The sequence below is a fragment of the Arachis ipaensis genome, chromosome B5 (genome assembly GCF_059453495.1).
Source record: "Arachis ipaensis isolate K30076 ecotype BB chromosome B5, ASM5945349v1, whole genome shotgun sequence".
Classification (NCBI taxonomy): Eukaryota; Viridiplantae; Streptophyta; class Magnoliopsida; order Fabales; family Fabaceae; genus Arachis; species Arachis ipaensis.
Window position 1 is genome coordinate 32,786,357 of NC_142440.1, and position 72,089 is coordinate 32,858,445.

The 72,089-nt window shown below is 35.6% G+C and overlaps 1 protein-coding gene and 2 non-coding genes across 5 annotated transcripts; 1 reads left to right on the forward strand and 2 right to left on the reverse strand.

Moving 5' to 3' along the window:
- Positions 1-8,685: 8,685 nt before the first annotated feature.
- Positions 8,686-12,756, forward strand: LOC107643435 (RUN/FYVE domain protein). 3 transcript variants are annotated; one of them, XM_016347080.3, is made up of 14 exons: positions 8,686-8,817; positions 8,892-8,936; positions 9,033-9,131; positions 9,210-9,320; positions 9,796-9,970; positions 10,101-10,157; positions 10,296-10,432; positions 10,545-10,604; positions 10,688-10,765; positions 11,127-11,200; positions 11,445-11,516; positions 11,888-11,949; positions 12,355-12,402; positions 12,574-12,756. In XM_016347080.3, the coding sequence occupies exons 1-11, from the start codon at positions 8,701-8,703 to the stop codon at positions 11,500-11,502; spliced, it is 1,011 nt and encodes a 336-aa protein (XP_016202566.2). In that variant the 5' UTR covers positions 8,686-8,700; the 3' UTR covers positions 11,503-11,516; positions 11,888-11,949; positions 12,355-12,402; positions 12,574-12,756. The 3 variants fall into 3 exon arrangements, with proteins under 3 accessions (XP_016202566.2, XP_020979167.1, XP_020979169.1); XM_021123510.2 differs by having other exon boundaries at positions 8,712-8,817; positions 8,897-8,936; XM_021123508.2 differs by lacking the exon at positions 11,888-11,949.
- A 16,015-nt stretch (positions 12,757-28,771) lies between these two features.
- LOC148563782 (small nucleolar RNA R71) lies at positions 28,772-28,875 on the reverse strand. The gene has a single exon (XR_015883968.1). It is a non-coding gene; the product is annotated as a small nucleolar RNA R71 (small nucleolar RNA).
- A 26,254-nt stretch (positions 28,876-55,129) lies between these two features.
- Positions 55,130-55,238, reverse strand: LOC148563783 (small nucleolar RNA R71). Its single transcript, XR_015885436.1, has one exon. It is a non-coding gene; the product is annotated as a small nucleolar RNA R71 (small nucleolar RNA).
- Positions 55,239-72,089: the final 16,851 nt, after the last annotated feature.

A 72,089-nucleotide genomic window follows, 5' to 3' on the forward strand; every position in this document is an offset into this window, starting at 1 on the left:
TGGACTCTTTTTTAGCTAATAAATACTTTAGATCTGCATGGTCTGAGTACACTACGACCTTAGTACCAAGTAAATAGGCTCGGAATTTATCCAGAGCAAAAACAATAGCTAGAAGCTTTTTTTCAGTGGTAGTGTAATTAGACTGAGCAGCGTCTAAGTCTTAGAAGCATAAGCAATTACGAAAGAATCCATACCTTCGCATTGAGCCAGCGCCGCTCCTACTGCATGGTTGGAGGCGTCACACATAATCTCAAAAGGCTGGCTCCAGTCTGGTCCTCTCACAATCGGAGCTTGAGTTAAGGCGATCTTCAGCTTATCAAACGCAATCATGCATTCCTCACTCAGCTCGAACTCAACATCCTTCTGTAGTAGTCTGGATAAAGGCAATGCTACCTTACTGAAGTCCTTGATAAATCTCCAGTAGAAACCTGCATGACCAAGGAACGAACGGACTTCCCTCATGGAGGAGGGATAAGGTAAACTAGAAATCACATCTACCTTTGTTGGATCTACAGAAATACCAGTATTAGAAACAACATGTCCTAGAACAATACCCTGTTTAACCATAAAATGACACTTTTCAAAATTCAATACAAGGTTTGAACTAACACACCTGTCTAATACTCTAGCTAAACTATCCAAACAAAGGTTAAATAAATCACCATATACGCTAAAATTATCCATGAAAACTTCCATACAACTCTCAATAAGATCAGAGAAAATGCTCATCATGCACTTTTGGAAAGTAGCCGGTGCATTACATAAGCCAAAAGGAATCCTTTTGTATGCATACGTTCCAAAGGGACATGTAAAAGTAGTCTTCTCCTGATCTTCAGGAGCTATATGAATTTGAAAATAGCCTGTATAATAATCTAAAAAGCAGTAATGTGATTTACCTTACAGGCGATCAAGCATCTGATCAATGAATGGCAGGGGGTAATGATCCTTGCGGGTAGCCTGGTTGAGGCGCCTGTAATCAATGCAAACTCTCCATGAATTCTGCACTCTAGTTGCCATGAGCTCTCCATGCTCATTCTTCACTATTGTGACTCCAGACTTCTTGGGCACCACTTGTACTGGGATAACCCATTCACTATCTGAGATGGGGTAGATGATATCAGCTGCAAGCAGTCTGGTTACTTCCTTCTTGACAACTTCTAAGATGGTAGGATTTAACCGCCTTTGAGGTTAACGGACAGGCCTTGCTCCCTCTTCTAGAAATATCCTGTGCTCACAAACTTGAGGGCTGATGCCTACTATATCCACCAAGCTCCACCCAATTACTTTCTTGTGTCTTCTCAGCACACTAAGCAACTGCTCCTCTTGTTGGGAAGTGAGTTCCCTTGTAATGATGACTGGGAGCTTCTAATTTTCCTCAAGGTAAGCATACTTGAGGTGGGGTGGAAGGGGCTTTAACTCCATTTTTTGCTCATGGCTGGGCACTTGATCATCTGGAGCTAGTGATGATGGCAAAGTGTCCGCATTATGTTTAGAGGGTTTTCCCACACTTGTATCTTGCTCCATGTGCATTTCTTCTACTTTTTCTTGGTGAACTGCAGCTACAGTCTCATCAATGATGTCACACTGGAAGATGGAGTGATCTTCCGGAGGGTGCTTCATAGCTTCATCCAGGTTGAAGCTCACTGCTCTGCCATCTATCTCAAAGGAGTAAGTTCCTGAGAATGCATCCAACTTGAACTTTGAAGTCTTCAAAAATGGCCTTCCAAGCAGGATGGATGATGGTCTTCCTGAGTCATTAGGGGGCATCTCCAAAATATAGAAGTCAATAGAAAATGTGAGCCCCTTAATGCTCACAAGCATGTCCTCAGCAATTCCAACCACTGTGATTATGCTTTTATTTGCCAAAACAAAACGAGTTGCCGACCTTTTTAAGGGAGGGAGCTGATAAACCACTATTTCATGGTTTATCTTGTACTCAATTGAGTGGTTTTTATCAAGTCTTCACCCACTTATTTATATAAATTGCATGGTTTTACCATTCCTTCCTCATTTTATAAGATTTATGAAAACATGTTTCCTATGCTTTATTAATATTAAAAATTAATTATCCTTTATTGCCATTCGATGCCGTGATTTCTGTGTTAAGTATTTTCAGGTTTCATAGGGCAGGGATGGCTTAGAGGATAGAAACGAAACATACAAAAATGGAAGAAAAGCATAAAAATGGAGTTTTGAAGAGAAGGCAGCGACGCGAACGCATGGACAACGTGGCCGCGTGCCTGGCACAAAACACAATCGACGCGAACGCGTGGACGATGCGGACGCGTGACCAGGAAAAACTCTAGATGACGCGAACGCGTGACCCACGCGCACGCGTGATGGACGCCACGTGTAGAAACTGCAAAAAACTCCCCCAGCGATTTCTGAAACCCTTTTTGGCCCAGATCCAAGTCCAGAAACACATACTAGAGGCTATAAAGTGGGGGGATGCATCCATTCATGGGGGATGATCTATCTATTATTCAGTTTTCATAATTGAGATGTAGTTTTTAGAGAGAGAGGTTCTCTCCTCTCTCTTAGGATTAGGATTAGGATTTATATTAGGATTTAGGATTTCAACTTCTTCTCAGGTTCAATATTCCTTTTATATTTTTATTTATTCTAACGCTTTTATTCGTATCTGACTCATGTTACCAATTTGGCTTATGAATTCTTCGTATTTAGATTTGAATGTTTTATTTATTATAATTTGAGGTATTTCATATTTGACTTTGCTTTGCTTTATTTATATGAATGCTTTTAATTTAATTTAGATATTTTCTCCCTTTTGGCTCTGGTTAAGTAATTGGTGACGCTTGAGTTATCAAATAAAGCAGTGGTTGAAATTGGGAGTTGCTGATTAATTTGAGCTCCAATAACTCTAGCCTTTCCAAAGGAAAGACTAGGACTTGAGGATGAAATTAATTAGTCCACTTGACTTAACTAAGTGGGATTAAAACCCAATTCTCATCACCATTGATAAGGATAACTAGGATAGGAATTCCAGTTCTCATACCTTGCCAAGAGTTTTATTAATTATTAATTTATTTTTCTTGTCAATTAAATTACTTGTTCAAACCTTTTAAAAACCCAAAATTCTACCTTTTCCATAGCTAATAATAAGTCATATCTCCCTGCAATTCCTTGAGAAGATGACCCGAGGTTTAAATACTCGGTTATCAATTTTATTGGGTTTGCTTAAGTGACAAACAAAACTTTTGTACGAAAGGATTTTCTGTTGGTTTAGAAACTATACTTACAACGTGATTACTTTTATTCTTTACCGATAGAAAATTCCGATCGTCAGGAGCCTCAAAGCATCATATACAGACAATGGCATAATGCTAACACATGCACCTAAGTCACACATGCAGTCAAAAAATGTTACACCCCCAATGGTACACGTAACCATACATGGACCTGGATCCCCACATTTTTCTGGTATGGCACCCATTAAAGCAAATATAGAGCTACCTAAGGGAATAGTCTCTAGATCCTGTATTCTATCCTTATGCATGCATAAATCCTTTAGAAACTTCACATATTTAGGTACCTGGCTAATGGCATCAAAAAGTGGAATGGTTACCTCAACCTTTTTGAAGATCTCCACCATCTTTGGGTCGAGCTCCATCTGCTTTCTGGACTTCCTAGCAAGGTGTGGAAAGGGGATAAGGATGGCGTCTCTTGTAGCTTCAGCCTCCTTTGGTGCGCTATTCTCTGGTTGAGCTGCTTCTTCTTCAACCATGTCTTGTACTTCTTCCTCCTCTTCAGCATCTTCTACCTCAATAACATCTTCAACTTGAACGTTCTCCTTTGAGCTTGGCTCCTCATGGTTCCTCTCTTGCAGTGTGGTCCTGGACCTCAAAGTAATGGCATTGATGCCACCTTTGGGGTTGTGTAAGGGTTGAGAAGGAATTGCACTGGAGCTTGAAGGTTGATTGTTGGAGGCAATTAGTGAATCCATCCGGGAGACGAGAGCCTGTAAAGTAGCATTCAGACCGTTCAGAGTAGAATTAAGTGTATTCTGAATGTCTTGGTGTCCTTGCGTCATAGTGCGAAGCATCTCATCATTAGAAGAAGAAGGGGGTAAGTGATTTGAGGGGTCTGCTGTTGGTTGTTCTGAGGCATTTGGAACTGCCTTTGGTGAGGTGCTCTATAAGGCTGGTTTTGGTTCTGCTGTCTGTTGTTGTTGTTGTTGTTGTTCGACCTCTGATTTTCATTGTTGTCTCTGCCTCCTCTGTTGAATTTGTCCCTCCATTCTTGGTTGCAATTATCTCTCCATCCCTGGTTGGAATTATCTCTCCATCCCTGGTTAGAGTTGTCTTGCCAACCTTGATTGTAGTTTCCACCTTGGTTGTAATTGCCGCCTTGTTGATTGTATCCTTGATTCGGGTGGTCATAGAAATTATGAGTAGCTGCCAAGGTGTTGTCTTCTTGTTGGAGCTGCAGACACTCATCAGTGTAATGAGTATAATCGGCACATATTTCGCATACTCTTTGAGGAACCAACTGTTGACTCTGTTGTGGTGGGGGAGGCTGAGGTTGTTGTTGATTCAGCTATAGTTGCTTCAATATGTTGGTCATCTCTCCCAGAGTCTGAGTGAGAGCAGCAGTCTCACTGCTAGAGGAAACCTCTGCAACAGCCTTGGGATGGTTGTTCCTGTGCCTGACATTCTAGGTAGATTAAGCTAGATCGGTGATCAATTGCCACGCTTCTGTCGCCGTCTTGTACTTCTTCAAAGAGCCATTACTTGGAGCATCTATTGTAGTCTTATCATGAGGCTTCATGCCTTGTGTGAAGTAGCTAATCAACACCATCTGGTCAATCTTGTGGTGGGTGCATGAGTCTAGGAGATTCCTGAAGCGTTTCCAGTATTCGTAAAGGGTCTCTGACTCGCCTTGAATAATGCAGGAAATCTCTTTCCTCGGTCTGTCTGTAACTTCAGCTGGGAAGTATTTGTCCAGGAACTCCCTTCTGAGCAGATCCCAATTGGTAATGATTGCTTCAGGTTGAGTGTAGAACCACTCCCTTGCCCTTCTCTCAAGAGAAAATGGGAAGGCAGACAGCAAAATAGTAGTCTCATCTGCACCATGACGCCTAACAGTTGAGCAGGTTGTCTGAAAATCCCTGAGGTGCTTGATAGGCTCCTGAGCAGGTAAGCCATGAAACTTGGGTATTAGGTTGATTAGCGCAATTTTCAGTTCAAAATCTGGAGCCAGATTTGGGTGACGTGCTTGATACGGTTGCAGTGTAAAGTTTGGAGCGCCTGCTTCCTGGAGAGTAATCCTTCTGGGCTCCGCCATATTACCTGCACGTAAATCAATAGAATCAGTAGAAAATGAGCTTGTTTCTTCCTCAGATGGCGCTTCAGATTCGCCTTCAGAAGAGACTGGTGAATTGGTAGTAACCACTTCACCACCCTCAGAGGCTAACCGATGCCGAGCTCGCCTAATACGTGAAATAGTTCTTTCAATTTCAAGATCAAACGCGGCTAAACTCGGATCAGGCAACGAACGCGTCATTCAATGAAAGAAGCATACAGCTCATGGTAATAAAATAAAATAAAATATGCAAAAATTGAAAAATTAAAAATATTTACACCAACTAATAATTTAGCACGCTATTGCAACTCCTCGGCAACGGCGCCAAAAATTGATGGGGCGGAAATTAGCCAATTAAGAATTTATGATAAGAACAGCGTTGCAAGTACAGTTCTTAACCAACAAAAATCTGCTTATCAATTTAGAAGAGTTGTCACAAATTTAGAATAAAAATACTGGGAGTAGGAATCCCAGGTCGTCTCCCAACGAGTTGACAAAAGAGTGCTATTTTATTAATCAGGAGTTTTCCGAAAAATTTTAAGAGTTGAAGAACAGGAATTTAAGTAATCGTAAATTAAAGCAGTATAAATTAAAAGAGGTTTTATATAATCAGAATAAAAAGCCTTGACCGGGGGAAGATTATTCGGAAGTTCTATCCTTGTTGGACTTTCTCAAGTGTAATAGCAAGAGGTTGTTGTTTTCACTTAGTTAACCCTTACTAAATAAAGGAAAGTCAAGTGATTGAGCTAACTCTTATTCGCAAGTCCTAATCCTCTCCTTATGGAAGGATTAGCGTTAGTAAATAGAGAGTTAGCCAACAACTTCCAATTAAACTAATCACTTGAGTATTCCAACTCAAGGGTCTCCTTTTAATCAACCCCCAAGTCAAGTTAGGAGTCTACTCCATTGACATGAATGTAACTTTCATAAATGATAAAAAGGAATAAGAAGAAGACATGATAAATTAAATAAAATAATAACTGAAAATTAATTAAAGGCAAAAATAGTTCTTTGCATTAATAAATCCCAAAATCCTAACATACCTATCTGAACAGGGTTAATAGGTATTCAAAAGAGTAAAGGAATAAGAAAACAAACTAGAATAATGAAAACTTCAACGGAGGTAATGACTCTTCTCAATATCCAAAGCAAAAGCATAAAACTAGAAATCTATGAATGTAAAGGAAACCTAGAGGAAGTAGTAATTTTTCTCTAAGATTCAAAACTAAAACTAAAAACTATGCGAATGAGAATGTCTGTTGAGTCTCTGCTTGTCCCCTGGCTCTAGTCTGTGTTTCTGGGCCGAAAACTGGGTCCAAACTTGGCCAAAAATCGCCCCCAGCATTTTCTGTGATTTCTGCAGATACCGCACATCACGCATACGCGTCAGTCACGCGTACGCGTTGTCTGGCAAATTTCCTTGTCACGCGTACACGTCGCCATGCAAACTCCAATTCACACGCACGCGTGAGCCATGCGTGCGCGTCACTTCTCGCTGGTTGTCTCCTTTATTTCTTATGCTCCTTCCATTTTTGCAAGTTTCCTCTCCATCCTCTAAGTCATTCCTGCCCTATAAAGCCTGAAAACACTTAACACACAGATCACGGCATCGAATGGTATAAAGGGGAATTAAAAACATACAATTTAAAGGCTTAGGAAGCAAGTTTTCAATCATAGAACAAAATTGGGAAGGAATTGTAAAATCATGCAAATAGTATGAATAAGTGTGCAAAGAATTGATAAAAATTACTCAATAGAGCACAAGATAAACCATAAAATAGTGGTTTATCACCCATAGATTTGTGCAATTGCCTTCTGCTTGGCCATCTACACCTTTCTGTAGGACGGCTTGAAGTGATAGCTCGCTTGGACCGCACCTTGCAAAACCGGAATGGACACAGAGGGGTTGGATTGAATCAAAGGCAAGATTACCCGGCATATCAGACTGCTATCTAGCTGACGATGGTCTTGAGACATGGTGGGTGCTAGACAACTTTGGACTCCACCGACCCTCCGAACCTCCCTGAACACAACAACACAACATTGCTTTAGGCACTTCGTACACCTACTTAGTATATTGTAATGAAGTATTGAAAGGCACAGATAAACTTAATATTACCAGTATCCGAGGTTCTATCGAAGGACCACACGAAGGCTCCATTTACACCCATTATCAGCTTGACGGCACTGCACATGGTACTTTAAGCGGTCTGATTCTATCACTCGGTACTCCGCACTCCTCCAAATACTGTAGTTCTTCACACCTTGAAGCACTGCCTCTCGGCTTCTAAACTTGTGGCCGACTTGAAACTCTACACTACCGTCTAGGTTGTAATCCTCTTCACCCGTGTCAAGAAACGGAGTCCTCTCGTGCATGGCGTCCAAATCCAGACTGTGATAATGAGAGGGAACTGCCGAAAACGCCAGTATCGGAAGAGGTAGAGACAGGGCATGGCGGGTCGTAGTCGGAACGGGTGTCTCCGGAACACACTCATTCTCATCCACACTATCGGACGATCCGCTATCACCACTGTCCGCCACGTAATCCTCGTCCGACTACTCCTCGCCCACCTCCGCCTCATCAACTGGAACGGTGACATGAATGGGAGGTGGTGCGAAAGGTCGGTCGTCCTGCACATAGGTCGAGTATACGGAAGGACCACCGCCACTGTGTCCAACGTCCGCAGACAGCTCCATTACTTGCTCCACCATGATCCTCCCATGGATGTCGAACATCACTCGCACATGCTCGTCCCCTTGGAGTCGGAATAGTCGAAATCGGAAGACTCCATTACCCATGGGGGCCAGTAACATATACGCCACCCTCCCGATTTCCCTCTCTACTGTACCACCGAGCTTGCTCAGTATCAAACTCTTCAAATCCGACAACGTATTCACACGTTGAATGCGAAACAATATCGGATCCTTACACTCAAATGTCACCCCATTGTCGCCGTTTCTCATACGGTAATTAGGATACACAAGCACAACTATGTACAGACTATTACTGACCATGCCTTGTATTTGTGAAAAATATGATACAAAAAGTTTGTAAAGAATACCAAAGATTACACATCCTTTTATAGCCGGTGGAACACAACTCCATGTATCTCGTTTACGCTGTAAACGAGATAAATAATGCGTCATATTTTGTTTACAACATATGACTACAGAACGGAAAACGATAAATATTTGTAAAATTATTTATCAATGCATTTATTTTATTATTTAAATAAAAAATCTCCAACGCTAAAACAAAACCACACGCAAATTTCCCTCCAAAAAAGTGCAACTGCAACCTGCATTACATTCCTCGAAGAAAGAAAACGACGTCGCTGGGCTTTCCTATAAAATGGTGACAAATATGAAAAATTGAAAATGAAAACTGAAAAGAAAAGAAATTTTTGTTTTCTTTTAATGGTGATGGAACTTCTGAAGCTCTCAAAGTTCAAGCTCCAACTTCAATCCCTAATTTCCGAAGTTCGATATCTCAGGGTAACACTTTCTCTGAAAACCCGTTCGCCATGGACACTCCCTCCGTTTTCTTCGACTAACTTGAACTTTTTCAGGACAGAGAACGCTCTGCCACGGAACAGCACCGCCAACAAATCCAGGTTTTCCATTTTCTGTTCTTTTACTATTTTTCTTTAGAAAATTTTGGTTATTTTTTAAGTGCTTATTTGATTTGCGGTGTTTGAGAGCGAGATTAGAGGCAGAAGCAGAATGAGGAAGAGTTGACTATGAAGATACAGGAATTGCAGCAAGAGTTAGCTTCGGTCAAAGAAGAGCGCCAGAAACTGGAGAGACAGGTTTGTGGAATTTGATATTTGTATCTTTAAGATCTTGTTTCTCTTTGGAAATGAAATTTATTTTTGCTTCTAATGCAGGTAAATTACCTACAGAATGATAATGCGATGCTTGAAAGCAAGCACAAAGAGTTGAAGGGAACCCTAAATAGCGTGCTACAGTCTAGGGAGAATTTCGTGCATGCTTATGAGGTTATTTTTTGTATGATTGACTTTGGTCTTCTTAATATTCGTTATAAATATTGCCATATAAACCATTGAATATAGTCAGTAAAGGGGAAGAGATGGTGCTGATTCAGCAGTAGGAACCGAGAATTTTGATCATCTCAATTTTCTTTCATGGTTTGCGAGATTGTGTAGAATCTGATGAACATGTGATGTGTGAATTTGAGCAGAACTGGGAATCGGTGTTTATAACTATATAGCTATAGTGAACCCATTTCCCCCATTTTTGTGTGACAATTCTATGTATCTCCAGCGGTATTCATATCTAATCCATATGTTTGATTTTGAACCATATGATTTGTTAATTAGGATTTTGGTTGTTTCTGTAGATTACCAGGACAATGAAGGCTTGTACTTTATAGAGAAATTAATAACAGTTGGACTCCTCCTAATTAAGAAATTACACTGATCGTGTATTTGGGTTTAACAAAAATTTATGCAGGAATCTACTGCTCAAATGAAACGTTCAATTGAAACCAAAGACAGGATGATCAATGTTCTTTCAGAGAAAATAAACTCTCACTTATTGTTATTTGATTCGGTAGAGAAGGAGGTGTTTTATGTCAAGCAAATTGTGGACAAAGTGCAGAATCTTGTAAATGATAAAGAGGAAGTTGGTAAATAGATTTTCAGCTAATAGTCATTCCTGCGTTTTTATCTGGGGAACTGTATATTCATGCGATCAAATGATATAGAAGATTCATTGGTCTCTTGTTTCCTCCCTTTTCAATAATATCCTGTAAGCAGTGACTAGCCTGAGAAACAAAATGGACCGGGTCTCTACATTTGAAAAAGAATTTGTAGGTAACTTAAAACCCCCACTATCAATCTTACATATCTTAAATATGTTGTATGCTATTAATGATATATTTAGGTGCATGATGTGTTTCCATCCTGTCTAAGTTTCATCATCTGGGAAACGCTATTTTTTTGTTGCTCCAGAAAATATTACTGATCTAAGAAATAGACTGGAAAACAATGAGGCTGAATTACGAAGAAAGGATAGAGTCATCTCACAGCTAGAGGCAAAGCTGGATGCGGCAAGACTTAGCAATAATGATCGAGCTCATATAGAAGAAATATCCATACCAAAATGGAATAGTTGTCTTAATCAAATACAAAAGTTTCATTTAAATTTATTTGCTTTTACTTAACAGATTCTGTTGAAGTCTTCTCTTAACCCAGCTAAACATAAAGCAAACTTTATCAGCAAAGGATGTGGAGATACAAAACTTAATTTCAGACAAAGAGGTTGACATTCGATTTACCGCAATGTTTATGATTTCTGGTTGGAGGTCCTTTAACATTCTAACTCCTCTGAACATAATCCTAAGGCATTGCAATATGAAGTTGGAAGTTTACAACACATCCTACAGAGGATTCAGGACACTATAATGAATACGAATGAAGAGGTAAATGGATTTCATCCATTTTTGGCTAGAAGGATTTTATTTTTAATACAATTTCTGACTTGACTCTAATTTTACTGTGACATACATAGTTGTCATCTCTTTTTGAAATTTTATCTGTTTACTGTAAGTTTCATAAGTATACAAAGATGAATAGGAATACTATTTCTTTGTCAATTTTCTCAAGATTTTCTTTCACCCTTTTTAGATGGGCCTGTCTGCATGGTTGGATGATTGATACTTTAGTTTCAAACAATAATTTTTACTCTCTTGTTTTTAAAAGCTATTCTTCTAATTAGTTCTCAAGGTTGAGTTGTATTTCTACATTATGTATGTGTCAGCGCAATGCTTGTTTTTATTTCAGGACAAAATGTTATTCTCCTCAATTTTGTCACAAAAAGAAGCAAGCACAACAGATCTGAAGGCTACAAATAATAGGTAAAAATAACATATTGGTACACATGTTAACTTCATCTAAAAATTGCTGTTGGAATTTATAGCTTATTTAGTGCAGAATGAAAAAAATAAGACACTTGCGTTTCTAGGCTGTCATTCCTATATGGATGCAAGTGATACCTAATAATGAATGTATCAAAGATGTTGGACTTTCCTGCATTTCTAGGCTTCTATATGAATATTTCAATTATTTCGTTCTTATTAAACAATGCTGTCCATTTCCCAGGATGGAAGATATTGTTCCAGGCAAGGAAGAGAAGGCTCATGAACCTACTGAATGCTGACTTGAAGGGCAGAGGTTTATGTTCAATGTTATTTCCTTTATGTTTCTAAACAGTTTAATCAAGTCACTGGATCTAACTTTGTCAACAAACTCATATTTGATATTGGTAGATATATGAGAAATAGCTTTGAACCATGGCAGCAAAGAGGACAATGCATTTTCCTTGAAGAATATACTCTTTATTTTTTATATATTTCTTCTGGGACTTAATTGTTTGCAATTGGTTGCTTTAGTTAACCTAAGTAAAACCCAGAAGCACCAATTTTATGGTTCAAAAGTTTGATCTTTTTTACCCCAAATTTTTCTTTTAGATGTTTCTGTAAAATTTTCGATTAATTTCATAAAAAGTTGAAATTATCCTGATTTTTGTTACATGATAACTTCAGTTACCTAGGTGTAGCTCAAAAGCCGAAAAAAGAAGTGTTTGAAGAGCATCAATTTGCTGAAGGTATAGTGTCAATGCAGATTTATCAAAATTTCCAAGGGAGATAATTATAAATGTATTAAAATATATTAGCAATTAAACTATATAGTCATTACTCGTTTGCAGACATGAAGTTTTCTTCCATGTTAATCATTCTTAAAGTTTTTTTAACTCAAATTCATTAAACTCTTTGTTTCTATGGCCATTTGATCTTTTAAAGTTACAGTTTCAAGTTTGTTATTCACCTGTAATTTACTAAGTTTGGACAATGAACTCAACTGCTCAATCTTTGTTATGGAGGGCTGGAGGCAAATTGATTTGCAATTTGTTTTGACTTCCATACGGGACATGCTTTGAGATGGTAATAGATTTTAGAACCAGTTGAATTAGCATAATAGTTTACTAGTAGTGTCCGATGTTATTCTGCAGGTTTGATCAGATCCTCCTATGACAGCTTACAGCTGATAATCAATAGAGGTATGAATTTTTTATTCTCATTGTTGTAACATGGGTTGTCTGAAATAATGGTAATTCAGATATTTGATTTTAATTTAGTAGATACTTCCATGTTAGCATGACTTTGTTATTTTTTTATTTTTATCATTGGTTACTGTTTGGTTACTCATATTTATATTGTCATGAAAATAGGTGAAGGAGGCAGCACTATGAAAATGCACGGATAATGCCCTGTCGAAGCATGGTTTTGGTGCCACAATTTTTCTTTTTGCCTCTCATTGCTCATTCATCATTGACAATGCCACAAATTCCCTTTTGATCCTGTATGCTGTATTGGATGATCATTTGATAATGTAATGTCTGGTTCCTTTTTATTATTATTATTATTACTATTTTTTTGGGTGGGGGCTGTCATATTTATATACAATTACAAACTCCAATAGAAGGAAGAGACAGGACCACTTGTGGTCATTATTCTGTCTAGTCTTAATGAAAGTATCTATGGACCCAAATTTCTTTCTCTTTCAATAATCATGACAACAAGGAGAATCTTTTTTTTCCTTATGAAGCCATTGGGACTCGGATTCTATTATTATGAATTCAACTAAGAAGATTGGACTTGATTGAGGCTCAGTGAAAAATGAGTCTTCCAACAAGATTGTTTCCCCCCCCCCCCCCCCTCTCTCAAAACTCCCATTCAAAATCTCTACGAGATCAAGTTGTATAATTGTCCATTATCTTTGTCAATCCCCACTCTAACAAGGTATCTTTGGTACAAAGGAGAAAAGGATTATTTGAAAGAAAAATGCTAGGTGAATAAGTTATTTTTTTAACTAATTTAGACAGAGTCTTTTTTCTTCATATGCATCAACACTTTTTTCTTCAATTGGTATTTATTGTGCTAATAAGTTATTGAATTAATTTGGTTGAATTTAATTACTAAATAATTTGATCATATAGCATCACCGTATTTTAAAACAAGTAGTTTAGAAGTCTGAGCTGAGGTTGTTCCAACTTTCAACCAAATCTTGTACTTCGATAATAACTTGTCCACTTGACACTACCTGGAAGACAATCATGATTTTAACCTTTAGTAAGGTTAAGTCAACATCAAAAGTATATCGCTTATTGAAGAAAGGAAAAAAGATATATAGTTATTGTTCCTGGTCTAAGAGTCTTAATTTGTAAGGAGTAATGATTAGTGGGCTGACCATCAAAAAATAACTATTAGTGGGCTTTTCCGCTTTTATGAATTTTAGTGTAATGTCTCTAAGCTCCTCTCTTCTTTGATAGTTTTTAAGTATTATTTTTTACTATTAAAAAGAGGCCTTCATAGCAATGTTATTAGAGAACTTTTAGAATAATGAACCAATTTAAACTTTATCTATTTTCACGAAAGACAATATAATTTTTTATTAAAAAAATATTTTAACAATTAATATTATTTATTTTGAAATAATACGTATTTTTGGTTAAAAATTTTGTCAAATAGTTATCAAAATTAGTTTTGTAGGAAATTTTATTTGTAAACATAAAGTGTATTTTTTGTCCTTAACGTTTATAATTTTTTCAAAAATATTTCTAATGTTTAATTTTATTCAATTTTGTCTTTAATATTTTTGATTTATTTAATTTTGACCCTAACGTTTTAGATAAAATTAACATCCATAGATCATTTTGACATCAATCGGAACTATTAGAGACAAAATAGAATGAAGTTAAACGTTAAAAGTACTTTTGAAAAAAATTACAAATATTGAGGACAAAAAGCAGACTTTATCTTATTCGTAATATGTAGGAATTTTATACTCTCACAAAATTCATTTTAGTAATAGGACCAACCACTATTATTTTCAACACGTTTTTCATCCTCATCGTTATAATTTTTATCTCTATTATTTCTATTGAGCAACTATATCTTATCACCATTATTATTTTCTCTACTACTATCAACACAAACACAAACACTAACACTAACACATCAACATCATCATTCTATTTTTTCGTTTCTTATACGATGTTATTTTTTCCTATAAAAATTTTTCATACTACAGTTACTTTTTTTTCTTAGACATTATTTGCAACAATGATCCTTTTTTACTTAATCACCACGGTGAAAAAAGTTTCAAAAATAAATTTATTAAGAGTCTGTGTGAATTTAAAACTCTAAAAATTATCAATAAAATTCTTATAAAATCAATTTTTTGATTTTATAAGAAGTTTAAAATATAAATTTTAGGGGGTGGGCGAAGTATCCCTTTATTTTTCTGAGGTCGCATTTTCTTTCATAAAAATATGTAGGAAAGGCATTGAGTTTTTAATCAATTTGTTAAAGCTACTCAAGAAAAAAAAAATTTAAGATATTAAAAACTCAAATATCAGAGTCTTATTTCACAAATAAACATGTTTCCAAAACTTCATTTAGATTTTCTACTTAAAATCTACTATATTGTCTTGATGATTAGTAAATCTGAAATATTTGTAATTTAAATCCGGACTACTACATAGCCATTAGCTAGATATTGTGAATGACATTTACATTTAAAAAATGGTATCCACATTAATTGAAATGTCTATTAATATTGAGAAGATATTCAATATTATTAATGAAGTGAGAGAATAGAAGTCTAATTATTTTTTAATTAAGATATTGAAGTTCATACCTAATAAAAACTTATAAATTTAATAGTTATTAAATTTAATTTTATTATTTTATCACTTTTTTACTTGATTTTTTTCCCCAAAACTTTAAGCTTTTCTATGTCAAAAAACAAAATAGAAAAAGGCATTAACCTTTTCGTGGCACGTGTATTTCACACTATCTAAGGCCTCAAGTAAGTGCTTTCAATGTTCACTATACACATTTTCAAATGAGTAGTTTAGGATCTAGCTACCCATGTTACAGCTGTTTACAATGCAACTTTTAATAACGAAAAAGAAAAAGGAGTTGGTCTCTTTTTTATATCAATTATTATGAATTTAAAACTATAATCTCATAATCTGAAACGTTTCACAAGTTATGGTAGATGGTCTATGATAGATCATAGAAGTTAGAAATGTTGAATCTAAAATATTGCACGAGTGTCATAATATAATATTGAGCTATATAAAAATAGTTTTGCAAATGCAAAAGCAACACATGCAATAATTTCAGCGTTAAGAAGGGAAATCTAACAGTAACTTTTTTCCATTCTTTTACCTTGCTAAGAAGACAAAATTTTGATCCTTAATTCCGTCAGAAATTTCCAGCTTTGCTCAAAGCACGAGAAAGAAATACGTGGTTGCATTGAGTCAAACCCATCAATGCACTGATTTTGGAGTACACTCATTTAAGTGCTGCTTGGGGAATAGTGAGAATGCAATAATGATGCGACTTTGCTAAAAGAAGTGCGATATCCATATTTCCGCTTTTTAATTTTGGTGTTGTATCTCATAGTGGTATTTTTTTTAAAAGAAATGTTAGTTGTTTTTTAATTTTTTGTTTTTATTTAATTTTTTAAAGAATTTATTATTATTTAATTAATTTAAATATCTATTTTTATGTATTAGTTGTTTTAAAAATTAGAAAAATTATTTATTTTTTATTTTTTTTAAAAAAATTGAATGCAGAACAATATTTAAAAGATATTTAGTTATATTGTTTTTAATAAAATTGACGGTATATTTTTTATGTGAAGATAATAAATTTGAGGGTCAAATTTTTTAAATTTGTAAATTGAATTCTTGAATTTATTTTATGATAAAAAAATATTTTAACACAACTCAGACTTTTTAATTTGTGCATTATAAAATTTAATTTTTAAATTTTTTTTATAAATTTTATTATTTTTTAAATTTGAAAATTTGATTTGTTATTTAAATTTAAAAAAATTATATAAAAAATACACCAATTAACTATTATAATAAATTACACACAATTTTTTTTTATATTTCTAAAAAAATTAGCCTCATATTTAAGATGCAAGATATTTAAATCCAAATTTTGACGAGAAATTCTTAAATTATATATTACGGGCAGGACAATTAAATTTTTAAAGGACTTTTATAAGAACTATTTGGGTTAAAAATATAAATACAAATTGATAAATCCATGATGATGCTTAATATTGGACATGTTAGGTTTATTTGTTATTTTTCAATTAATTAAGTCTATTGACTTGGTAAAATTTTTAGAGGCTTAATTATCTTATTATTCATAATATAAATCATATACTATATTAAATAAGATAGAGAAAAATAATAAAACATGTAAAATATTAAATTTATTATTTTACTCATATTCTTTATTATTGAGTACTAATTTAATTGTTGAAGAGTTTCAATTCAATTACTATAACTTCTATTGTTTGATTGTATGTGTAGATATGACATTTTTATTATTTCAATACCGTTCTTGAGGTTTAAGTACAAAGTCTAGCTAGATAAGGTAATGATTTAAATTCGCTTAAATTGAGTATGGTATCAAGAAAACAACGATTTAATAAGCAACATAATATAAGCATAACCACAGTTAAGGGAAGAACATAGATAATGTTATACATCAAACATAGTCACTTGTAGCGCACATATATATGCAATAACATAAATAAAGTTATTTATTTATGTAACACATAACACTTTGTAGAAGCGGAATTATTTTGACTCTATAGGAAAGATTAGGTCTTTGAGTTGGTTCCGGAAGATAAAACCTATGAAGGATCTTCTTCGGAACTAGAGAGATATTCATTAGGGATAAATTGGGAAATAACTTTTCTTAGAAAGGTATAGATTTGAATGGAAGGAAAATGGTGGTCTTCAATGGATTTGTGAGATGTTAGGTTTGATAGTGGTGAGTACTGTGAAATTTTTGTTTTTTTGAAATGAATTATAATCACTCTTTATTTTTCAAAACAAATAAAAATATCTTTAAATACACAATTTTTTTTTTCGGGCTGGGATGTAATTTGCCTAGACACTAGGCAACTATGCGTTTGAGATGCAGGTTGTCTAAACATGAGGCAAAATGGGTCCCAACATGGTCTCCACCTAAAAAATCAATCTTTTTATAATTAGAAAAAAATATATAAAAGACATTTTATAAGTAATTAAAATAAATTAAAATAATTTTATTTTGTTGGAATGCAGTTCGTCTAGACAATAGGCAAACCACATGTTTGAGATGCAATTTGCCTAGACATTAAGTAAATTATATGCTATAACACTACAATACATACATTTGGATATTATCAGCGGCTTTGGCGTTGGTAATTTATTTTACTGACAGCTAAACTGTCAGTAATATTATGTGAGTAAATAGCTCGTTAAAAAATATTGATTGATGGTAATATTAGTGTTGCAGAAAAAAAAATTATTTACTATAGCAACAACTGTCAGTTAAATAAAAAATATTTTTTATTAAAAAATAAATTGCACCTTTACTAATGCTAAAGATGTTGATAGAATTGAAAACTGATTTTTTTATAAAATATTTTACCAACAGTAGCGATCTCGTCGAATTGGGTGGTGATGTAGGCGATCTCTCCCTCACATCTAAGGTTCAAAGTGAACCGAGCTAAGCCGTCACGAAAATTGAGTTTGACTCACGACTCGATTCATTAACAATCGAACCTATTTCTTAAGTTCAAATTCGACTCACGAAAAGCACACGAGCTGGCTCAAATAACAGAAATATAATTTATAATTCTATATCAATAAATTATAACTAATATATATTTAAAAAAATTTAAAAAGATCAATTTTATATATTGTCTATCTATCAATTATACATTTTTTACTTATGTCCTACATCAAAAGTATAGATTAAATAAATATAGGATATGTGTGTTAATAATATATATTTTTTTTGGTGACTTTTTTTTTTACCAAAAATATGAGACTCGAACCCGCAACTTCTTAATTGAGTATGGGGAGACTATGCCATTTGTTAATAATATATATTATTAATACATAATATATATTATTAATACATAATATATATAGAGAAAAACTCTGCGTACAAGCGATTAGGGCTTGTAAGTATTACAAGTCAATTAAACTCTAATCCCCAAAATTCGCTGCAAGTGCTACATTCTTTACACGCGCTACATCCCTTCTTCTTCTCCTTCTTTTTCGATCGTTCTTTTCTCCCCCTTTCTCACTGGTTTGTTCTTCGTCATTGACGTTAGTTCCTCCACATACTGTTACGGCACGTTTTCATTGCACCTTCTTCTTCTTCTTGCTGCACGTTCTTCTTCCTCTTCCTCTTCTTCTTCTTCTTCTTCTTCATTGCACCTTCTTTTCTTTTTCTTCTTCTTCTTCTTCTGCACGTTCTTCTTCTTTCTTTTTCTTCTTCTTGCTGCACCTTCTTCTTCTTCTTCTTCTTTTTTCGTTATTCTCGATTTCTATTGTTTTTTGACATCAAGCTCTGAAATCGTTTTTGAAGAAGAAGAAGTAGCAGAAGATGAGGAGGAGAAAGAGAAAGAGTTCTGAATTATGCATGATTTTGGGTGTATTTTCTGTAATCTTTTGGGTGTATTTCTATAATCGTTTGGGTGAATTCCTGTAACCGTTTGGGTGTATTTCTGTAATCTCTTGGGTGTATTTTATGTAATCGTTTGGGTGTATTTCTGTAATACTTGCCATTTTTTCTGAAATGAAAAATACACCCATAGATATCAGTAAGATACACCCATAGATATGAGTCAGATACACCCATAGATATCAGTCAGATATCACTCAAATATACCCAAATGATTACAGAAATACACCCAAACGATTACAGAAAATACACTCAAACGGTTACAAGAATTCACCCAAACGATTATAGGAATACACCCAAAGGATTTAAGAAAATACACCCAAAGGATTTAAGAAAATTCAGAACTCTTTCTCTTTCTCCTCCTCATCTTCTACTGCTTCTTCTTCTTCAAAAACGATTTTACCATGAAAAATCGAAAAAAAAAAAGAGAAAACAGAGAGAAAAGACGTAAATGAAGAAGAGGAAGAAGAACGTGCAGAAATGAAAGAAAAGAAGAAGAAGAAGAGTAAGAGGAAGAAGAACGTGCAGCAAGAAGAAGAAGAAGAAGAATTTCAGAAACCATGAAAATCGAAAAAAAAAACGAAGAGGAAGAGGAAGAGGAAGAGGAAGAAGAAGAAGACGAAGACGAAGAAGAAGAGAAGAAGAAGAAGAAGAAGACGAAGAGGAACCGTTTAAGTGGGGCGCGTGTAGTTACGCTCCATTCAAAATGAGTTAATGCGCGTGTTAATGAAATTTGGGCTGATAACTTGTAAAACTTGTACGGCCTTTTTACTTGTATGTGTAACAGGCCCCATATATATATATATTTATATTTATATATAAAATCGAGTTAACTTACGAGCTAATGAGCGGAGCTTATCCAAGTTTAAACTTGGCTCATTTAATTTATGAGCTCAATTTCAGGTTCATGCTTGACTCGCCAGCTCATGAGCTGGCTTGAATTACTTCCAACCCTACTCACATCTCTAATGTCGTTGCTCCCACTCCTGCTGCTCTTGTTGATAGCGGGTTTGCAGCTCTAGGTGTTGCTCCATCTGTTAAGTCACCTCCCGGTTGAGTAGGGTAATCTATGTAACACCTTAACTTTTAGCACCTCATGATGTACCAAAAGAAAGGCGTTACTAACCTAATTCCTTTTATTATCTATTTAATATTGAGCCTTTATGCGTAAATTTATCGATGGTTTTACTAAAACTATAATTTTTTTCAACAAGTACAAGCAACACATATTCACATACTTAATATTAATAATACGTTGTAGTGTTATATACAAAAGCAATTATAGAACCTGCCCCTCTAAATAAAACTCTAACTAACAAGGCAAGGAGAAAATAAATTCTAATAACCCCAATTCGTAAACATATTTCTCTGTGCTCCCACAACTTCGGAATAAGCCTTCGCACCTGTAGCTGAAAGGGGTGGAGATAGGGGGTAAGAACTGGGGAGTTCTTAGTAGGGTCGGGGTTAGGAGTTAAGTTCATTCTATATATACTTGGTCAGTAATAACAGTCAACAAGGTACCATCTAATTCAACAATTAAAGAACACAGAATTCAAACTCAAGCACACACAATCATAGAAAACACAATCACAAACAAGTATGCGCAAACAAGTATGATGCATGTCTATCCCTAGTGCAGGTAATGAGCTTATCTGTCAGTTTCGACCCACTCCCGACGTAACTCAGCAACCTTTGTCTGAGTTTGGTTTCAAGTGTCATAACCTCTGTAAGCAATCTCTGTCTTAAAGGTGCGACTCTCTTGGGTCGATGTATGCAAACATAACCTTTGTAAGCAACTTCTGTCTTACAGGTGAGGCTCTCTCTAGCCAATGTATGTAGCGATAACCTCTGTAAGAAACCTCTGTCTTACAGGTGCGACCATCCCCTAGATTGGCCGATATATCTCTGGAAAGCAAATTTTGGTGAACTCACCACCATATCTCTGCTCGTTTTCAGCAAGTAAACAATCATTTTTGCTTCTCTCCTTTCCTTTTCGTTCTTTTTTTCTTTTCTTTTCTGTTCTCTGCTCTCCTGTGACAGAGGTTCTTTAGATTCTTTTAACCTTTTGCTCTCTGCTCTCCCTGTGGCAGAGATCCCTTTAGTTAATATATTATTTTCTTTTCTTTTCTTTTATCATCATTCTTTTAATTCCTTACTTTTAACATCAAAAATTATCTTCACACTCTTCCCTCATCTTTTCCTAAATGTTTTATGAAGAGGAGATCATAAGATCTTTAATTTAGATTTGTCTTTCTAAAACTTTTAGAAAAACATGTCTATTTACCATTCTCTACTTTATTTTTCATAATACATACAATAATATTTTTATAAAATAATATATTGATAAATAATAATTTGTAATAAGAATTTACTCTAATGTAAATGAGTAATTTTAAACAAATATTTAAAATAATATTTATAATACTCTTAAAACTTATTTTATAAAACCTTATTTTCAAACTTTTATTAATTACTTTCTAAACCACAAGTTATTTAAATTTTTATTTTTGACTTCAATATTTTATAAAATTATATTTAAGCCTTCACTTTGTTTCAAATTTATATAAATAACCCTAAACTTTTATAAAATATCCGTTTTATCCCTGAACTTTATTTATTACCCAAAATACCCAAAAAACTTATATAATTATAAGATTAAACTCAATATTTTCATAAAAATACAAGTATATTTCCTCAGAAATAATTCTTCTTGGCTGATTCTTCTCTTCACCAAGAACTGAAACCCTCCTTATTTTCGTTTTAAAATATACATTTAAATCTTAATCCGTTTTTGAGTTTTACGGTTACCGATTTTTCACAACTTTTAATTTAATTCCTCGGCCATTAAATCTCACCCATTTTATTCAAAACTAACACAATGACAGTCCCAAATCAGCCTCATTATCACAGTTTGGACAGCACAAACATGACCAAATCACAAGCTTAATCACATATAACAATATATCAACAAAATTCAATATAAAGTCAATCAAACTCCATCAACAATCAATCAAAACAATCATTCACTTATCCAACACAAATTTAATCGGTGAGAATTTACCGAAACTCTACCTTTGTATGAAATCAAAATACTCGAAACTCTGGAGAAGCCTTTTGACCGAGCTGCCGAAGAAGAGAATATCTGGAATTGTTTGTGCCTCCTAGAACTCCAATTGGCCGAACTCAAGGAGTAGGAGAGCTACGTCATCGTCGACTTCTACCGATCAAAAGTGACGCTAACATGTAGAGGAGGAGAATACAAATACTTTTACCGGATTAGATTTTTTATTGGAGTTACGGATCGCAAGAAATCGAAACCGGAAGTTCGGTGAGGTTACGGCTCTCTCTCTCGGTCACTCTTCTCTCTTCCTCGGCAGTTTGCTTTCTTTTCTCTTCAAAGAATGAAAGCCATGCGTGTATGATGATGATTAATCAAGAATCATTGGTGATTAAACGAGAAATGGCATGTGTCATAGTTATATATATATTCATGCATGAAAAGCCACGTTTCAAATTTTCTTGCTTTATCCCTTCAATGACTTTGGCCAATTTCCTTTTTCATTTGTTTCTTAAATGGCTTTGGCCCAATGAATAAAAAAGTTTAAATAATAATAATAATAATAATAATAATAATAATAATAATAATAATAATAATAGTAGGTTAAATGTATATGAGTTACTAATATAAATGATATTAGTAATTTAAGAATAAAAGATATTTGATGAAGTATTAGTAAAGTTAAGCTCATCGAAAAGTACCGATATTTACTCATATCGGCGAATTTGGAACTTGATAATAATAATATTAACTAAACTCTATTTTTTTAATTAAAATATCAATTACTTAAATTAAAATATACATATAAAATTATTTATAAATTACTAGAATTAAATTTTTAATTAGGTAAAATAGTTTATCATAAAATATTTATATATATAAGAATATGAATTTGATTAAATTCAAATAGTTATAAAATTAATTTAATTACTTATAATAAAGTAATTTCTAAAAATAAAAAACTTCAATTTATAAAAATAAATTTTAACTTATTTATATTTATATTTTAACAAATGTGGGTCGTTACAACCTACTTCTTAATGTTAGTCCTTACCAGTCCACTAGAAGTGAAGAAGTCATCAGCATCTAAGAACCGTAAGTAAGTGACAACAGATATATGGCTAATTCCATAGACCTTTTTCCCTTTTGCAGCCACCGATCGCTTGGGTCTAGATTTCACCCTCCAAACTTGAGAGGGGGAGGGGTTTCTGGACCACCCTCATCAATTTGTGTCTATTGCTCTTCTTGAGTCATTGCCAACTCCTTCCACTACAAGAAAAATGTTGAGTACCGTTAGATTTAGCATCACAGAGTAGCGGCAAATTTACCGTCGGATTTAGCGTCACAGAGTAACGGCAAATTTACTGTCGGATTTACTGGCGGTAACAGCGACGAATTCGTAAGATTAAGTAATTACTAGTGGATCCAGGTTTCCGACGATAAATCCGCCGATAATATTTGGAGGAAAAAATTAAACTAGCGCATCTTTTACTGTCGAAAAAATTCGACGATAACCCCAATTAGTGAAACGCTGCATTTTGGTGACCCGCAATGGTGTACCGTCAGATTTTTTTTACGATAAATCTGACGGTAATAAGGCATAAATTCAAATCACGAACCCTCTTCCCCCTCATTCGAGATTCACCACCATTCCTCTCTCTCACTTCTTCCACTCTCTCTATCACCACCATATGCCACCGCCGAGACTACCACCATCACAGCCCCCTCTCCATTGTCGTCAACCCACCACCGACCCCTCCCTTCTTCTCCTTCTTCTCCTCTTCTCCTTTCTCCTCGTGCCGTCTTACCACCCTCGCCCCCACCATCATCGCGCCGCCATTACCCAACCTCCAACGAGTTCCCCAGCTTTCGGCGACCACCCTTCCGCCATTTCTAGCTCCAGCAACATCATAGTGCTGCTACATCTTCACCTCTTCTCTATTCTCTCCTTGTTCTGTGCATTCCAAGTTTCTTTAAATTCTCTTTTTCTTTCTTCTTCAAATTTTGTTTTGGTTAGGTTGTTTCATTATTCTAATTTCAGTTAGCTAATTTAATTAGAGTTAATTTTTTTATTTTAGTAGATTTTAGATGGTTAAGATATGTTAGTTTTAGGATTATTAGTCTGTGTTATATTGATAAAAGCGTTGAAAATTGACTAAATTGAAAGATAATGCTGCTGATGTTGTGTTGAATATGCTAAATTTGTGTCAATTAATATTAAAAGACTACTTGTTTTATTGAACAATTGCTGAAATTTGGTTGAATAGCATTGACTTGAATTTGAATTGTCAATTGTTACTTAGTTGTGTTGATTTTGTATCTTTGATGCATGTGCACACCAAGTGTGAATTTATATGCCTTTATTGTCTATTATCTGTTTTAAATTGCATGTTGTACCTACCATGTAATTTAGAATGTTTGATTTTTGCTTGGTATAGTTAGTTGAATCTCTTTGTGATAAAGGATTATAATGTGTTGGAAATTATTTGCTAATTGAGTTTTGTATATGTATATTGTGTGTAAATGCCAAATTGCTTGATTAAAGTGTTTTCCATACTTAGAATCTGATTTAGATTCAATAATGTACATTATGGTTGAAATGGTTCTATTCTAAAACACTTACTGTTATCATCAAATGTTGAACTTAATGTTGTGGTATTAATTATAAGAATTACATTAGTATTATTATAATTTATTGTTGATTGGTATGCTATTTGCAGACATGATGACAGGTAGAGGTGCTGCAGATTAGGCTACTAGTCATGGACGTGGTCGTGGTCATGGTCATGGTAGAGGGAGGGTTTCTTCTGGTACCCTCGGAAATTCTGAATTCTCTCCTTCTACTCCGACTCTCGGTAGTGTTATAAGTTCCGGGTTTAGCGGACCAGCCATTCATCATGGTCCCTAAGCCCAACTTCGTCTACGGCGATGCCACCGCCTCTTACTGCTCAGTAGTTCGTTACCATGGCGATGCCTGATGAGCGGAAATTTATACGCTTTTTGGCATTGTTTTTAGTATGTTTTTAGTAGAATCTGGTTACTTTTAGGAATGTTTTCATTAGTTTTTATGTTAAATTTACATTTCTAGACTTTACTATGAGTTTGTGTGTTTTTCTGTGATTTCAGGTATTTTTCTGGCTGAAATTGAGGGACTTGAGAAGAAATCGAATTCAGAGGTTGAAGAAGGACTGCTGATGCTGTTGGATTCTGACCTCCCTGAACTCAAAGTAGATTTTCTGGAGCTACAGAACTCAAAATGGCGCGCTTTTAATTGCGTTGGAAAGTAGACATCCAGGGCTTTCCAGCAATGTATAATAGTCCATACTTTGACCGAGTTTAGATGACGTAAAAGGGCGTTGAACGCCAGTTCTATGCTGCTGTCTGGAGTTAAACGCCAGAAACACGTCACAAACCAAAGTTGAACGCCAGAAATACGTTACAACCTGGCGTTCAACTCCAGAAAGAGCCTCTGCACGTGTAACATTCAAGCTCAGCCCAAGCACACACCAAGTGGGCCCCGGAAGTGGATTTATGCATAAATTACTTACTTCTGTAAACCCTAGTAGCTAGTTTATTATAAATAGAACTTTTTACTATTGTATTAGACATCTTCGGATCATCTTGGATTGTATTTTTGATCCTGTGATCTCGTTTTGGGGGCTGGCCATTCGGCCATGCCTGGACCCTTCACTTATGTATTTTTAACGGTAGAGTTTCTACACTCCATAGATTAAGGTGTGGAGCTCTGCTGTTCCTCAAAGATTAATGCAAAGTACTACTATTTTTCTATTCAACTCAACTTATTCCGCTTCTAAGATATTCATTCACACTTTAACCTGAATATGATGAACGTGACAATCATCATCATTCCCTATGAACGCGTGCCTGACAACCACTTCCGTTCTACCTTAGATTGAATGAGTATCTCTTGGATCTCTTAATCAGAATCTTCGTGGTATAAGCTAGATTGATGGTGGCATTCATGAGAGTCCGGAAAGTCTAAACCTTGTCTGTGGTATTTCGAGTAGGACTCTGTGATTGAATGACTGTGACGAACTTCAAACTCACGATTGCTGGGCGTAGTGACAGACGCAAAAGGAGGGTGAATCCTATTCCAGTATGATCGAGAACCTCAGATGATTAGCCGTGTTGTGACAGAGCATTTGGACCATTTTCACAAGAGGATGGGATGCAGCCATTGACAACGGTGATGCCTCCAGACGATTAGCCATGCAGTGACAGCGCATCGGACCATTTTCCAGAGAGGATCAAAAGTAGCCATTGACAATGGTGATGTCCTTACATAAAGCCAGCCATAGAAAGGAGTAAGACTGATTGGATGAAGACAGCAGGAAAGCAGAGGTTCAGAGGAACGAAAGCATCTCTATAAGCTTATCTGAAATTCCTGCCAATGATTTACATAAGTATCTCTATCTTTACTTTATGTTTTATTTACATGATATATATTGTAGCCCATATGAGTCAACTTAACTGAGATTTACAAGATGACCATAGGTTGCTTCATACCAACAATCTCCGTGGGATCGACCCTTACTCACGTAAGGTTTATTACTTGGACGACCCAGTGCACTTGCTGGTTAGTTATATCGAAGTTGTGAATGAAAAACGATTTATTAAGACGTGCGTACATAGCTTTTGGCGCCGTTGCCTGAGATCACAATTTCGTGCACCAAGTTTTTGGCGCCGTTGTCGGGGATTGTTCGAGTTTGGACAACTGACGGTTCATCTTGTTGCTCAGATTAGGTAATTTTCTTTTGGTTTTATTTTCAAAAAGTTTTCAAAAACCTTTCAAAAATTTCTCACCTGTTTTCAAAAAAAAAAATAATATACAAAAATCCAAAAAAATTAGAAAATCATAAAAATAAAAAATATTTTTCATGTTTCTTGTTTGAGTCTTGAGTCAGATTTTAAGTTTGGTGTCAATTGCATGTTTTAAAGTTGCATAAAATTTTCGAAAAATTCATGCATTCATAGTGTTCTTCATGATCTTCAAGTTGTTCTTGGTAAGTCTTCTTGTTTGATCTTGATGTTTTCTTGTTTTGCATCTTTTCTTGTTTTTCATGTGCATTCTTGCATTCATAAAGTCTAAACATGAAAGATTTCTAAGTTTGGTGTCTTGCATATTTTGTTTGCATTAAAAATTTTTCAAAAATAAGTTCTTGATGTTCATCTTGACATTCAAAGTGTTCTTGGTGTTCATCTTGACATTCATCGCATTCTTGCATGCATTCATTGTTTTGATCCAAAATCTTCATGCATTGCATCATTTTCATGTTTTTCTCTTTCATCATTAAAAATTCAAAAATAAAAAAAAAATATCTTTTCCTTTTTCTCTCTTAAAATTTCGAAAATTAGATTTGACTTTTTCAAAAATTTTTAAAAATCTAGTTGTTTTCTATGAGTCAAATCAAATTTTCAAATTTTATCTTTTTCAAAATCTCTTTCAAAAATCAAATCTTTTTCATTTTTCTTATTTATTTTCGAAAATTATAAAAATATTTTTCAAAAATCTTTTTCTTATCTTTATCACATAATTTTCAAAAATAACATCATCAATTAATGTTTTGATTCAAAAATTTCAAGTTTGTTACTTACTTGTTAAGAAAGATTCAAACTATAAGTTCTAGAATCATATTTTGTGAATTCTTGTGAATCAAGTCATTAATTGTGATTTTAAAAATCAAATATTTTTCAAAACTAATTTCAATCATATCTTTTCAAAAATATCTTTTTATCCTATCTTTTTCAAAATCATATATTTTTCAAAAATTTGATTTTAAAATATCTTTTCTAACTTCTTATCTTCTTATATTTTCAAAATTGATTTTCAAATTTGTTTCAACTAACTAACTAACTTTTTGTTTGTTTCTTATCTTTTTCAAAACTACCCAACTAACTCTCTCTCTCTCTAATTTTCGAACATATCTTCCCTCTTTTTCAAAATTTCTTTTTTTTTAATTAACTAATTATTTTCATTTTTGATTTTAATTTTCAAAAATTACTAACCTTTTTCAAAAACTATTTTCGAAAATCACTAACTCTTTTTCAAAAATTATTTTCAAAAATTCTCTCTCTCTCTCTCTTATCTCCTTCTATTTATTTATTCATCTACTAACACTTCATCTCACCCAAATTCGAACCCCCTCTTCCATCTGTGTTCGAATGTTTTTCTTCTTCTTTTCTTCTACTCACACAGGGACCTCTATACTGTGGTAAAAAGGACCCATATTATTATTATTTTTCTGTTCTCTCTTTTTTATATGAGCAGGAGCAAGGACAAGAACATTCTTGTTGAAGCAGATCCAGAACCTGAAAGGACTCTGAAGAGGAAACTAAGAGAAGCTAAATTACAACAATCCAGCAAGCACCTTTCAGAAATTTTCGAACAAGAAGAGGAGATGGCAGCCGAAAATAATAATAATGCAAGGAGGATGCTTGGTGACTTCACTGCACCTAATTCCAATTTACATGGAAGAAGCATCTCCATCCCTACCATTGGAGCAAACAATTTTGAGTTGAAACCTCAATTAGTTTCTCTGATGCAGCAAAACTGCAAGTTTCATGGACTTCCATCTGAAGATCCTTTTCAGTTTTTAACTGAATTCTTGCAGATATGTGATACTGTTAAGACTAATGGAGTAGATCCTAAAGTCTACAGGCTCATGCTTTTCCCCTTTGCTGTAAGAGACAGAGCTAGAGTGTGGTTGGACTCTCAACCCAAAGATAGCCTGAACTCTTGGGATAAGCTGGTCACTGCTTTCTTAGCCAAGTTCTTTCCTCTTCAAAAGCTGAGCAAGCTTAGAGTGGATATTCAAACCTTCAGACAGAAAGAAGGTGAATCCCTCTATGAAGCTTGGGAGAGATACAAGCAACTGACCAAAAAGTGTCATTCTGACATGCTTTCAGAATGGACCATCCTGGATATATTCTATGATGGTCTGTCTGAGTTATCTAAGATGTCATTGGATACTTCTGCAGGTGGATCCATTCACCTAAAGAAAACGCCTGTAGAAGCTCAAGAACTCATTGACATGGTTGCCAATAACCAGTTCATGTACACTTCTGAGAGGAATCCTGTGAGTAATGGGACGCCTATGAAGAAGGGAGTTCTTGAAATTGATACTCTGAATGCCATATTGGCTCAGAACAAAATATTGACTCAGCAAGTCAATATGATTTCTTAGTCTGAATGGAATGCAAGCTGCATCCAACAATACTCAAGAGGCATCTTCTGAAGAAGAAGCTTATGATCCTGAGAACCCTGCAATAGCAGAGGTAAATTACATGGGTGAACCTTATGGAAACACCTACAACCCCTCATGGAGAAATCACCCAAATCTCTCATGAAAGGATCAAAAGCCTCAACAAGGCTTTAATAATGGTAGAAGAAATAGGTTTAACAATAGTAAACCCTTTCCATCATCCACTCAGCAACAGACAGAGAACTCTGAACAAAATACCTCTAATTTAGCAAACTTAGTCTCTGAAGTATGATCTGTCCAAGGCCACTGTAAGTTTCATGAATGAAACAAGGTCTTCCATTAGAAATTTGGAAGCACAAGTGGGCCAGCTGAGTAAAAGGATCACTGAAATCCCTCCTAGTACTCTCCCAAGCAATACAGAAGAAAATCCAAAAGGAGAGTACAAGGCCATTGAATTTATCACCATGGCCGAACCTGTAAGGGAAGGAGAGGACGTGAATCCCAAGGAGGAAGACCTCCTGGGACGTCCAGTGATCAATAAGGAGTTTCTCTCTGAGGAACCAAAGGAATCTGAGGCTCAACTAGAGACCATAGAGATTCCATTAAACCTCCTTATGCCATTCATGAGCTCTGATGAGTATTCCTCTTCTGAAGAGAATGAGGATGTTACTGAAGAGCAAGTTGCCAAGTACCTTGGTGCAATCATGAAGCTGAATGCCAAATTATTTGGTATTGAGACTTGGGAAGATGAACCTCCCTTGTTCACCAATGAACTAAGTGATCTGGATCAATTGACATTGCCTCAGAAGAAACATGATCCGGGAAAGTTCCTAATACCTTGTACTATAGGCACCATGATCTTTGAAAAGGCTCTGTGTGACCTTGGGTCAGGGATAAACCTCATGCCCCTCTCTGTAATAGAGAAACTGGAAATCTTTGGGGGGCAAGCTTATGGACAAGTAGAGGACGTGTTAGTAAAGGTTGAAGGCCTTTACATCCCTGCTAATTTCATAGTCCTAGATACTGGGAAGGATGAGGATGAATCCATCATCCTTGGAAGACCCTTCCTAGCCACAGCAAGAGCTGTGATTGATGTTGACAGAGGTGAAATAGTCCTTCAATTGAATGAGGACTCCCTTGTGTTTAAAACTCGAGGTCATCCTTCTGTAAACATGGAGAGGAAGCATAAAAAGCTTCTCTCAAAACAGAGTCAACCAGAGCCCCCACAGTCAAACTCTAAGTTTGGTGTTGGGAAGTCTCAACAATGCTCTGAACATCTGTGCGGCTCCATGAGAGCCCACTGTCAAGCTATTGATATTAAAGAAGCGCTTGTTGGGAGGTAACCCAATTTTTATTTATCTAATTTTATTTTTCTTGTTCTTTCATGTTTTATTAGGTACATGATCATGTGGAGTCACAAAATAAATATAAAAATTGAAAACGGAATCAAAAACAACAGAAGAAAAATCACACCCTGGAGGAAGACCTTACTGGCGTTTCAACGCCAGTAAGAAGCATCTGGCTGGCGTTCAACGCCAGAACAGAGCATGGTTCTGGCGCTGAACGCCCAAAATGGGCAGCATCTGGGCGTTTGAACGCCAGAATTGCACCCTGGAAAAGAGCTGACGCTGAACGCCCAGAACAAGCATGGTTCTGGCGTTCAACGCCAGAAATGGGCAACAAATGGGCGTTCAACGCCCAGAACAAGCACCAATCTGGCGCTGAACGCCCAGAGTTGTGTGCAAGGGCATTTTGCATGCCTAATTTGGTGCAAGGTTGTAAATCCTTGAACACCTCAGGATCTGTGGACCCCACAGGATCACCTCAGGATCTGTGGACCCCACAGGATCCCCACCTACCTCCACTCACTTCTTCTCACCCCTCTTTCACACAATCCCATAAACACTCTTCCCCAAAACTCTTCACCAATCACCTCAATCTCTCTTCCCTATCACCACTTCACCACTCACATCCATCCACTCTTCCCCATAAACCTACCTCATAAACTCCACCTACCTTCAAAATTCAACATCTCTTTCCCACCCAATCCCACCTATATGGCCGAATACACACATCCCTCCATCTCCTCCATATCTTCTTTTTCTTCTTCTATTCTTTCTTCTTTTACTCGAGGGCGAGCAATATTCTAAGTTTGGTGTGGTAAAAGCATAGCTTTTTTGTTTTTCCATAACCATTAATGGCACCTAAGGCCAGAGAAACCTCAAGAAAGAGGAAAGGGAAGACAATTGCTTCCACCTCTGAGCCATGGGAGATGGAAAGATTCATCTCACAAGCCCATCACTAAGAAAAGGACGGAGCAAACAAGAGAGCACATTCATGGATCTCAACAGGCACATGAAGAAGCTCATCATCAAGAAACCCCTGAGATACCTCAAAGGATGCACTCTCCTCCACAGAATTTTTGGGAGCAAATCAACACCTCCCTAGGAGAATTAAGTTCCAACATAGGACAACTAAAGGTGGAACATCAAGAGCACTCCATCATCCTTCATGAAATAAGAGAAGATCAAAAAAGCAATGAGGGAGGAACAACAAAGACAAGGAAGAGATATAGAAGAGCTCAAGGACATCATTGGTTCCTCAAGAAGGAAACGCCACCATCACTAAGGTGGACTCATTCCTTGTTCTTATTTTCTGTTTTTTGTTTTCTTAATGTTAAGTGCTTATCCATGTTTGTGTCTTATTACATGATCATTAGTAGTTAGTAACTATGTCTTAAAGTTATGAATGTCCTATGAATCCATCACCTCTCTTAAATGAAAAATGTTTTAATTCAAAAGAACAAGAAGTACATGAGTTTCGAATTTATCCTTGAACTTAGTTTAATTATATTGATGTGGTGACAATGCTTCTTGTTTTCTGAATGAATGCTTGAACAGTGCATATGTCTTTTGAAGTTGTTGTTTAAGAATGTTAAATATGTTGGCTCTTGAAAGAATGATGACAAGGAGACATGTTATTTGATAATTTGAAAAATCATAAAAATGATTCTTGAAGCAAGAAAAAGCAGCAAAGAACAAAGCTTGCAGAAAAAAAAAAGAGAAAAGAAAGAAAAATAGCGAAAAAAAAAGAGAGAAAAAGCCAGCAGAAAAAGCCAAAAGCTCTTAAAACCAAGAGGCAAGAGCAAAAAGCCAATAACCCTTAAAACCAAAAGGCAAGGGTAAATAAAAAGGATCCCAAGGCTTTGAGCATCAGTGGATAGGAGGGCCTAAAGGAATAAAATCCTGGCCTAAGCGGCTAAACCAAGCTGTCCCTAACCATGTGTTTGTGGCGTGAAGGTGTCAAGTGAAAACTTGAGACTGAGCGGTTAAAGTCAAGGTCCAAAGCAAAAGAAGAGTGTGCTTAAGAACCCTGTACACCTCTAATTGGGGACTTTAGCAAAGCTGAGTCACAATCTGAAAAGGTTCACCCAGTTATGTGTCTGTGGCATTTATGTATCCGGTGGTAATACTAGAAAACAAAGTGCTTAGGGCCACGGCCAAGACTCATAAAATAGCTGTGTTCAAGAATCATCATACTGAACTAGGAGAATCAATAACACTATCTGAACTCTGAGTTCCTATAGACGCCAATCATTCTGAACTTCAATGGATAAAGTGAGATGCCAAAACTATTCAAGAGGCAAAAAGCTACAAGTCCCGCTCATTTAATTGGAGCTATGTTTCATTGATCGTTTGGAATTTATAGTATATTCTCTTCTTTTTATCCTATTTGAGTTTCAGTTGCTTGGGGATAAGCAACAATTTAAGTTTGGTGTTGTGATGAGCGGATAATTTATACGCTTTTTGGCATTGTTTTTAGTATATTTTTAGTAGAATCTGGTTACTTTTAGGAATGTTTTCATTAGTTTTTATGTGAAATTCACATTTCTGGAATTTACTATGAGTTTGTGTGTTTTTCTGTGATTTCAGGTATTTTCTGGCTGAAATTGAGGGACTTGAGCAGAAATCGGATTCAGAGGTTGAAGAAGGACTGCTGATGCTGTTGGATTCTGACCTCCCTGCACTCAAAGTGGATTTTCTGGAGCTACAGAACTCAAAATGGTGCGCTTCCAATTGCGTTGGAAAGTAGACATCCAGGGCTTTCCCGCAATGTATAATAGTCTATACTTTGACCGAGTTTAGACGATGTAAAAGGGCATTGAAAGCCAGTTCTATGCTGCTATCTGGAGTTAAACGCCAGAAACACGTCACAAACCAGAGTTGAACGCCAGAAATACGTTACAACCTGGCGTTCAACACCAGAAAGAGCCTCTGCACAAGTAACATTCAAGCTCAGCCCAAGCACACACCAAGTGGGCCCCGGAAGTGGATTTATGCATAAATTACTTACTTCTGTAAACCCTAGTAGCTAGTTTATTATAAATAGAACTTTTTACTATTGTATTAGACATCTTCGGATCATCTTGGATTGTATTTTTGATCCTGTGATCTCGTTTTGGGGGCTGGCCATTCGGCCATGCCTGGACCCTTCACTTATGTATTTTTAACGGTAGAATTTCTACACTCCATAGATTAAGGTGTGGAGCTCTACTGTTCCTCAAAGATTAATGCAAAGTACTACTGTTTTTCTATTCAACTCAACTTATTCTGCTTCTAAGATATTCATTCGTACTTCAACCTGAATATGATGAACGTGACAATCATCATCATTCCCTATGAACGCGTGCCTGACAACCACTTCCGTTCTACCTTAGATTGAATGAGTATCTCTTGGATCTCTTAATCAGAATCTTCGTGGTATAAGCTAGATTGATGGCGGCATTCATGAGAGTCCGGAAAGTCTAAACCTTGTCTTTGGTATTCCGAGTAGGACTCTGGGATTGAATGACTGTGACGAACTTCAAACTCGCGATTGCTGGGCGTAGTGACAGACGCAAAAGGAGGGTGAATCCTATTCCAGTATGATCGAGAACCTCAGATGATTAGTCGTGCTGTGACAGAGCATTTGGACCATTTTCACAAGAGGATGGGATGCAGCCATTGACAACAGTGATGCCTCCAGACGATTAGCCATGCAGTGACAGCGCATCGGACCATTTTCCAGAGAGGATCAAAAGTAGCCATTGACAATGGTGATGTCCTTACATAAAGCCAGCCATAGAAAGGAGTAAGACTAATTGGATGAAGACAGCAGGAAAGCAGAGGTTCAGAGGGACGAAAGCATCTCTATACGCTTATCTGAAATTCCTGCCAATGATTTACATAAGTATCTCTATCTTTACTTTATGTTTTATTTACATGATATATATTGTAGCCCATATGAGTCAACTTAACTGAGATTTACAAGATGACCATAGTTTGCTTCATACCAACAATCTCCGTGGGATCGACCCTTACTCACGTAAGGTTTATTACTTGGACGACACAGTGCCCTTGCTGGTTAGTTGTATCGAAGTTGTGAATGAAAAACGATTTATTAAGACGTGCGTACATAGCTTTTGGCGCCGTTGCCTGAGATCACAATTTCGTGCACCAATGCCACCTCTAGCGATGGATGCCGCAACCCCGGAGTCCTCTTATGGAATCGAGGCAGTTAGTGCCCCTCCACCACCTCCCATCATACAGTTGATCATTTGACCTGATGGCAGCACATGATAAGTATCACTTTGAGTCTTATATATTTTCTGTTTGTTATTATTGCTAAAAGTGCCTTCAAATTGATTCTAGTTTAGTGGATTTAAGTTTGAATGGCTGAATGTGTTTTCTATTTACTGATTATGGTTATTGCTGAAAGTTCCTAGTTATTGTTTCTTGTTTAGTGAATTTAAGTTTGGTTTTCTGGTTAGGTGTTTCCTGTTTACTGATTATGGTTATTGCTGCAAGTGTTTGATTATTATTTCTTGTTTAGTGGATTTTGGTTTGGTTGCCTAGTTAGTGTTTCCTATTTACTGATTATGGTTACTGCTGCAAGTTCTTGGTTATTGTTTCTTGTTTAGTGAATTTAGGTTTGGTTGCCTGGTTAATGTTTTCTGTTTACTGATTATGGTTATTGCTGCAAATGCCTTGTTATTGTTTCTTGTTTAGTGGATGTAGGTTTGGTTGCCTAGTTAGTGTTTCTTGTTTACTGATTATGATTTTTGCTGTAAATGCCTGGTTATTGTTTCTTGTTTAGTGGATTTAGGTTTGGTTTTCAGGTTAGTGTTTCCTGTTTACTGATTATGGTTATTCCTATATTATTTTGTTTATGGATTGTTGTTAGGTTTGCACCGAACGACAACGCGTATACTCAGGAGATGACCAATGTCATCAAGTTGATGTACGACCATCCCTAGGCCAGCTACAAGAAGATTTCCGCTGAGATCAAAGAGCAATAATTTTAGAAATGAACGATAATTTTTTTTTTGTTTCAAATGTTTTTAGCTAGTTTATATCCTCTATTTTGATTAACTAATTTAAAGTTTCTTTGTTGCAGCTGCACTTTATATGGGACGCTCATAATCTTACCCTTAGGAAGATATTTGACCATAGAATGGGTCGGTGGCTCCAGCAGATGCTGGAGGATGTTGTGAGGGACAGGACCACCTAGCTTCGATCGGAAGTGAAAAAGGCTCTATTAGTTCATTGGGAGACCGATGAGGGGTTCAGGCATCAGCGTCTCACCAACAGAGCTAACATGGTATCGGCCAGGTCATCCAAGTATACTGGCGGCTCAGCGACCTTTATGAAGACTAACGCCAGGCTGGTATATAGTGACTTTAATTTTGTTAATAACTTAGTTATATTCTTTTGCATATCATTACTAGTCATCCTAATCATATTGTTTCAATGCAACATGGGTAGTCGAAGTTGTTAGATCGCGAGGCGACATTGGCGGAGACGTTCAAGTACACCCACACACTGAAGGAGAACAAAGCGAGATTTACTGATCAGCGGTCTTAGAATCATTATGTGAGTAAACATACATCTGATCTTCTGGTATAAAATTATTTGAGATTAACTATATATCTGTCGTACTAATCACAATAACTTGTGTTATACAGGAGTCCTATATACAAAAACTAGAGGCCGCAACTCAGCAGTCTCAGCAAAGTGGGGAGGATGCCATCGATGACTTTACAGCTTCAGTCGTCGATCCCGATGTTGTTTGGAGAGAGACTGGCTCAGCGCCGTACAAGAATCGCGTATACAGGTTGGGGTTGTTCTTCGCCAACACCCTTCGCACCTCAACGTTGGGGTCGTCATCAAGCTCTGCCATTAGCGAGCCGTCGAGCCCAAGGAAGACATGGATTTGAGTCTGCAGGTGCAGGAGCTTCAACGTAGCCTTCATCAGCAGGCTCAAGAGCTGAACAATTATCGAGAGAAGTATCATTAGATCCTCACACGTGTGACGAATACGGATGAGCTCAAGCTGGAGTGGAGGGAGTAGCGGGAGTGGCTTCAGTGTATGGAGGCTCAAATGGAGGTATACTAGACTTAGATGTGCGCTGCTGGCATCATCTCTGCTGGTGACAACACCGCTGCTAGTGGCACAAAAACATCAATGTCTTCTGCGTCGCCTCCTCAGGGCCACGGGACCGACGACGACGACGAGGACAACCTGGATTTGTAGTTATTAGTATTTCGTTTTATTGTTTCATTGTATTTATTTTATGTACTTGACTTTTAATTTATTTGAACATTTTATTATTTATTTTAAATAATAAGTTTTCATTATTTACGAATTGACCATTAATTGTGTGAAAAATAAAATTAAACAAAAAATAAAATTGACCATTTATTTCAATTTTTTTTTCAAAAAAATTGATATTTCCGTCGGATTTACCGTAGGAATAATCCGATGGTAATAGTGCAAAAAACAACATTTTTTGGCGCCAACAATATCTTTAGAAAAATTCGTCGATAACCAATTGGTTCTCCGAACTGGTAATCTGTCACAGAATTCGACAATAATTACCATCAAATAAAAAATTCTAAAAATAAATATTTACTGATGAGATTTATATCGTCTGATTCATTCTATATTTTTCTTGTAATGTCCTCAAAGGGACTCTGAAAAAAATGATGGTTAGGTGTTAGTCATCAAACTAAAAGCTTGTACTTTAATTGATAAACGATTGTTAAGTGTTAGTCGTTAAACTAAAGGTTTAGAGTGGCCTCCTCTTAGCGCTTGTCGACCTGTTTCGACCAGTTGGCTTTCTTGGTGTGAGTCGTCCCAGTTCAGTTTCCTATCAAAAGAAATTAATGTAATATTATATAATTGATATTATGTATTGTTAAAAAGTTAACATATGCCATCTTCTTTCCATGGCCACGTAGGTAGTAGATCCACCCTGTGTGCATTGATCCTTCGGTGATAGATGCTCGACTGGACCATTCCTTGGCCCTGGTCTTCCAATAGTCCTACATGGCCAGGATCCAATCGATCGGAGTACTTTTGTTGTGGATGTTCGATAAAATCTCTCAAAAACGCTTGATTGCTCTAAACTGCCAAATCCTGTAAATATGGAAATCTTCTCAAGGGAGAATATTAAAATGTTGCTACGACAAGACAATAAACCAGAATTAATAACATTGTAAGTTGTAATAAGCGAAATTATAAAAAAAAAATAACTTAGTTACCTTAAACAAGTCCCACTAGATCAAATTTTAGCTTGTTACATGAAAAGAGTTTAAATATAAGTAGGATTAACTCTTCATAATCATCATGTGTTTGTGGTCAATGTCTAAGATAGATAATATTAGTTCTTAATTGCTTGCCAAGAGATTTCTTGCATTTTAAGTTTCCTTCTCTTGCACGTAATTGCTTTGATTTTTATTGCTTTAATGTTTAATTTCTTGCATGTTTAGTTTTCACACTTTTGGTTGAGAAATTGGGTGTTTGAGTGGAATTGAGTTGTGGATGTCCATTCCGTATTGTGTGAGAATAGTTAATTGATTTGGTTTTCATTGATGCTAGTCTTTCACTAAATAATTAGTGAGTTGACTAGGACTAATGGATTGAGATCAATTATGCTCTTTTGACTAATTCTCAAGGAGGATTGACTAATTTGGATTGATTCCACACAATTGCCATGTTTGTGGTCCATAACTAGGATAGGAATCCTAAATTCCCTAATTTTTGTCAAGAGTTGCCATTTACATTCCTTGCATATTTATTTGCTCTCTTACTATTTACATTTCTTGCCAATTGCTATCATCCAATCCCCATGCTCTCCTTCATAGCCAACAATTGTACATTTCATTGCAACTCCTAGGGAAGACGACACGTGAGTCAAAATACTCTCGATTTATATTTGGTTTGAATTGTGATAATATTTGATTGATGATCAATTGTTGGGTTTGGACTATACTTGCAACGTCAATCCTATTTTTAATGCGAAAATTCAAACCTATGCTTTTGGTCATTGTCAAAATTTTGGCGCCGTTGATATCATACTAAATTGAATTCTTTAAATTCGATTTATATATATAGTTAAATACATACTAATTCGAGCATAATGGATTCGATTTACCACTAGCCACCGTTGAGCATAAATCGAATTTATTACATTCGATTTACTAAAAAGACTGTAAATCGAATGGACTTAATTTGATTTAGTAGTGCACCATGTAATTCGAATCATATTGATTCGATTTAGTGTTATGAGGGCTAATTCGAATTCGATGAATTCGATTTATACTTAAATTCGGTGCACCATATAATTTAAACACATTTGTTTCGATTTAGTACTATCATATCTAATTCAAATTGAGTGAATTCGATTTATATAGAAATATTATTGAAGATATCTACGCAACGTTATTTGTTTGGGAGACATTAACATTGATTTAGTTTATGTATGTGCTTTTCCCTAAAAATTAGGCAACATTAAATAGTTTAGGACATAAAATAGTACTTAATCATTTAATTTAAAAAAAATGAAAAAAAAAACATTTGTTATGGTACGCCTCCTGCTAAGAAAGGGACATTATTATTGAAGTAAAAAAGCGACATTGAGGTTTATTACTAACCGAACTGATTGATACCCTTGGTCTATTCCTTGGTTTCATTCTCCTTTCATTTCATTCTTTGGTTTCTGCAATGTGTGAAAGAATCAAAGTCAACAAAACATTGGATTCGATTAGAAAATCAAAAAATTATTTTCTCAATTTAGAAAAGCTCTTTAAGTTGATTAGATTATTTCATACTATAAGAGAATTCTTTGTAAATTGTGAGATAAAACGGTCAATGCCAATATAATAACTCAAGAGAAAATATGCAAATACTTATTAAATAATTTTATTATGGCACTGTGATAAGCGGATATTTTATACACTTTTTGGTATTATTTTTATATAGTTTTTAGCATGTTTTATTTAATTTTTATTAAGTTTTCATAGGTTTTAATGCAAAATTCACATTTTTGGATTCTACTTTGAATTTGTGTGTTTTTATGCAATTTCAGGTATTTTCTAGCTGAAATTGAGGGGCTGGAGCAACAGTCTGTTTCAGAGGCAAAGAAAGTACTGCAGATGTTGTCTGGATCTGATCTCCTTGCACTCGACAGAGCTTTTTTTGGAGCTACAGAAGTCCAAATGGAACGTTCTCAATGGCTATAGAAAGCTAACATCTAGGGCTTTCCAGAAATATATAATACTTCATACTTTTCTTTAGAATAAAAGGCCCAAAACTGGCGTTCAACGCCAGCCATCTACCTCAGTCTAGGCGTCCAGCGCCCACAAGGGAGTAGCCGGCGTTCAAATGCCTAAGAAGGACCCCCTAGCAGGCATTCAACGCCCATGGAGTCTCCTAGCTCGTGGATCTCATCAAAGCTCAGCCCAAACACTCACCAAGTGGGCTCTGGAAGGGGATTTTAGCACTAGAAGATTGTTTTACCCTTCTTATATAATCCTTAGTCATTAGTTTAGTATTTAAGGGATATTTTACATGATCTTCAAGGACCTTTTGACACTTTACACGCTTATCATTGTATTCTCTATCAGTATGAGTTTTTAAACCTCCTAGGTTGAGGGGAGGAGCCCTGCTGAGTTTTATGGATTAATAAAGTACTACTGCTCTTTCTCAATTCGTGTTTGATTCTCTATTCTAAGATGTATCTTCGTTCTTCATTCTAAGACCGCGTGCCTGACAACCGCCTGTGTTCTTCTTAGAGAAACTCTGTGAATAATGGTGTAGCTCAGAAGAGAGGAGTTCTTGAAGTAGACACTTTGAATGCCATATTGTCTCAAAACAAGATCTTGACCCAGCAGGTCAATATGACCTCTCAGTATTTGACTGGAATGCAAGCTGCAGCTGGCAGCACTCAAGAAGCTTCTTCTGAAGTAGAAGCTTATGATCCTAACCAATCCACCATGAAAGAGGTGAATTACATGGGAGAATCCTATGAAAATACCTACAATCTCTCATGGAGGAATCATCCTAACCTTTCATGAAAGGATCAACAGAAGCCTCAGCAAGGCTTCAACAATAATCAAGGTGGAAGGAACCAAAATAGGTTCAAAAACAGACCATCATTCCCATCTTCTCAAGGGAATATGGAGACTCCTAAGCAGAGCCTCTCTGACTTAGTAACTATAGTCTCCAACCTCTCTAAGACCACTCATAGTTTCATTACTGAAACAAGATCCTCCAACAGAAATTTGGAGAAACAAGTTGGTCAGCTGAGTAAGAGGATCCCCGAGACTCCTCCTGACACTCCTCCTAGTAACACTAATGTGAACCCAAGAGAAGAGTGCAAGGCCATCACCACAGAGACTAAAGCCGAATCTAGAGAGACTGGGATAGCGTCGATTGCCAGTAAAGTGCATCTCACTGGGCGTTCAACGCCCAAAATGGCTAAGAGCCCGGGGCTAAACGCCAGTGAGGAAGCCTTCACTGGACGTTCAACGCCCAAACTGGCAGGGACTCTGACGTTGAACGCCAGTAAGGACACCCCTGCTGGGCGTTCAATGCCCAAAGAACCAGCAGAACTGGCATTGAATGCCAGTGATGGTATACCTCCCAAATGTTCATTACCCACTGAAGCTGTCCATATCTAAGAACTAAAGGAAGCCAAGGCTCATGAAGAGACCATAGAGGTTCCTTTGCATGCACTCTTACAATGTATGAGTTCTGATGAATACTCATCCTCGGATGAGGATAAGGATACTTGGGAAGAGCAAGTTGCTCAGTACCTAGGAGCTATCATGAAGCTGAATGCCAAGTTATTTGGTACAAAGCCTTTGGAGGAAGAACCTTCATTGCTTACCAAAGAGCTAAATGCTTTGGTTCAGCAGAGGTTACCTCAGAAGCTTCCGGATTCTGGACGTTTCCTAATTCCCTGCACCATAGGTACCATGATCTTTGAGAAGGATCTGTGTGACCTAGGGTCAAGCATAAACCTCATGGCACTCTCTGTAATGGAGAAGCTGAGAATCTGTGAGGTACAAGCTGCAAACATCTCATTAGAGATGGCAGACAAGACAATGAAGAGGCCATATGGTTCAGTAGAGGATGTCTTGGTGAAGGTTGAAGACCACTACATCCCTGCAAACTTCATAGTCTTGGATATTGGAGAGGATGATGATGAATCTATCATTCTAGGAAGACTTTTTCTAGCCACTGCAAATGCCATGATTAATGTGGCAAATAGAGAAATGGTCTTCCAAATAGGGGAAGACTACACCTTGTTCAAGATTTCCGAACCCAACTCCCTACCTAAAAAAGAGATAAATGTGCAACACTTAGTCTTCCAACCATCTCTTTCAGTGCAGAGCTTTACTAAGCCCCCAAACATCAATTCTAAGTTTGGTGTTGGGCAGCCATTACCAAGCACTGAGAACAAAGCTACTAGGAAGAAAGTACCTAAAGACTGGAGGGACAAGTAAGTCCCCACTGAAGGCCTCTCACCTGGCATGAGAGTTATCTTCACCAAGAAACCAGTCATACCACATATAGTGAGTCGTGTCCTGTCTCTAGAGCATGTGGAGCTCATTCATGAGAAGACAGGTAGAAAGTTCACTGTAAGGGGAGAAATTCTGAGCCCATACTCACCTCCGTAAGGAGCTAACTGTCAAGCTAATGACGTTAAAAAAGCGCTTGTTGGGAGGAAACTCAACCATAGTTATTGTTTATTTTTTTCTTTGAATTTATTTTCTTTAAGTTATTTCTTTAGGTTCGTGATCATATGCAGTAGTTAGAACAGAGATAGAAAGGTTCAGCATTGAAAACAGAACACTCGGAATAGATTGTCTCGCTGGCGCTGAATGCCAGCCAGGGAGCACTGGCTGGGCGTTCAACGCCCTAACTGGCAAACTTGCTGGCGTTGAACGCCAGCTATGGGTATAATGATGGGCGTTCAACGCCCATGCAGAGGGTAGGGAATCCGAATTCCCTAGCCTCTCAAGACCATTGGGTCCCACAGCATCTGTACCTATGCCATTTCTTCACTCTTCTGTTCACACTTCCCCATGCACTCTTCCTTATAAACCCTAGCCCAATCAAATCCATATCACTTCTCCAAAACCATCATAAATCCCACCAACCCCCACCCACTTCAAAATCAAATTTCCCTCCCATTTACCCCACCCATGACCGAACTCAACCCTAGCCCACTCCTATAAATACCCCTCTTACTAACCCTTCATACACACAGCTCTCGTACACATCCATAGCGCCCTTGGCCTAATTGCTTCCTCCCTCCTTCTCCTTCTATTTTCTTCTTCGTCTCTTTTGTTTATTTTTGCTCGAGGACGAGCAAAGCTTTTAATTTTGGTGTGGGAAAGCGTTGCTTTTTTCTTTCCATTACCACTTATGGCACCCAAGGTTGGAGAATTCTCTAGAAAGATGAAAGAAAAGGCCGTAGCCGCCACCTCTGAATCTGGAAGATGGAGAGATTCATCACCAAGCCCATCAAGACCTCTTCTATAAAGTAGTGGCAGAGAAGAAAGTGATCCCTAAGGTCCCTTTCAGACTCAAGAAGAATGAGTATCCGGAAATCCAAAGAGAGATCCGGAGAAGAGGTTGGGAAGTCCTAACCAATACCATTCAAGATGTTGGGATCTTAATGGTGCAAAAGTTCTATACTAATGCATGGGTCACAAAAAATCATGACATTAGTGTGAACCCAAATCCTAAGAATTGGAGCACCATGGTCCGAGGGAGAATCTTAGATTTTAGCCCTGAAAGTATGAGGTTGGCATTCAACTTGCCTCTAATGCCAGGAGACCCACATCCTTACACTAGAAGAGTCAACTTTGATCAAAGACTGGATCAAGTGCTCTTAGACATCTATGTGGAAGGAGCACAGTGAAAAAGGGATTCCCAAGGCAAGCCCACTCAACTAAGAAGGCTTGACCTCAAGCCTATAGCTAGAGGATGGTTGGAATTCATCCAACGCTCTATCATTCCTGCCAGCAATCAGTCAGAAGTGACCATTGACAGAGCTATCATGATTCATTGCATCATGATTGGGAGTGAGGTAGAAGTACATGAGGTGATACCTCAAAAACTGTACAAAATTGCTGAAAAGCCTTCCACCAAAGCAAGGTTGGCTTTCCCTCACATCATATGTCACCTATGCAATTCAGCTGGAATTATCATAGGAGGAGACAAATTCATTGATAAGGACAAGCCCATCACTAAGAAGAAGATGGAACAAACTAGAGAGCATGCACATGAGCCTGTGCAACCGCCTCAGCATGAGATCCCTGAGATGTCTCAAGGGATGTATTTTCCTCTTCAAAGCTATTGGGATCAATGGCATACTTCTCTTGGAGAACTAAGCACTAATATGGAGCAATTGAGGATGTAGCATCAAGAGCACTCCACCACCCTCAATAAAATTAGAGAAGATCAAAGGGCTATGAGGGAAGAACAACAGAGACAAAGGCGTGACATTGAAGAGATCAAGCACTACATTGGATCCTCAAGGAGGAGCACTAGCCGCCACCATTAAGGTGAATTCGTTCTCTTAATCACCTTACTTATTTTAATTTTTCTGTTTTCTGTATGTTTTATTGTCTGTTCACTTGTTCTTATTGCATGATCATTTCTATCTATATCTTAAAATTATAAAATATTCCATATGTCTCTCACCTTACTTAAAAAGAATATTTTATTTGAAAAGAATTGAGAAATATATGAATTTCAAGTTTTATAATAAGAATAGTTCAATTATTTCGATGTGGTGGCATTGCTTTTGTTTTTTGAATGTATGAATAAACAGTGCATGATTGAAATTGGAATTAAGAATGTTAGCTCTTGAAAGAATGAGGATAAAAGTGAAATATTATTGGTAATATGAAAAATCCAAAAATTGATTCTCGAAGCAAAAAAAAAGTAGCAAATAGAAAAAGAATAAGCATGTTGCAATAAAAGAAAAAAAATTATATGCATGCGAAATATATATATATGCAGAAAAAGCCGAAAGCTCTTTAAACCAAAAGGAAAGAGCAAAAAGCCAATAACCCTTTAAACCAAAAGGCAAGGATAAAAGGATCCAAAGGTCCTAAGAGTACGCTTAAGAACTCTGGACACTTCTATCTGGGGATTCTAGCAAACCTGGGTTCACCCAGTTAAGTGTCTGTGGCATTTATGTATCCAGTGGTAATACTGGAAGACAAAGTGCTTAGGGCCACAGCGAAAACTCTAAAAAAGCTTTGTTCAAGAATCTAAAAGAGCTAAACTAGGAGAGTCAATAATATCATCTGGATTCTAAGTTCCTAAAGATGCCAACACTTCTGAGTTTCAATGGATAGTGAGATGCCAAAACTATTCAAAAGGAAAAAGCTACTAAGTCCCGCTCATCTAATTGAAATTGAGCTTCATTGGAAACTTTGATATTTATTGCATCTTACTCTTCTTTTTATCCTACCTTTGTTTTAGTTGCTCGAGGATAAGCAACAGTTTAAGTCTGGTGTTCTGATGAGCGGATATTTTATATGCTTTTTGGCATTGTTTTCATACAGTTTTTAGCATGTTTTATTTAAGTTTCATTAAGTTTTCATAGGATTTAGTGCAAAATTCACATTTTTCAATTCTACTATGAGTTTGTGTGTTTTTATGCAATTTCAGGTATTTTCTGGCTGAAATTGAGGAGCTGGAGCAAAAGTCTGTTTCAGAGGCAGAGAAAGTGCTGCAGATGCTATCTGGATTTGACCTCTTTACACTCGACAGAGCTTTTCTGGAGCTATAGAAGTCCAAATGGAGCATTCTCAATAAATATAAAAAGCTAACATCTAGGGCTTTTCATAAATATATAATAGTCTATGCTTTACTTCAGAATAGAAGGCCCAAAACTGGCATTCAATGCCAGCCATCTACCCCAGTCCAGGCGTCCAACGCTCACAAGGGAGTAGCTAGCGTTCAAACGCCCAAGAAGGACCCCCTACCAGGCGTTCAATGCCCAAGAAGTCTCCTAGCTTGTGGATCTCATCAAAGCTCAGCCCAAACACTCACCAAGTGGGCTTTGGAAGAGGATTTTAGCACTAAAAGACTGTTTTACCCTTCTTATGAAATCCTTAGTCATTAGTTTAGTATCTAAGGGATATTTTACATGATCTTCAAGGACCTTTTGACACTTTACACGTTTATCATTGTATTCTCTATCAGTATGAGCTTCTAAACCTCTTAGGTTGAGGGGAGGAGCTCTGCTGAGTTTTTTGGATTAATAAAGTACTACTGTTCTTTCTCAATTCGTGTTTGATTATCTATTCTAAGATTTATCTTCGTTCTTTATTCTAAGACCGCGTGCCTGACAACCACCCGTGTTCTTCTTGGGTTCGTGTGAATACGTAACTGGAAAACATTGAACCACTAGCTTAATTATATCTCTCTTAGACAGCTAATCCACGACTTCATTGGGGACGTCTCGAGACACCAGTACAGCCGAGGTATGGGGAGATTAGAGTCTTTGTGGTAGAGGCTAGAACACAAAGGCGCAGCATTCTCTGATCCAGAAGATTCGACCTAGTTTGTGAAATTTTGAGTAGGATTGATGCACCACTATTTCGTGGTATATCTTGTACTTAATTGAGTGGATTTTATCCACTAAACTCACACTTATTGATAGAATTTTCATGTTTTACATTTTCCTTCCTGATTTTGTGTTATGATTGGAAACATGTTTCTTTGGTCTTAAATTTGCTTTGTTTAATCCTCTCTTATTACCATTCGATGACGTGATATTTGTGTTAAGTGATTTCAGGATTTATTAGGTAGAAATGAGTTAGAGGATGGAAAGGAAGCATGCAAAAGTTGAAGGAATAAAAGAAATTGAAGGAACTGCAAAGCTGTCAGCCCTGACCTCTTCGCACTCAAACGGTCATAACTTGAGCTACAGAGGTCCAAATGAGGCGGTTCTAGTTGCGTTAGAAAGCTAACATCCGGGGCTTCGCAATGATATATAATTTTCCATAGCTGCCCCAAAGACAAGTGACTCACATGCGTGACCTGGCAAAAATCTAATCCACGCTCACGCATGGACGACGCTCACGCGTGACTTTTTCGCATTCTGGACGTATCTGGGTTGTTTTTGACCCAGTTTTCGGCCCAAAAAACACAGATTAGAGGCTATAAAGTAGGAGAATCAATCAATTCATTAAAAACAACATTCATAATTCACAATTTTAGGTTTTAGATGTAGTTTCTAGAGAGAGAGAGGCTCTTTTCTCTCTCTTAGGATTTAGGATTAGGATTTCTCTTAAAGGTTAGGTTTACTTCTTCTGCATTCCAGGTTCTATGTTCTTTTAGATTTAGTTTTTCTTATCTACTTTTATTTATTCTATTACTTTAGTTGCTCTATTTCTCTTGGTAATTACTTATTTAGCCAATTTGGCTTATGAACTCTTCATGTTAGATTTGAATTTATGTTTAAATGTAATTTGAGGTATTTCAGATTTATGATTGTTTTCTTCTATTTATAATATAAATAATTTAGATTTTTCTCCTTTGCTTTGGTTGAGTAATTGGTGACACTTGAGTTATCAAACTCAGTTGTTGATTAATTGGAATTTGCTGATTGATTTGGATTCCTCTAAAGCTAGTCTTTCCATAGGAGTTGACTAGGACTTGAGGAATCAAATTGATTAGTCCACTTGACTTTCCTTTATTTAGTAAGGGTTAACTAAGTGGGAGCAATAAACAATTCTCATTACACCTGATAAGGATAACTAGGATGGGATTTCCAATTCTCATACCTTGCCAAGAGTTTTCTTAACTATTAATTTATTTTTCTTGTCATTCAATTTACTTGTTCTTTAATTCAAAAATCCCCCAAAAATACACTTTTTCTCATAACCAATAATAAATCATACCTCCCTGCAATTCCTTGAGAGATGACCCGAGGTTTAAATACTTAGGTTATAAATTTTATTGGGTTTTGTTACTTGTGACACCCAAGAATCACAGGCTCGCCTCAAGGAAACAGTGGATCAATTTCATGCAAGGAGACACTAGAAACTCTCGTGGACAGTGAGAAGCATGACTTTGTATTGGAACAATTGGAGGAAGCCGTAATCGTTAAAGAGGAAGAAGTGGTCGAAGACTTAGGAGATGCGGAACGTCCATGGGAAAGCCCAGTCATAGAACCCCCTTCTAAGGAGTTTGAATTTGATGTTGAGGAGGGTATACAACCTCCAAGGCATATCATGGTTAAAGACTTTGAAGGGGATGATCAAGAGATGGATTCAATCATTGATGAATTCTTATCTACATTTGAATCCTCTTCCATTGGACTTGACAGGGAGATTAAAGAAGAAGAAGCACAACCTCCCATGCCCTTGGTGAACAATGAAGAAGAGATCGAATTGGAAGAAAGCTACCAAGAAGAAGAGGTTGATATTGAAAAAGCTTGCAAAAAGGTGGAAGTTATCAAAGAAGAGCCCAAGGGAATGAAGCTGGAGATCACCTTGCCAAGGTTGTTGGAGACCTCTCCCCCAAAGCCATCACCATCCATCCCTTCATTCAAGTGGGTAAATCTCTCATCTCTAAGCTTAATTAGCCCACTTGAATATGCTTTGCTTGAGACGGATGGGCAACTTAGAGCTCTTTGTGGCTATAAGAGTAAGAGGGAGGTGGTTAGTGGTTGGCAACACAATCCTAGGTTCATTGTGGTAGGAAGCTCATGGCTGAATTATCATGGTTGGAAGAATACTAAATTGTATGGGTCTAGGAAGCTGTTTGGATGCCCCAGTGAGAATTCGGATTGCTTACCACCTAGTTGGAACAATGATTATTAGCACAAAGACGGGTGCAAAATCAAGATTTGGGACCCCGGAATTCATTCCAACAATAAACACTCTTGGGGCCTTGTCACTTGCTTTAATTTGCTTGAAGGCTTTATGCAACTAGTATGGGATCCCGGAGGCCATTGGAATTACAAACATTGGTGGGGATTCCTGGATGAGTTCAAACACAAGCCACCATAACAAGGGGCTCCCCAAATGTCCAACTTAAGGACTTTAACTAAAAGTGCTAGGTGGGAGACAACCCACCATGGTATAATCGTTCCTTTTCAGTCTTAGTTTTATTTTATTTTATTCTGCTTTATGTTTATTAGTGTCATTCATAACATCTGCATCAGCATCTTCATTCTGTATTCTGCATAAAAAAAAAGGCACACGACGCGTGAGCATCGCTGACGCGTATGCGTCATACGTGCATTCGAAACAAGGAAGAAAAGAAATAGAGAGTTGCACGGGAGCATGGCTGGAGGCGTGCCTTAGGCACAAACACGCCCACGTGACCGCGTCCGCGTCAATTTGCAAAATCAGTCTTCCACGCGTACGCGTCACCCACGCGTACACGTGACCCTACAAATCGGCGTAAAAATGTGTTTAGAAAGAAAGTTGTGATGGTGTGGTGCTGGAATAGTGCTAGGAGCACAAGCAACATCACACGTGCACGTCCCTGACGCAAACGCGTCATTTTCCCCTCCAGGCAATCCATGCATGCGCATCCCTCATGGCACGCGTCGGTTCAAATTTTAGCAATGTGCGCATTAAAACAGAGAGTTGTGCGTGCGCGAGGCTGCTCTCACGCCAATAGCACACTTCAGGTCACGCGAACGCGTCCCTGACGCGTCCGCGTCACTTGAAAATAGCCCAACCCACGCGAACGCGTGCCCCACGCGTCCGCGTCGCATGCGACGCACAGTTTATCCAGATCAGCACCAGAATTCCTATCTTTTCTTCTTCAATCCTACTTATCTTTCTATTATCATTCTTTCTCTTTTTTTCTATCTTTTCTTATTCTTTCTTCCTCCTTTCTTACTTTATTTTTCTTCTTCTCTTTAACTTCTCATCCTTCTTTTCTTTCATTCTATTTTACTCAATTTATTTGAATACTTTTATTCATTGTATTTTAATTTTTTGCATATTTTTATCTCCTTTTCTAAATCTATTAATTTTTCATTGGTGTTAAATTTTCTTATTCAACTGTTACATCTTTTCTTGAATTATTCTGGTGCTTCATGACTTATTTTATTCTGATTGGGTATTATTATTCATAAGTCAATGCTAATCTTTTATGATACTTGTATTCCATTTGCATTGCTATGCACTTACACTATCTTTCATTACCAAATCTCTCTCCCCCATTGTTGCAATTCTGGCACAATTGATATGCCATTTGCTTCTATTATTTTCTCACGTACATGTTGTAGCTACCATGTAATTGAGACCCTTATTATTTGGCATTGATCTAACCATATTTTAATTTGTTTTCTATCTTTATTTTTGGGTTACTTTTCCTCCTGTTCCTCTTCTTTCAGGGTGGCCACCGAGAAGGGAAAGGAGAAGTTTCTAAATGGGGCAGACAACAAGACCATCTGCACAATCTATGAAGAAAAGCGTCAGTTGGAGCAACCCGTCCACTTGCACATCTCAGCATGCACCGAGGACGGTGCAATCTTTAAGTGTGGGGAGGTCGATACCGACTTCCGTGGGTTAGTTATTTTCTTCTCAACACCAATATTTTATTTTCTTTGTTAGTTCATTGTTGCATTTGCATGTTTGATTGCATGATTGTTTGATTTTGTGCATATTTTACCACTACTTGGTTGAAGTAATATTTTCTTTTTCAAGAAACTTTTTAGAGCATTTCACTAATTTAAATTAAAACTTTTTATTAAACTTGTTTGAAGAAATTTTATTTTGGAACATGGTATAGAGCTCGAACACACAAAACCAGTAAGATTTTGAGCCTATTTGATTGGTTGCATTTTACCAACCAATATTTTATTTTTGGTGTGTGTTTTTCTCTCTAAAATTGTGATCTTTGTCTTGCTTAATTCTATATTTCCATGGTTTGATGTATGCATGCACTTATATAATTGAGGCCTTATTTCACTAAGCTTACATACCCATATGGCCTTAATCTTTCATTATCCTTTGCAAACCAATTTGAGCCTATTTTACCCCTTTTATTCTTTACTTTAGCACATCATTAACTCTAAGCGGAAAATAATAATGTCCTTAATTGGAATCCTTGGTTAGCTTAGACTAGTGAGAGTGCTTATGATTTAAGTGTGGGAAAATTGGGTTTGGAAACATTTGGTTTGAGAATTGAATATGTTAGAATTTTCTGAAAATGTGAAAGAAATGTTTAGGACATGTTCATGCATTCAATAATTTAATCATATGCATTGAGAAAAATAAAAGAAAAAAATAATATAGATATATATAAAAATAAAAAATAGGAAAAAAATAAAGGAGAAAAAGAAAAGAAAAAGAGCATATAAATAAAAGGGGACAAAATGCCCCAAAGTAAGTGGTGAAAGCAATGCATATGTACTATACTTGAAATTAGAATGCATAAATATGTGGAAAATATGGTTAATGGATAGTTAGATGTTGTATTATGATTACATGGATTGTCTAAGTTAGGTGAAAAGTTTAAGTTAATTAAGGATTCAGATTTTAGTCCACTTGACCAAATACAATCCTACCTTGACCCTAACCCCATTACAACCCTTAAAAGACCTCTTGATATGTGTATATGTGCATTAATTCTTTGTTGATTGGTAGAAGAAGAGCAAGCCTTAGGAAGCAAGATTAGTAGAGAATTGAGAGATCGAACCTTAAACACTTGAGTGATTAGAGTGTATACACTTCCGGTGAGGGTTCGATGCTCGATTCTTTGTTCTCGGCTTTCATAAGCTATTTTCTTCTGCAAGTTTACTTGTACTTTATTTTGTGATTTGAATTAGTGAAATCCAGTTCATATTTGTTCTTAAAAGATTTGTTTACTTTTAACCAAGTAGGTAAAAGCATTTTGCATATAGCTGCATTCATACAAATAGGTTTCATTTCATACATTCTACCATTCCTCTTCACTCTTATAGTTTCTCTTGAGCTTAGCATGAGGACATGCTAATGTTTAAATGTGGGGAGATTTGATACACCACTATTTCATGGTACATCTTGTACTTAATTGAGTGGATTTTATCCACTAAACTCACACTTATTCATAGAATTCGCATGTTTTACATTTTCCTTCCTGATTTTGTGCTATGATTGGAAACATGTTTCTTTGGTCTTAAATTTACTTTGTTTAATCCTCTCTTATTACCATTCGATGCCATGATATTTGTGTTAAGTGATTTCAGGATTTATAAGGTAGGAATGACTTAGAGGATGGAAAGGAAGCATGCAAAAGTGGAAGGAATAAAAGAAATTGAAGGAACTGCAAAGCTGTCAGCCCTGACCTCTTCACACTCAAACGGTCATAACTTGAGGTACAGAGGTCCAAATGAGGCGGTTCCAGTTGCGTTGGAAAGCTAACATCCGGGGCTTTCCAAAAATATATAATTTGCCATATCTGCTCCGAAGATAGGTGACACACACGCGTGACTTTGCCGCGTGCTGGACGTATCAGAAATTGCTGGGGGCGTTTTCTAAGCTATTTTTGACCCAGTTTTTGGCCCAGAAAATACAGATTAAATGCTATAAAGTGGGGGAATCAATCAATTCATTAAAAACAACATTCATAATTCACAATTTTAAGTTTTAGATGTAGTTTCTAGAGAGAGAGAGAGGCTCTCTCCTCTCTCTTAGGATTTAGGATTAGGATTTCTCTTAAAGGTTAGGTTTACTTCTTCTGCATTCCAGGTTCTATGTTCTTTTAAATTTAGTTTCTCTTATCTACTTTTATTTATTCTATTACTTTAGTTGCTTTATTTCTCTTGGTAATTACTTATTTAGCCAATTTGGCTTATGAACTCTTCATGTTAGATTTGAAATTATGTTTAAATGCGATTTGAGGTATTTCAGATTTATGATTGCTTTCTTCTATTTATAATATAAATAATTTAGATTTTTCCCCTTTGCTTTGGTTGAGTAATTGGTGACACTTGAGTTATCAAACTCAGCTGTTAATTGAAAATTGGAATTTGCTAATTGATTTGGATTCCTCTAAAGCTAGTCTTTCCATAGGAGTTGACTAGGACTTGAGGAATCAAATTGATTAGTCCACTTGACTTTCCTTTATTTAGTAAGGATTAACTAAGTGGGAGCAATAAATAATTCTCATCACACCTGATAAAGATAACTATAATGGGATTTCCATTTCTCATACCTTGCCAAGAGTTTTCTTAACTATTAATTTATTTTTCTTGTCATTTAATTTACTTGTTCTTTAATTCAAAAACCCCCAAAAATACACTTTTTCTCATAACCAATAATAAATCATACCTCCCTGCAATTCCTTCAGAGACTACCCGAGGTTAAAATACTTCGGTTATAAATTTTATTGGATTTTGTTACTTGTGACAACCAAACTTTTGTACGAAAGGATTCTCTGTTGGTTTAGAAACTATACTTACAACGCGATTATTTTTATAAAATTCTTTACTAGCAAGAATCTAATCGTCAAGGATCGCTAAGAAGAATGAACTGCAAAAGCTTCACCCTCATTCAGAATGGATCCACACTAACCCTGGGGTTCAGATCTGGAGGAGCATTGGCAACCTCTCAATTGGCATTGATCACATACAACCTGCCATAGAAGAAATCATTCACAGTTGAAGAAGACAGTAAGACCAGAGTTAATCCAGAAGGACAAAGCATCTCCAAGCCTTAACCATCTTCTTATCATTGTAAACATATCAACCTAGTTAAGATCTCTTTATTTCCTTTTATGCGTTTAAGCAACATACCTACATCTCCTATTCGCCTGACTAAGATCTACAAGATAATCATAGCTTGCTTCAAACCACAATCCTTGTGGGATCGACCCTGACTCGCTCAGGTATTACTTGGATGACCCAGTGCACTTGCTGGTTCAGTTGTAAGATGTGTGGGAATTCGTGCACCATACTGAATTTTCGAATTTCTTTGAGTCTTTTTCTAAAAATTTTCAAAATTAGTGTCTTTTGTTTGAGTCTTGGTCAATCTTTAAGTTTGGTGTCTTCTTGTGTCTTTTCTTTAAAAATTTTCGAAATTAAAGTCTTTGGTTTTCAAAATTTTTAAGTTTGGTGTCCTTTGCATGTTTTTGTTTTCTTTGAATTCTTTGAATTTTGTTCTTGGTGTTCTTCTTGATCTTCAAAGTGTTCTTACTTTTCCTCTTGTTTTGATTTTAAAATTTTTAAGTTTAGTATCTCTTTGTGTTTTTCTTCTTAATATTTGCACACTAGGTATTCTTAGATCTAAATATTTTAAGTTTGGTATCTTTTTGTTGTTTTTCTCTTTATTCATTAAATTCAAAAATAAAAAAAAATATATATCTTTTCTTATCTTTAGTTGCACTTTTCGAAAATCTCATCATATTTTTTCAAATTTTAATTTCAAAATCATTATCTTATCTTTTCTTAGTTTTAAATTTCAAATTCAAATCTTTTCAAAATAAAATCTTTTTAAAAATCATATCTTTTTCAAATCTTTATCTTATCTTGTTTCAAATTCAAAATTCAAAAATCTTGTCTTATCTTAATTCAAATTCAAATTTTAAAATCCAATTTCAAAATTTAAAACTTCAAATTTCAAATTTCAAAATCAAATATTTTTCAAAAATCAAATTTCAAATCTTTTCAATTTCTTATCTTATCTTTTCGAAATTCAAATTTTAAATTCAAATCTTTTCTAATCTTCTATCTTATCTGGTTTTCAATCTTTTCCTAATTAGTTACTTGTTTCCTCTTTCTTCTTCTTCAAAACTTCTTAACTACTTCCTCTCTCTTCTATTTTCAAAAATTCTTCTTCTATTTCTCTCTTTTCTTTTTCGAAATTCATTAATTATTTTTAATTCTTTTTAATTAATTAACCTTAATTTTCAAATTTAATTAATAAACAAAATAAAAACAAAAATATTTTAATTTTTTTTCTTTTTTTTTACTTCTAATATTCGAATTCTTTTTCTCCTTCTTCTATCTTCATTCTTCTTTCTCTTCTTCTTCTTTACATCTCACTGGGAGTTCTCTGTCCTCTGGCATAGAAGCTTCCTTTCTTGTTGTATCTGTGGTTTCTTGTTTATGACTAGGAACAGGGATAAAGAACCTCTCTTTAATCTTGATCCTGAACTTGAAAGGACTTTAAGGAGGAGCTTACAACAAGTTAAAGCACAACACTCTGGAAGAAACCTCTCAGAAAATTTTGAACTAGAAGCAAACACATGGTAGCCAAACCGAATCATGAAGGAGAGGCAAGAAAGGTTCTTGGTGCTTACACCAAGCCTACCTCTGACTTCTATGGAAGTAGTATCTCAATACCTGCCATTGGAGTTAACAACTTTGAGCTGAAACCTCAACTGGTAACCTTAGTTTAATAGAACTGCCAGTACCATGGACTTCCACAAGAAGATCCAAGTAAATTCTTATCTGACTTCCTGCAGATATGTGACACAGTCAAGATCAATGGAGTGAGTCCTGAGGTCTATAAGCTCATGCTCTTTTCATTTGCTGTAAGAGACAGAGCTAGAATGTGGTTAAATTCTCAACCTAAAGAGAGTCTTGACACATGGGAGAAGGTGGTCATTGCATTCTTGACCAAGTTCTTTCCACCCCAAAAGTTTAGCAGACTCAGGGTGAAAGTTCAAACCTTCAGACAAAAAGAGGGTGAATTCCTCTATGAAGCTTGGGAGAGGTACAAACAACTTATCAGAAGATGTCCTCCCAACATGATCTCAGACTGGACCACATTGGATATCTTCTATGATGGCCTTTCTGAGATATACAAGATGTCACTGGATAACTCTGCTGGTGGATCACTCTACTGGAAGAAAATGCCGGAAGAGGCAAGAGAACTCATTGACATGGTTGTAAACAACCAGTTTATGTACACTTCTGAGAGAAACTCTGTGAATACTGGTGTAGCTCAGAAGAGAGGAGTTCTTGAAGTAGAAACTCTAAATGCCATATTGGCTCAAAACAAGATCTTGACCCAGCAGGTCAATATGATCTCTCAGCATTTGACTAGAATGCAAGCTGCAGCTGGCAGCACTCAAAAAGCTTCTTCTGAAGTAGAAGCTTATGATCCTGACTAACCCACCATGGAAGAGGTGAATTACATGGGAGAACCCTATGGAAATACCTACAATCCCTCATGGAGAAATCATCCTAACCTTTCATGGAAGGATCAACAGAAGCCTCAGCAAGGCTTCAACAATAATCAAGGTGGAAGGAACCAAAACAGGTTCAACAACAGACCACCATTCTCATCTTCTCAAGGGAATATGGAGACTCCTAAGCAGAGCATCTCTGACTTAGTGACTATAGTCTCCAACCTCTCTAAGACCACTCATAGTTTCATTACTGAAACAATATCCTCCATCAAAAATATGGAGATACAAGTTGGTCAGCTGAGCAAGAGGATCCCTGAGACTCCTCCTGACACTCTTCCTAGTAACACTGAGGTGAACCCAAGAGAAGAGTGCAAGGCCATCACCACAGAGACTGAGGCCGAATCTAAAAAGACTGGGATGGCGTTGAATGCCAGTGAAGTGCATCTCACTGGGCGTTCAATGCCCAAAATGGCTAAGAGCCCGGGGCTGAACGCCAGTGAGGAAGCCCTCACTGGGCGTTCAATGCCCAAATTGGCAGGGACTCTAGCGTTGAACGCTAGCAAGGACACCCTTGCTGGGTGTTCAACACCCAAAATGGTAAGGGAACTGGCGTTGAACGCTAGTAAAGGTATACATGATGGGCGTTCAATGCCAAAAGAACCATCAGAACTGGCCTTGAATGCCAGTGATGGTATACCTCCCAAATGTTCATTACCTATTGAAGCTATCCATATCCAAGAACTAAAAGAAGCCAAGGCTCATGTAGAGACCATAGAGGTTCCTTTGCATGCACTCTTACAGTGTATGAGTTCTGATGAATACTCATCCTCGGATGAGGATAAGGATACTAGGGAAGAGCAAGTTACTCAGTACCTAGGAGCTATCATGAAGTTGAATGCCAAGTTATTTGGTATAAAATCTTTGGAGGAAGAACCTCCACCGCTTACCAAAGAGCTAAATGCTTTGGTTCAGCAGAGGTTACCTCAGAAGCTTCCGGATCCCAGATGCTTCTTAATTCCTTGCACCATAGGTACCATGACCTTTGAGAAGGCTCTGTGTGACCTAGGGTCAAGGCTAAACTTCATGCCACTCTCTGTAATGGAGAAACTGAGAATCTGTGAGGTACAAGATGCAAACATCTCATTAGAGATGGCAGACAATACAATGAAAAGGCCATATGGCTTAGTAGAGGATGTCTTGGTAAAGGTTGAAGACCACTACATCCCTGCAAACTTCATAGTCTTGGATATTGGAGAGGATGAGGATGAATCTATCATCCTCAAAAGACCTTTCCTAGCCACTGCAAATGCCATGATTAATGTGGCAAAGGGAGAAATGGTCTTCCAAATAGAGGAAGACTACATCTTGTTCAAGATGCCTGAACCCAACTCCCTACCTAAAAGAGAGATAAATGTGCAACACTTAGTGTTCCATTTATCTCTTTCAATGCAGAGCTTTACTAAGCCCCCAAACATCAATTCTAAGTTTGGTGTTGGGCAGCCATTACCAAGAACTGAGAACAAAGGTACTAGGAAGAAAGCACCTAAAGACTGGAGGGACAAGAAAGTCCACACTGAAGGCCTCTCACCTGGCATAAGAGTTGTCTTCACCAAGAAACCAGTCATACCACATACAATGAGTCGTGTCCTATCTCTAGAGCATGTGGAGCTCATTCATGAGAAGACAGGTAGAAAGTTCACTGTAAGGGGAGAAATTCTGAGCCTATACTCACCTCCGTAAGGAGCTAACCGTAAAGCTAATGACGTTAAAGAAGCACTTGTTGGGAGGCAACCCAACCATAGTTATTGTTTATGTTTTTCTTTGAATTTATTTTCTTTAAGTTATTTCTTTAGGTTCGTGATCATATGCATCAGTCAAAACAGATATAGAAAGGTTCAGCAATGAAAATAGAACACTCTGGATAGAGTGTCTCCCTGGCGCTGAACGCCAGTGAGGGAGCACTAACTGGGTGTTCAACGCCCATAATGGCAGCCTTACTGGCGTTGAACGCCAGCTATAGGCATAATGCTGGGCGTTCAACTTCCATGCTGAGGGTCCCACAGCATCTTTACCTACCCCACTTCCTCACTCCTCTGTTCACACTTTCCCATAGACTCTTCCCTATAAACTCTAGCCCAATCAAATCAATATCACTTCCCCAAAACCATCATAAATCCCACCAACCCCCCACTCACTTCAAAATCAAATTTTCCTCCCATTTAACCCACCCATGACCGAACCCAACCCTAGCCCACTCATATAAATTCCCCTCTTACTAACCCTTCATACACACACCTTTCATAGACATCCATAGCCCCCTTGACCGAATTGCTTCCTCCCTCCTTCTCCTTCTATTTTCCTCTTCTTCTACTCCATTCTTCTCTTTTGTTTATTTTTGCTCGAGGACGAGCAAAGCTTTTAAGTTTGGTATGGGAAAAGCGTTACTTTTTGCTTTCCATTACCACTTATGGCACCTAAGATTGGAGAATTCTCTCGAAAGAAGAAAGGAAAGGCCGTAGCCACCACCTCCGAATTTTGGGAGATGGAGAGATTCATCACCAAAGTCCATCAAGACTACTTCTATGAAGTAGTGGCAGAGAAAAAAGTGATCCCTGAGGTCCCTTTTAGGCTCAAGAAGAATGAGTATCCGAAAATTCGAAGAGAGATCCGGAGAAGGGGTTGGGAAGTCCTAACCAATCCCATTCAAGAAGTTGTGATCTTAATGGTGCAAGAGTTCTATGCTAATGCATGGGTCATGAAAAACTATGACATTAGTGTGAACCCAAATCCCAAGAATTGGAGCACCATTATCCGAGGGAGAATCTTATATTTTAGCCCGGAAAGTGTGAGGTTGGCGTTCTACTTGCCTCTGATGCAAGGAGACCTATATCCTTACACTAGAAGAGCCAACTTTGATTAAAGACTGGATCAAGTGCTCTCAGACATCTGTGTGGAAGGAGCAAAGTAGAAAACGGATTCCCAAGGCAAGCCCACTCAACTAAAAAGGCTTGACCTCAAGCCTGTAGCTAGAGGATGGTTGGAATTCATCCAACGCTCTATCATTCCTACTAGCAATCAGTCAGAAGTGACCATTGACAGAACTATCATAATTCATTGCATCATGATTGGGAGTGAGGTGAAAGTACATGAAGTGATACCTCAAGAACTGTATAAAATTGCTGAAAAGCCTTCCACCAAAGCAAGATTGGCTTTTCCTCACCTCATATGTCACCTATGCAATTCAGTTGGAATTGTCATAGGAGGAGACATCTTTATTAATGAGGACAAGCACATCACTAAGAAGAGGATGGAACAAACTAGAGAGCATGCACATGAGCCTGTGCAACCACCTCAGCATGAGATCCCTCAGATGCCTCAAGGGATATATTTTCCTCCTCAAAGCTATTGGGATCAATGGCATACTTCTCTTGGAGAACTAAGCACTAACATAGAGCAATTAAGGATGGAGCATCAAGAGCACTCCACCACCCTCAATGAAATTAGAGAAGATCAAAGGGCTATGAGCGAAGAACAACAGAGACAAAGGTGTGACATTGAAGAGATCAAGCACTACATTGAATCCTCAAGGAGGAGCACTAGTCGCCACCATTAAGGTGGATTCGTTCTCTTAATCACCTTGCTTATTTTAATTTTTCTGTATGTTTTATTGTCTGTTCTCTTGTTCTTATTGCATGATCATTTCTATTTATATCTTAAAGTTATAAAATATTCCATATGTCTCTCAACTTACTTTAAAAGAAAATTTTATTTGAAAAGAGTTGAGAGATATATGAATTTCAAGTTTTATAATAAGAATAGTTCAATTATTTTGATGTGGTGACATTGCTTTTGTTTTCTGTATGTATGAATAAACAGTGCATGATTGAAATTGGAATTAAAAATGTTGGCTCTTGAAAGAATGAGGATAAAAGTGAAATATTATTGGTAATCTGAAAAATCCAAAAATTGATTCTTGAAGCAAGAAAAACTAGCAAAAAGAAAAAGAAAAAGTATGTTGCAATAAAAGAGAATATATATATATATATATATATATATATATATATATATATATATATATATATATATATATATATATATATATATATTATAAAGCAGAAATAGCCAAAAGCTCTTTAAACCAAAAGGAAAGAGCAAAAAGCCAATAACCCTTTAAACCAAAAGGCAAGGGTAAAATGATCTAAAGATCCTAAGAGTGGGCTTAAGAACTCTAGACACCTCTATCTGGGGATTCTAGCAAAGCTGAATCACAATCCTAAGGGGTTCACCCAGTTAAGTGTCTGTGGCATTTATGTATCCGGTGGTAATATTGGAAGATAAAGTGCTTAGGACCACGACCAAGATTCTAAAAAGTTGTGTTCAAGAATCTAAAAGAGCTAAACTAGGAGAGTTAATAATATCATCTGGATTCTAAGTTCCTAAAGATGCCAACACTTCTGAGTTTCAATGGATAGTGAGATGCCAAAACTATTCAGAAGCAAAAAGCTACTAACTCCCGCTCATCTAATTGAAACTGAGCTTCATTGGAAACTTTGACATTTATTGTTTCTTACTCTTCTTTTTATCCTACCTTGTTTTTAGTTGCTTGGGGACAAGCAACAGTTTAAGTTTCGTGTTTTGATGAGCGGATATTTTATACGCTTTTTGGCATTGTTTTCATATAGTTTTTAGCATCATTTATTTAAGTTTCATTAAGTTTTGATAAGTTTTAGTACAAAATTCACATTTTTGGATTCTACTTTGAGTTTTTGTGTTTTTATGCAATTTCAGGTATTTTCTGGCTGAAATTGAGGAGTTAGAGCAAAAGTCTGTTTCAGAGGTAGAGAAAGTGCTGCAGATGCTGTTTGGATCTGACCTCTTTACACTCGACAGAGCTTTTCTGGAGCTACAAAAATTCAAATAGAAATTTCTCAATGGCTATGGAAAGCTAACATTCAGGGCTTTCTAGAAATATATAATAGTTTATACTTTGCTTCAGAATAGAAGGCCCAAAACTGGCATTCAACGCCAGTAATCTACCCTAGTCCAGGCGTCCAGCGCCCACAAGGGAGTAGCCAGCGTTCAAACACCCAAGAAGGACCCTCTAGCAGGCGTTCAATGCCCAAGGAGTCTCCTACCTCGTGGATCTCATCAAAGCTCAGCCTAAACACTCACCAAGTGGGCTTCGGAAGTGGATTTTAGGACTAAAAGACTGTTTTACCCTTCTTATATAATCCTTAGTCATTAGTTTAATATTTCAGGGATATTTTACATGATCTTCAAGGACCTTTTGACACTTTACATGTTTATCATTGTATTCTCTATCAGTATGAGTTTCTAAACCTCCTAAATTGAGGGGATGAGCTTTGCTGAGTTTTATGGATTAATAAAGTACCACTGTTCTTTCTCAATTCCTATTTGATTCTCTATTCTAAGATGTATCTTCGTTCTTTATTCTAAGACCGCGTGCCTGACAACCACCCATGTTCTTCTTGGGTTCGTGTGAATATGTAACTGGAAAGCATTGAACCACTAGCTTCATTATACATCTCTTAGACAGCTAATCCACGACTTCGTTGGGGACTTCTCGAGACACTAGTACAGTCGAGGTATGAGGAGATTAGAGTCTTTGTGGTAGAGGTTAGAACCCAAAGGCGCAGCATTCTCTGATCCGAAAGATTCGACCTTGTCTGTGGCGTTTTGAGTAGGATCACTAAGGAGAATGAACTGCAGGAGGTTCACCCTCAATCAGAGTGGATCCACACTAACCCTGGGGTTCAGATCTGGAGGAGCATTGGCGACCTCTCAACCGGCGCTGATCACATACAGTCCGCCATAGAAGAAATCATTCACAGTTGAAGAAGACAGTAAGACCAGAGTTAATCCAGAAGGACAAAACATCTCCAAGCCTTAACCATCTTCTTATCATTGCAAACATATCAACGTAGTTAAGATCTCTTTATTTTCTTTTATGCGTTTAAGCAACATACCTACATCTCCTATTCGTCTGACTAAAATCTACAAGATAACCATAGCTTGCTTCAGACTACAATCCTCATGGGATCGACCCTGACTCGCTCAGGTATTACTTGGACGACCCAGTGCACTTACTAGTTTAATTGTACGAAGTGTGGAAATTCGTACACTACACTGTCATTCAGACTGGTAATTAAGTATCAAATTGCAACTGTTTATTTAGTAATCAACTTCCTTGTTTTTGTCTAGGATTAGGATATTAGTACTTCGTGTTTTGTGGACATTATACGAAACAAAGTCAATAGTATACTCAAATTGCAAAAGTTTTTTGCATACCTGAAATGGAGCGAAATAGAAAAGTTGTACATAAGTTTGATTCAGGTAAATCAAAATACATGTATATACTTTTGGTAAGATTTCAGTTATTTCTTATTTAGAAGGTTGAACCAAATACTTTAGTTTTCACCACCTAATTTGGGATCTATTCTTGTGTATAGTGATTTTTAGATAATAAAACGAAGTACACTTGGTTAATGAAAATTCAGTATATCCTCTATGCTATTTATCCTTTAATTTTGAAACCCTTTTCAATATGTCTTGCAAAACTTTATAGAATACCTACTCCTCCTTGCCTATTGTTGCTTTGACTTTATTAGTTTTTGTTTAGTTTCACCAAACTCAGAGGAAACTTTAATTGTCTCCTATCAGAATTTTTTGGGTTTGAATAAATTTATAATAATAATAATCACGCTTGTTACATTGCATTTGGTGGTGTTGGAATTTACTTAGTTTCGAAGTATAGTTGTCAATAAAATAATAAATTTGTTGTTTTTAATTAGCCATCTTTGTACCATCTTTCTTTTATTCTATATATTTTTTATTTTGAGAAATTAATATATGATGATTCTTCTTTTAACAGAATGTTCTATTGTAGTTCTTCTTTTAAGAGTTTGTATAATTGTTACAACAAAATATAAGTGGTAATATAACTTTTAGAATTAAGTATGTTTTTGGTCTCTAAGGTATAGGTCGAAAGTTTTTTTTTTGTCTCTAACCTTTTTTTACATACAAAATCGTCCCTAAGATTTAACATGATTTAAAAATCGTCCTTTTTACTTAAATTTTAAATTTGTTACCAAATTATCCCTAATAAAAAAATTATAAAATAAAAAAAAAGAGAAAGAGAATGGACAAGAGGGAGAAAGAGAATCACAGGAAAGAGAAGAAGACGAAGGGAGACGGGAAGAAGAGGGAAAACAAAGGAAGAGGGAAAAGGGGGGAGGGGGACGGTGCCGGCGAGGCTTGGTTCGCCTTCAAGAATCAGAACCAGAGGGAGAGAGAGCTCGCGAAGGAGAGAGGAGAAACGAGCCAGTGATGCACTAGAGAGAGGAGGAAGAAGGAGGTGCTGTCTTGCGTCTTGCCGCTGTTGAGGAGCTCGCGAAGAGAGAGAGAGCCTCGTCGCCATCGCGCTTTGCCACTGTCGCCGCTGCATCGCGTCCTCACCGCTAGTCCTTACCGCCGCTCTTCGCCACTGGTCCTCCCTAGGGTTCCGATTATGCTTCTGATTTGTTGATTTTGTTAATTACATTATTGATTCTTCTGCTTCTATTTCTTTTGTTAATTACATTGTTGATTTGTTAGTTTTGTTAATCACATTATTTCTTATTCTGATTCCATTGATGTTGTTGACTCTGATTCCATTCTGATTCTATTGTTCTTCTGCTTCTGCTTCTGATTCTGGTTTTGATTTCATTGTTGTTGTGCTTCTAATTCTAATTCTGTTTCTTTGATTTCATTGTTGTTGCGCTTCTGATTACATTGTTCTTCTGATTTCTTGTGTTTTGATTCTTTGATATTTGATCTACAGATTTATTTTTCACTTCTGTTTCTGTTTTTACTTCTGATTCTATTTTTATTTTATTATATTAGTTCTGCTTCTGATTTCATTGTTGTTGCTGTTGATACTATAATGAAGAAGAAGAAGAAAAAGAAGAATAGAAACAGAGTTATTTTGATGAAGAAGGAGAAGGGTATTTTGGTCCAAAAAAATAATTTTAAAACTAAATTAAACCTTAAGGACGATTTTGTATGCAATAAAGATGGGGGATGGAAAAAATTTTCGGCCTATATCTTAGAGACCAAAATCGTACTTAACCCTATTTTTTATTAAATATAGGATGCGTATAAGATATAAAAAAAAACATACAGTCATCCAAATACTTATAAGCTCCCAAAATAGCCACCAAACAGAGATCTTGGAGCTAGTTATAGATTATAAAATCATGGCGAAAAACTGAAAAAGAGGGGAAACAACAAGTAAAACAACAGAAGGAAGTTTCAAAGAGTGTTGATCATATCTGGAGTATGAAGTTTGATTTGGAGTGTATTTGATTATAACATGAGTTTGAACTTTGATTTGCATTGTCAAATTTGATTATTACCTTTGGCGTGCTTGATTATAACCAGATTTTGTAATATGAATTGGAGCCTATTCGATTATAATCTTCTTATAGCATGAGTTTAAACTTTGATTTACATTTTTCGAGTTTGATTATTACTTTACGTGTGTTTGATTCTAACCAGATTTATAATATGAATTGGAGCCTGCTGATTATAATATGATTATATCATAAGGTTGAAGTTTGATTTGGATTCTTGAAATTGATTATTATTTTAAGTGTGTTTGATTATAATTGAATTTTGTAATATAATTTAAAACATATTTGATTATGATCTGATTATAGCATTATGGTAAATAAATTTTTTTTATATATCTAAAATTTCAAAAATTAAATATCTACAATTTTGTATATGTTTTCTGACAAAAATTTCTTTAAGAGAGATGAGGTAAATGGCAAATCAAAGACAATAGCACCAATCTAAGAATACATAAATCATTACAAAACTCACAATAAGCTTTAAAATATATCACTAATGATACTCTCTCGTTTAGGGAGGGAGCTAGACTAATTATTTAAAGAGCTATGTTTAATGATTTACTAAAAATATTTTATATTATCATTTCTAATGATAAAATTAGAAAAAAAAAAACTAAATATGTAATCTCAATCAAATATTTATACGAAGATATACATATATGTATTTAATATCTAATTAAATAAAAGACATATTACTAACCTTATTTTTATTGAGATGTATATGCAATATTCATTTATTACACAATTTTTTCTTACAAAATAATAAAATAATCTTATAAGTAAATAAGAATACATATATTATGAATAAAGTAAGACAATAATATAAGAAAGAGAGTAAAAATAGAATTTCTTTTGTGAAAGAAGAGTTGGAGACCACTTGTTAAACTAGAATTTTTTTTAATATGCCAAAAAAAAAAAGAATCAAAGAGTAGAAGATAAAAAAAATTAAAAAAAAATAAAGAAAGAGAAGAATAAAAAATATTGTGATTGCTACAAAAATAAAAGTGAAGAATTCTTTGAGTGGACAAAGACATTAAAAAAAAAAGAAATTTATATTCTATTTTTTAAATAAATTAGGTTAGGACTACTATATCTTATTAACACTATACAAGAATATTTGAATTTTTTTTGTGGACTTGTTCTAAATTATATTTATCTATTATATATAATTTAAAAAGAAAGTTTTTTTTTTTTTTTTTGTAAAGGGAGAGACCGGGTAATAAAAAAAAGGGACGATTTCTGTAAAACTCTTTTTTAACAAAAATTAAAATTTTGGGGGGGTCACTGCCCCTTTAATCCTTAGAGCCTCTGCCCATGCCCTTATTACTCCACAAACGTAATTCGTTTTCAACGTAGTGTCTGCATATATTTACTCCTCCAAATCAGACCAAAGTCCCCACTTCGCTACACCTATTTGGATAGCAGCAACTATCTCGCCTCGTGCTACCTCTTTTCCTATATATGAATTCTCCATAAATTACAATACATGATAGAATGCATCACCTTCTCTGATTTGAAGTCTTCATTGTTAAATATTAAGTTGCTTATAACCTTTCAAACACACCATATGACAACCAAAAAGTAGTCAATATAATCGACAACCAAACAAACAAGCCTGAAGATGATGAGCATGAATGCAATTTGAAATTAAAGAAATGACTGTCGATTTATATAAAAAATAAACTTCCCTCTCTCTTTTTCAAATATATAAAAGTTTTACAAAATAGAAGCACATAGCATAGCATAATACAGCACAAAATCATAGAATTATCCCCCATTTGATTTGGTAGAAAAGAAATTAGCTCTCGCTAATCACTATCACTATGCTCAAACTAAAAATTAATTGATGCGCACATAAAATTAGCATTAAACAATAAATAACAAGGAAATTAAAATACACAACATAATTATTATATGGTTTAATTACTCTCTAGGTCCTTATAATTTCACCGAATTTTCAATTAGATCCTTATACTTTTTTTCTTTTCAATTGGATCTCTATATATTTTTTTTTTCAATTTAGTCCTTGTTAACGTTAAACATAAAAAAAATGTTAGTGAATTGTAAAATTACTTGTATATCCTTAGGGACCCAATTGAAAAGAAAAAAAAGTATAGGGATCTAATTGAAAATTCGATAAAATTACAAATATTCAATAAAAGATATTCCTATAATCCATATTCAATGATTCTACGATATGAAAGATATTTCTATAATCTTTTTATTTTGTTACTATCATTTTTTTACTTATTTATATACAAATTGTGCTAAAAATACCTTTTTTTTTACTTTCAAAATACCTTATCTTAAGAACATACAGAAAAAAAAGAATGGATAAAATGAAACAAAAATAGTAGTATACAATTCAGTTTCCATCATTCAAGTATTTATTATAATCATGTAACATTTTATATTTATGTGGATTTATGGAATATAATTTGTCTTTATCATATCATGGTACACCATAAAAAATTACAAGGCTATGTAATTTGTGTTATTGAAATTTGAAATCTAAAAACGAAAATCATAGAAAATATAATTTCAGTATTATACAGATAATCTAGAAATCAGTTCTTGTATTACAGTCTCCCACAACCAACATAGGGATCAACAATAAAAAACATACTTGAGTTTATTAGGTGTTTCAATAAGATAGTCTTTTTCACCAAAAGTTTCAATCAAAGTATGGTAGCCTGTTAGGAAATTATTTTAATTTCCTAATTTGTTTGTGGGCAATACATATATTAATTATAATCACAAATTATGCTATTTCAAATTAAATGACTTATATAATGGTGGTCTCATTTATTGTTATAAATCCTAAATTGAATAAGTCATTATTACTTTTGATTTGGAATTAAATGAGAATAAAACCGGATATTATCTTTTGTTCCTTAGATAATTATCTTTTGGATTTTAGATATATTATCTTTTGGACTTTAGATACTATTTTTATTTGGGTTTTAGGGTTTAATGGGTGCCATGCTCAAATATAAATAGTGCCTTCAGGGTTTCGGTCCGCAATATACCAAAGCCACCTTTGTCGCTCTTTCTCACAATTCAGCCGCCTAGGGATATAGAAGGCTTTGGTTGAGGAAGATCGAAAGAACCACAAGATCCAAATCTTTCCATCAATTTCTGACTCTTATGAGTAAAGGTACGCTTTCGCATTATGTCATATTTTGGTGATTCAATATGAATGATCTGAGTTATTAAAATTAATTTATTCTAACAAATGGTATCAAAGTCATCCATAATTTGATCATCAAAAATACCTCATTTTTTTTGGATAAAATATATATATATATATATATATATATATATATATATATATATATATATATATATATATATATATATATATATATATATATATATATATATATCACGTTATATATTTACATTACATATAAAAATGCGGCACGTTTGTTTTCATAAAGTGCATTGTGCGTCATATATGTATGTATAGACGTACTAATATGTATGTATGTTGATGGACATTATCATTGTTTGGTTATACAGTAAAGGTATATTTATATGAGGAGTTCTTTGCTGACCAAGATAATGATGTCTAAAGGTGGCTAAAGATTGATCCACAAATTAAAAGTTGACATGTGAAATGATTGAATATAGTGAAAAATATTTTAAGAATATGCTTTTGTGAATTACATTAAAAATGAAAAAAACTAAGTTATAAAAAAATATAAATATATAGAAGAAAAAAAAGATAAAAAAAAGTTGTGAAGTTAATAAAAATGGGATTTATTTAAATAAATTAAATAAATATTTTATTTATTGGAATAAATAATTATAAAAATTATTACAAAAATACGTCTCCCAATCTTATCTCGTTTATTTACACCGTAAAACGATATAATTATGAATATATTTCGTTTATACTGTAAACGATATATATGAGATTTAAAAAAATATACATATTTTATTTACCGTGTAAACAAGATATATTTAAAATGATCCGTTTACCGTGTAAACAAGATATGTGTATTTGTAAATATAAAAATATAATTTTTGAAAATAATAAAAAATATTAACAATTTAAATTAGACCAAACTCTTAAAATGAAACGTTTCAAATAATAGAGAAAATAAGCGGTTTCAAATAATAGAGAAGATGAACAATTTCAAAATAACAAAGAAGATAGACGGTTTTAACTAACTAATTAATTAATGGGCGACTGGACCTATCACGTAATTTTAAATTGCCCTTTTAAAATCAACACATTATTTTCCTAGAAACCAAGGTTTTAACTAACTAATTAATTAATGGGCAATTGGACCTATCACGTAATTTTAAATTGTCCATTTAAAATTAACACATTATTTTCTTAGAAACCAACCCGACGGTTTTAACTAACTAATTAATTAATGGGCGACTGGACCTATCACGTAATTTTAAATTGCCCATTTAAAATCAACACATTATTTTCCTAGAAACCAAGGTTTTAACTAACTAATTAATTAATGGGCAATTGGACCTATCACGTAATTTTAAATTGTCCATTTAAAATTAACACATTATTTTCTTAGAAACCAACCGGACGGTTTTAACTAACTAATTAATTAATGGGCGACTGGACCTATCACGTAATTTTAAATTGCCCATTTAAAATCAACACATTATTTTCCTAGAAACCAAAGTTTTAACTAACTAATTAATTAATGGGCAATTGGACCTATCACGTAATTTTAAATTGTCCATTTAAAATCAACACATTATTTTCTTAGAAACCAACCCATTTAATTATCTTCTTTGTTATTTTGAAACTGTTCATCTTCTCTATTATTTGAAACCGCCTATTTTTCCTATTATTTGAAACGTTTTATGTTTAAGAGTTTGGTCTAATTTAAATTATTAATATTTTTTATAATTTTCAAAAATTATATTTTTATATTTACAAATACACACATCTCGTTTACATTGTAAACGAGATAATTATGAATGTATCTTGTTTATACTGTAAACGAGATACGTGTATTTTTTCAAATTCCATATATCTAATTTACTGTGTAAACAAAATATATTCATAATTATATCATTTACCGTGTAAATAAACGAAATAAGATTGAGAGACGTATTTTTATAATAATTTTTATAATTATTTATTTCAATAAATAAAACATTTATTTAATTTATTTAAATAAAAAAATTTAATTTTTATTAACTTCGCATCTTTTTTTATCCTTTTTTTTTTCTTTATATATATATATATATATATAACTTAGCTTTTTCCATTTTTAAAGTAATTCACAAAAGCATATTCTTAAAATGTTTCTCACTGTATTCAACCATTTTACATGTCAACTTTCAATTTGTGGGTCAATCTTTAGCCACCTTTAGACACCATTATCTTGGTCACCAAAAAATTCTCCTATTTATATATGTATATAAATATATCATACGAGACGGATTTGGCACTTAATTTATATAATAATTAATTTTAATTTTAATGGATTAAAAATTTTATTGTTACATGAATTTAGTTATAATCATATTTTTTTAAAGTCCGAAAAGATGCCATTAAGATTTAAATCTTTTTGTGATTTAAATATTTTTTTAATTGTTATATAAGAAAATTAGTAATAAATTGGATTGTTATATCCACCCATTTTATAAAGATTTGATTTTGAAATAAATTGATTGAACATTATGCTGCCAAAGTAGCTTCTTTTGTGAAAATTAATTATTCAAAACATAAGGAATATGGTGATATATAATTCATGCGAATATTGGTCAGTCCAAAGGAAGATCTATATTTGGTCGAATTATATACATATATTGATAGTAAATACATGTTTGGATAACTGATTAAGAATAAAGTAATACTTATTATTTATGCGAACAATAATCGACCCAAAGGAAGTTATTGTTTGGCCAAATAATAAGCATTGCACACTTTTGTTTATTTTCTATTAATTATGCGGTCAATAATCGGTCCAAAGGAAGGTTATTGTTTGGCCAATTAATAGAAAATATATGCGGTAATAAATAGGTTGCGAAATTTAAGTTTCTATGTGCGCATTAAGTCGGTCCAAAGAAAGGCTTAATGTGTGACAGGAATTTTGACAATATTTGATTACTGCAATGAGAGTATCACTTACAGTTAATTTTTCTATCCAAAGATTGAAAATTAATGTTGTTCTAGATATCTCAATATAGATTTTTTCCATTATTTAACTAATATTTACTGCATGTTCTTTTTGTTCTAATCCAGAAACTATGGCTTTAGCTACCAATGTTTCTGCACAAACTAGCAGTATTCTTATGTTGAATGGTTCAAACTTTAAAGTTTGGAAAAATACCGTGGAGATTGTCCTCGGTTGTATGGATCTAGATATCGCTCTTCGAGAGGAGAAACCCACTTCCACTCTGGAAAACCTCAATGAGGTTAAAATAGAGAAGTGGGAGAGATCCAATCGAATGAGCATTATGATCATGAAACGCTCAATTCTTGAGGCGTTTTGGGGCTCAATTACTGAGGATAAAGATGCCAAACAGTTCCTAAAGGATGTTGAAAAATTCTTTACTAAGAATGAAAAGGCGGAGGCAAGTAGTCTTTTAAGCAAACTTGTCTCCATGAGGTATAAAGGTAAATGGAACATAAGGGAGTACATTATGGAAATGTCTCATCTTGCTTCAAAATTGAAAGCACTAAAGTTAGAGTTGTCTGAAGATTTACTCGTGCATTTCATTTTGATTTCCCTTTCTGCACACTTTGGGCAATTCAAAGTGAGTTATAACACTCTGAAGGACACTTGGTCCTTAAATGAGCTTATATCTCACTGTGTGCAAGAAGAAGAGAGGCTACAGCAAGATAAGACTAAAAGTGCTCACATGGCTTCTTTTCTCAGTATAAAATAAAGCGTAGTACCAATGCGGATGTGCCTTCTCAGCAGAAAAAGGCTAAGAAACATGATCAAGTTTCAACTTATTTCTTCTGAAAGAAGGTAGGACACATGAAGAAGGATTGTACCAAATATGCCACCTGGCGTGTACAAAAGGATATAATTCTTACTTCCGTTTGTTCTGAGGCTAGTTTAAGTTATGCACCTGTTGATACTTGGAAGGTAGATTTTGCTACTACTACTCATGTAAGTGTTACTACGCAGGGTTGCCTGTGGAGCTGACCGCCAAGTGATGTTAACAGATACATCTATATGGCAGACGGCAATATAGTTGTAGTCGAAACTATAGGAACTTTTAGATTACGTTCCACGAGTGGATTTTATTTGGATTTATTAGAGACATTTTATGTACCGTCATTTAGACGGAATTTGGTTTCTGTTTCTCGTTTGGACAAATCAGGTTATTTTTGTTCGTTTGAAGACAATAAAGTTAGTCTCTTCTATAATTCAAATAATATTTGCTCTTATCATTTGGTGGATAATCTATATAGACTTGACTTAAATTCCTATAATAATGAAATATTGCAAACGGGTACAAAACGAAAACTAAATGAGAATTCGACATCATTATGGCACAAACGCCTAGGTCACATCTCTAAACAAAGAATTCAGAGGCTCGTGTCGGATGGAATTCTTGGACCCCTAAATTTGGCAGACTTTGAAGTCTGCATTGAGTGCATAAAGGGGAAAAGGACAAACGAAAGGAAATTAGGTGCTGAGAGAGCTAAAGATGTCTTAGAACTGATACATACCGATATATGTGGCCCATTCCCTACTGTCTCTTGGAATGGAAACGGTACTTTATTATGTTCATAGATGATTACTCTCGTTACAGGTATCTATATTTAATTCATGAAAAGTCCCAAGCCTTGGATGTTTTTAAGTCTTTCAAAGCTGAAGTTGAACTTCAACTTGGAAAGAAAATTAAAGCTGTCAAATCTGATCGTGGTGGTGAATACTACGGAAGATATGATGGTTTAGGTGAGCAATGTCTTGGGCCTTTTGCTTTTTTTTCTAGAGGAGTGTGGTATTGTTCCGCAATACACCATGCCAGGCAAACCTAGCATGAATGATATTGCAGAGCGAAGGAACCAAACTCTTAAAGACATGGTGAGAAGTATGATTAGTCATTCTTCCTTG

Bases quoted from the DNA above. Each gene is read 5' to 3' on its own strand.
- LOC107643435 (XM_016347080.3), top strand. From the start codon at position 8,701: ATGAAAACTGAAAAGAAAAGAAATTTTTGTTTTCTTTTAATGGTGATG. The intron at 10,158-10,295 runs GTAACTTAAAAC...TTGTTGCTCCAG, and splicing joins ATTTGAAAAAGAATTTGTAG to AAAATATTACTGATCTAAGA. The intron at 10,433-10,544 runs ATATCCATACCA...ACCCAGCTAAAC, and splicing joins ATCGAGCTCATATAGAAGAA to ATAAAGCAAACTTTATCAGC.